Source organism: Capricornis sumatraensis, chromosome 15 (assembly GCF_032405125.1).
Source record: "Capricornis sumatraensis isolate serow.1 chromosome 15, serow.2, whole genome shotgun sequence".
NCBI classification, from domain to species: Eukaryota; Metazoa; Chordata; class Mammalia; order Artiodactyla; family Bovidae; genus Capricornis; species Capricornis sumatraensis.
Window position 1 is genome coordinate 55474504 of NC_091083.1, and position 65469 is coordinate 55539972.

Below are 65469 nucleotides of genomic sequence, written 5' to 3' on the forward strand. Positions count from 1 at the left end.
TCCAACCATCTCATCCTTTGTCGTCCCTTCTCCTTCCACCTTCAATCTTTCCCAGCATCAGGGTCTTTTCCAATGAGTCAGTTCTTCACATCAGGTGGCCAAAATATTAGAGTTTCAGCTTCAGCATCAGTCCTTCCAATGAATATTCAGGACTGATTTCCTTTAGGATGGACTGGTTGCATCTCCTTGTAATCCAAGGGACTCTCAAGAGTCTTCTCCAACCCCACATTTCAAAAGCATCAATTCTTCACCGCTCAGCTTTCTTTATAGTCTGACTTACACATCCATACATGACTAGCGGAAAAACCATAGCTTTGACTAGACCTTTGTTGGCAAAGAAATGTCCCTGCTTTTTAGTATGCTGTCTAGGTTGGTCATAGCTTTTCTTCCAAGGAGCAAGTGTCTTTTAATTTCATGGCTGCAGTGACCATCTGCAGTGATTTGGAGCCCCTCCCCCCAAATAAAGTCTGTCACTGTTTTCCCATCTATTTGCCATGAAGTGATGGGACCGGATGCCATGATCATCATTTTCTGAATGTTGAGTTTTAAGCCAGCTTTTTCACTCTCTCACTTTCAAGAAGAGGCTCTTTGGTTCTTCACTTTCTGCCATAAGGGTGGTGTCCTCTGCATATCTGAGGTTGTTGATATTTCTCCCAGCAATCTTGAGTCCATCTTGTGTCTGGCATTTCTCATGATGTACTCTGCATATAAGTTAAATAAGCAGGGTGACAAAATACAAGCCTTGATGTACTCCTTTACCTATTTGGAACCAGTCTGTTCTTCCACGTCTGGTTCTAACTGTTGCTTTTTGACCTGCATACAGATTTCTCAGGAGGCAGGTAAGGTGGTATGGTATTCCCATCTCTTTCAGAATTTTCCACAGTTTGTTGTGATCCACACAGTCAAAGGCTGTGGCGTAGTCAATAAGGCAGAAGTAGATGTTTTTCTGAAACGCTCTTGCTTTTTCAACGATCCAACAGATGTTGGTAATTTGATCTCTGGTTCTTCTGCCTTTTCTAAATCCAGCTTGAACATCTGGAAGTTCATGGTTCATGTCCTGTTGAAGCCTGGCTTGGAGAATTTTGAGCAAAATAGTCCTGGTAGTAGATGCAAAAAAATTTTATCATTCAACCTCCACTCATCATCAAAACTGCTAGCAAACTAGGAATAGAAAGGAATTTGACTGGATAAAGGTGAACTATCAAAACTTGACAGTAATTCTCAGTGGTGGAAACTTAGAAGCAGTTCTTTCAAAATCAGGATCAAGTCAAAGGTACCAGTGAGCAGCATTTCCATATATCATGGTCTGTGAATTCCCGCTGGTGAGACGGATGTGGTATCTTTGGGCTTAGAGGGTTTTACAACTTTCATATATGTTACAAATATTTTTAAGTATACAGTATCACATATCAGTTTTAAAAACTGTATTTTGGTTAGACATTTGAAGACACGGGCCAGAAAATATGGTAAAAGCTACACCTCTTAAGTTCTTTTATTTTTAAGATGAAAATATCTGAAATGTAATGGAGATGTTTGCACCGCAGAAAATGACTTGTCCGAAGTGGGATGATGTACATCTAGATCCTGACGGAACCTCACAAAATACAGCTCTTTACCCTAGGAAAAATGGAATAATAGACTAGGATTAGGACAGCAGTCGGGGACAGTGAAGCTCACGAGATTGGGCCCTTCCTTCTCCAGGATTCTCAGCTCTGCCCTTGCTGTCTCTGGGTTTTTGGCTAGGGGACCCAGGCTAGGGATTTGGGTTAAAGAGATTTTGTAGTCAATGAAGCCGCCGCTGTGAAGACAGTGAGCGGGAGAAGCTTCTTCCCGCCCCCAGGATCTACCGGTTCACCCACCGCCCGTTTTAGGATCGGGCCGTGAGACACATCATCTCCTCTTCGCTTCCGTCCCCCACGCAGCCAAGTCCGACTCTTCGAAATCAGAGCTGGAGATCTCCGCCAGGGAGGCAGGCCTGGCATCGAGTCTGCAGACTATGATTCCGCGGGGAGTGGGGGAAGGGGGCAGACGGGGGCGGGGGTGGGGGGCGGTGAAGGTGGAGGGAACGTGTTGATTTACGGGGATAGCTAGCACTTCCCTGTGTGGGTGCCCACAGGCCTCTGATCTCTGGCTAGGTTTGGTATTTTCTTTCCAACATCGGGCCCTTGCCGATCGCACTCTGCCTCCACGGTCAAAGCGCCAGCTTGGAACTCCCCAGCGGTTGCCCAGACCCCTCTCCGGTGCCCCTGAGCCTATGCGCCCCTTACTCGGCCCCGGCACCTGGGGCAACCTCCCAGAGCAACGCAGGCCCCGCCTTTCTCCTCCCCTCGGGGCCCAGCCGCCCCCTCTCGGCCCCCGGCCCCCGGCCCCCGGCCCCGGCTCGCGGCCACAGACTCCGCGAGCAGGGTCGCTCTGCTCACCCTCTAGAGCGCGGAGCCGCGTCTGGGTAAGAGCGCCCTCTCCCGGCCCCCCTTAGCTGGTCCAGAGCGGTTCCCTGGCGCCGCCCTGACCCCTTCCAGGCATCCCCTCTTTTTCCCACCAGGGTGGTCATTCACACCTCTAGCTGAAGCGGCGCCCCCAGCTTTGTGAGCTCCCTTGACACCGTCCTCTGGGACCCTCCCGCATCCTGGCCGCTCTTACTCACTGCTCCCGGGTCCTTGGGGCTGGAGAAAATCTTACCGGGCGCTCCTGCTCCTCGTAGCCCCCAGGGTGCGTGTGTGCTGCTGTGGAACTCGTCTCACTTTCTCAAATGCAAGACCCCTCGCGGCTGACACCTCCTCCGCTCCGGTTCTTTATGCTCCACCTGATCGGATTTACTTTTCTGGCCAGGCTACAGAAGTTACTGGATCCCCACCCCTACCCCAACCCCACCTGAGCTCGCTGCGGGGTCAAGCCCACAAAGCCGCCCTGGTCACTCAGGCCTGTGGAACAAGTTTCCCTTCTTGGCCCAAACGGAAAGGCTTAGAACTTCGTTTCAGCATGTTCATTCTCCCCAGGCTTGCATTATTAAGTGATTCAAATCTAAATGGATGACTTTGTCTACATTTAATGTTTTTCTTTCCTCTCTGCGAGGTTCCTCACTTTCCTTTTACCTGTATACTCCATCCCATTTGCCTGACTCTAGAGTTGGCCATTCCATTCCATTTTTTATTCTTATTTTTTTAAAGTGTCTGGTTTTGCTGCATGCATTTAAAATTTGTGAAAAGAATTCTATTATTTCTCGTTCAGCTATTTTTCACTCAACGCTGGGATTTCAAGATCAATCTGTTTAACTTCCACTCCTTCTAACTGCTGCCTCATCTCCACAGTGCTCCATTCTCAGACATATCCCTTCAACATATTCCCTCACCTGCAGTGCTTCTCAGACTTCTCCCAGTGTATCCCCTGGGAGTCTTGTTAAAAATCCAGGCTCTGATTCGTGACTCCTGGGGTGAGGCCTGGAACTCCATGTGTAGCCAGTTTCCAGGTGATGCTGATACTGTTGGCTTTGGGACCACACTTTGAGGAGCAAGACCATCTTGGGCCTTTGGGAGAATTTTTCTTGGGTTGCTGTGTGTCACATAGCATTTTGGGTCACAGGCTATGTGTTGATCTAATTTGATAGATATTGCCCATTTGATGTCTGGTCTGCCTGTGCCACCCTACCTCACACCAGCGATACAGGAGGGTAGAAGATATACGTTTACATGGGGAAGGGAAGAAGGCTTTCTCCTTGCTCCTGCCAAAACCCTGCTCCTCAGTGTCTCTGGTTTGGGCTGAAACCTCATCTCTCAATTAGAATGGTCCTAAGGCTCCAGAGTGATATCCCTGGCCAACAATGCACAGCCAAGTTAGTGAGGGGCCCAAGATTGGCATCTGGGCTTCATCTCTGACAGGAGCTTAAAGAACGGGCACTGAGAAGCCCTGGGGTCTTCCGTGAGGTTATGTTTCCTCCATTGCTTTCTCTTTAGTAGCTTGTCAGGCTGGACTAGGACTCAAACAACCTGACTTTACCATAGGCAAGTAGCTATCCTGTGCCTGACTTCTCATCTCTAAAATGGAATAGTAATAATAGCATAGCTACAGTTTGTGGTGTAAGGAGTCAGCCCAGGAATTTTGCCCACATACCAGATGCCCCATGGGTGCCCCAGGACAGGTATGCTTGCCTTTGTTTTAACCAACAGAAAAATGAAGTTCAAGAAGGGTTAGCAATTTTTGCCAAAGCTGTGGGACTGGAAAGTGGCAGTGCTGGGATTCAAACCCAGCTTGAGCTAATACACTAGAGCCCATGCTAGCTATGATGCTTTGCCACTTCCATGGCCTGCCTTGCCCTTGCTACCAGGCCATACTTCAGGGAGAACAGGAAGGAAAAAGGAAGGAAGGACTGTGTTTCGGCTTTCAGGAGCTGATGCTGAAGGTATCTGATCAGTGGCACACAGGGTTATGAAACTCCACAGCGAATGGGTTTTAGCAAAAATGAACATGGGTTCTAGGGGCTGGTTCACAGGGCTTGAGTATTTAGGTGGCCGGAGAGAAGCCTTTTAGTTGAGGAATATAGGAGTGAGGGTTTTAGGGTGATGTATGTAGTGGGATCAAGACTGGATAGAAATTGGATAGGGTCAGGGATTAAGTGGAGGCCTGGAATGGGGTGGGGGTCAGGTGGGTGGGTCTTACCTATCATGTGTCTTACTTGTAGTGACTAATCACTCACTGTTTTGTCGGGAGGGTTAGCTGAGATGTGAAAAGGCAGCATCCTGGGCATCCAGGGATGCCACCTTCCAAGGCTCTCCTGGTGTTGTAAACAGCTTGTTGGATTGGTTTTAGAAACCCATGGGCTATGTTTTCCCCACTCACATGGCTATGCAAGCCGTCTCCCGGCACCAAGCCCCACCGAGCATTTCACAGTCAGAAGAGTTCAACACCTGCATATTTTGAGATTTCATGACCTTTTACCTCTTGTTCACATTCATCCATCCTCCGTTTACTACTGTAGGGTCCAAACTGTATCCAGGACAGAACATTTCTCTGAAGGCCTAGAGAAGCTTTCTGTTATTTAGAGTTCCATACAATATCTTACAATTTTCTGGCCTTTACAAAGTACTTCACACACAGATATTATTGCCTTTGACTCAAAGCAGCTCCATGACAGGACCCACTTAATACCAAGGCTCAAAAGAATTAACTGGCCAAGGTCACACACTGCATAGGTGGGTGAAATGGGACTTCTTGTTTGTTTTTCCATAGCAAACCTCAGGAGCCTTAAAGAGTAAGCTCTCTCTGGGAAACTCACTGCGTTGGTTGGCTCACTTCCCAGACTTGGGGATATGGACGAGGCAGGAGGTAGGAAGTCTAGGAAGTGGGGAATGCTTGGGCAGAAACATCTGGAAGGTGAAAGCTGAGGTCTCATGAGGATTCTGACTAGCCCTCTCTCAGCTACGTTTCTGTCATTGAGCCCTTTCTAGAGCCTGGGCAAGTGAAAAAGAAGCAGTTGGTGGGGAGAATGGTAAATACAGGTAGAAGTTGCTATGAGTCTAAAGCTGAGACAGTTGAGCAGCTGCAAGAAAAAGATGCTGCCAACTGCTAAAGGGGCCCCAGTAGCATCAGCACATGCATGTGGAAACTCTTGATGGCTTGGCCAAGCTCTGCTCCTGGCTAAGCCTTCTGCCCTAACATCTCTTCTCAAAATTTCTGGCCCTCCACACCAAGTACCTGCAGCATCAGCTTGAGGGAGGTGCCCAGAGGTCAAGCCAGTGTATATACTGCCAGCTCCAGCAATATCACCCATGTCCCGCCCAGTCCCAACTAAAGACTGTAGGTCGGGGGCCTGCTGACACAGAAAGGCCCTGGTCCCACTGCCCTCCCTCTTCCCTGGGCCTCAGGCCCTAGGCCAGGGCTCAACAGACACAAGCAGTGGGATGGGGTTGCCCTTCTATTGGTCCAAGTCCTGAGCGTTGCCTGGGTGAGACATGGAGGTGAGGAGGCCCACGAGGCTCAGTAGTGTGGAGAAGAGCAGCAGGAAGGAGGCAGCGAAGAGCAGTGCGGGGAGGGCACTGAGCAGCAGCAGCAGGACGGCCGGCAGCAGATGGCGCCACGCCGCAGCCGCCACGGGCCACAGGGAGCTCAGGAGGTGGGAGCCGGTGGTGAAGAGCGCGTGACACAGCATCAGGGCCAGCAGCAGGTAGAGGACCCCCTCCAGACCCCACAGCACGCGCTGCAGCGGCTGCCGCCAGCCGGACGTCGCCCACCACTGGGTCCAGCTCGGGGGCACGTGACACATGCACCAGCGCACCCAGCCCTCCCGGGAGACCCAGGCTGACCAGGGCACCGTGCGTGGTGGCCCCTCGCCGGCCCCGATGGCATCCGTCTCCACTCGTAGCTGCTGCATCGTGGCTGGCGCACCTAGGGAGAGGGCCAGGCCAGCTGCAGGAGCCCTGGGATGCCTGGGACCTCAGGGCAGGTGCGGGTGCAGGGATCAGGAGGGGCCAGCATGGGTGTGGTGGGGCTCTGTACTGGGGCCTGGGTCTTACCTCTGGGCAGAGCCACCTAAGTCATGTTGCTTCCTGCCGCACCCAGGACAGCCTGGCAGCCAGAGTTGAGCCCCCACTCTCAGTGCCCCCACCCTCCCCAGAGGAGCCCTATTATGACCCGGGTCAGGGTGGGGGCCAGCCAAGAGAAAGACCACTGCTGGGTGTGAGGTCCACCTCTCTCGTGGACCCTTCAGGCTTTAGGGGAGCCTGGTGAGTCCATAGATGTAGTCTTTCGTATCTTCTTGTGGAAAGCCCTCTTTGGAGCCCTCCCTTCCCTGCTGGCCTGTATCCAGCCCTGCTTCACTCTCTTATAATTCTTTCAAGAGAAGTTCTCTAGAATCACAGAGGAGGCCAGAATAGCCTCCCCCAACCCACAGGTTCCGAGATGGCTCCACACCCTGCACTGGGCTCCCTGTCCCTTATCTCACATTTTACTGATGCCCTTTACCTAAGACTCAGATTTAGGTACCCACTGTCCACATTGTGAGGCCAGAGGTCCCCCAAGATGCAGGCTGGGGGATAAAGGAGTATCCTCCCACCTTCCCAACCTAGGGTGGAGGAAAGGAAGCCTGAGGAAACAGCATGGTCAGTGTATTTCCAGAGGGCACTCAGGTCCAAGGATGAAGGCAAAAAGCAAGGGCAAGCAGGGCCAAGGGCACACCGCGGGCTCCCAGGAGCAACCCCGCGCCCAGGAACAGCAGCAGCAGAGCCTCCTGGAGGCTGAGTCGTCCTGTGACTGCCACTGCAGGTGGAGCCTCCAGCTGCCCTGGACCCTCGCCGGCCCCCTGACTCTGGCCCCTTGTGAGATGTGTGTGCTGTGACCAGGTGGGACCTGCAGGCCTGTGGAGAGAAAGGGCGGCAGCTGGGTTTGGGGAGGTTGATGGTATGCTCACCTGCCCAACCTGTAGGCTGCAGTCCACTTACCGGTGGAGCATGTCGAAGGCCAGGAAGCTGACCAGTAGCAGCAGCAGCAGCAAGGCTGGGCCAGTTGTGGAAAAGATGCCCCGAATTGTCAGCCCCAGTGCCCCCAGTCCTAGGACACTGTCCAGGACCTGGGCCCAGCTAGGGCCCCAGGGGGACACACATGGACCCACTGGACTAGCTGATCCCTCCCCTGCACCCATGCCCCTGGGAGGGACTGGGGTAGGAGAAACAGCAGCTTCGGGCCTGGGTAAGCAGAGGTGGGTCATGGAGGAAGGTGGAGGTTACAGGAAGGACTAGTGCTGGGCGAGAGGAGGAGCGGGAGCATGGGAGGGGGTGGTGGCAGACCTCAGGCGTAGGCTCAGGCAGTGGGGAGTTGGACTGTTTAGGAATCTCCCCCTCCTCATACACCCACTCACCAAACCCTCCTCACCTCCTCCCACTTCGGTCAGTCATTCTGGTTGGTTGGGCAGCTGGAGCATTGTGACCTATTGCCAGGTGGGGTCCTGGGGTAAGTGGGGTGGGGTGGGGTGGCGTCAGGGTTGCTAATGCTGGCCCTGGCCTCATAATTAGCTGGTGGTGTGTAGCCAGAAGGAGGTCTGATATTTAAGAGCGAAGACTCATCCTCTTGTCTTTGCTAATTCTCCAGCCAAGGAGCCCATGGGGATCTGAGTTGCCAGGAGGCATTCTAACCCCATCACCACCTGGGTAGCTGACCAAGAGAGGAAGAGCCACTTTCTTTATCTCACAGGTTCCCAGGACTAGGTGTCCAGGGGCAAGTCACTCAACCTGTCTGTCCCCAGTTCTCTCCCTTGAGAGCAGGGTGATGCCTGTGGGCATTCATGTGGGGGATGTTTCAGAACTTCAATCCTGGAATGCACAGATAGACTCTGCCAGGAAGCAACATGATGCTTTCTGGAGTGGGATAACCACATGACCTGCTAAATAGGGGTGGGGCAGGAGGGGCTGTTTAGGTGTTAGAAGCAATGTGGTTTGTGGGAGGTGTTCTGGATACTGGCATTCCAGAAATGGCACAGAGAATGTGACTGTGAGAGAGCTACAAGGTAGTAACCCCAAAACAGGAGGTTAAGGTTACCCTCCAAGAATGAAATTAAGAAGAATGAACATGTATGAAGGGATTGATCTGGAAAAGAAAACTGTCTCCACTGATAATCTGTAACAGAAGTTCCAGCGCATTTCAGTTTAGTGACTTGAGAGGCAAGTGAAAATAGGTCATAATCGAAAGAACTTAATCCTTGTTCTCATGTCATATTTTGAAGGAAAACTGATGGAGGTAAGCGTAGGGGGACAGTGGCCATACAGCCCCTAGGAGAGGAGGAGATAGAGCAAGCGTCTCGCTGCATATCTGTCTCCAGGAGACTCTGTTCAAAGATTCAAGCCTAGTGACCTTGATATATTTGGTGATGGTGGGCTCGACGATAGAGCCAATGCCACCAGCCCTTGGGACCTTTCATTGGTTGTTTTTTTCTGAGTCAGCCCAAAACAATAAAGCAACGCCCACAAAATTTTGAGGAAAATTATTTACAATTTAGTAACATTGGAGAAGGCAGTGGCAACTCAGTCCAGTACTCTCACCTGGAAAATCCCACGAGCGGAGGAGCCTGGTGGGCTGCAGTCCATGGGGTTGCTAAGAGTCGGACACAACTGAGCGACTTCACTTTCACTTTTCCTTTCATGCATTGGAGAAGGAAATGGCAACCCACTCCAGTGTTCTTGCCTGGAGAATCCCAGGGACGGGGGAGCCTGGTAGGCTGCCGTCTATGGGGTCGCACAGAGTTGGACGCAACTGAAGCGACTTAGCAGCAGTAACATATGTCTACATGATTATTAAGTATGAGGGTAAAGACATTTTAAGCCAAACAAGGTCTCGAAAACTTGACCTTGCATACACTCTTTCTTAGAAAGCTACTGGAAGATGTGGTTCAGAAAAATAATGAACTAAACTAGGAAAGAAGTGAGGCTAAACACAGGAAAGGGATGATGAGAAAGACCTGGGATGTCAGCAATGTTTCCAGATAAAGAAAGCAAGCAACCCCAGCCTAGAATCAAAAGATAGCTACTCCAGGAGGGATGTCTCTAGAAGAAAATAAAACTGATTATCTGCTGTTTTTAGACATATGCAAAATATTTAGTTCATTTGGAAGCTTTGGAATTGGATTCGCTAGTGTCTTAAAAACCAAGCAAATGATAAAATAATCGCTAAATCCAGGGAATACAAAAAATTGAATAATAATCATGATCATAATATAAGAACTGAATATTGACTCTAATGATTCAGCTCTTTTGGGAGGATGGCAGGGGGAAATTTATATGTGTATTTTGGTGTATGTTGTGGGGAGGGCTGGTAGGAAAGCTAAATCCTTAATTCCATAGCAGGAAACCTAAAGATAAATCTAAACATAAAAGTCCAATAAATATACCCCAATACAAAAAGAAAAGTTTAAAGTTTAGGTGGAAAAAATTCAAGAAATAGCAATAGAAAGATAAAATTAAACACAAGGAGAAATAAAAAAACACTAAAAGTGGTTAATCTGTTAATCGAGAAGCATAGAGAAGAATCATCTGTTACAAATCTAAATGTGATGTACCTTTAAAATCATATTCTATAGTATTTTTATTAAAATGATTTCTTTTTTTTAATAGCAAATCAATATTAGTGTCCTATGGTGGAGATCAGGAATATACTCTCCCAGGATGAATGAAATACGGATTTCCTAAAGTAATGTGGATATACTCTTGTGGCTTGAGATAAAATTTCCAGTAACTGTACCAAACACCATCAAACTCAGAAAGCTGTCTCATGCCTTTTAGATGAAGTTGCTCTAGACTGCCATCTAGTGCTGCTCAGACCACATGTATCTCCTGGGGTTGAATCATCTGGGAATTTTTTTTACATGCAGATCCTTGGCCACACTTTAAGGAGCAAGGCTCTAGAAGACATTGATGTACAGAAGAGACGTAGCTGGGGGAGGAAGCGGTGAGGGGAGAGGGGCATGTAGGAAGAAGCATCTAGGGGCCAGGGAGTCCCCATCAGCGCTCAGCTGCATCACAGGGAGAGCATGTAGCGGGGAGTGAGTGCAAGGAACAGATCAGGAAGCACAGAGAGGCAGCAGATTAGGCTGCTTCTCAGTTTGTGTAACCAGGGACATAGCCTCTTCTCTTCTCTTGATATTGTTTTATTCTATCTACATACATGGGAGCAAGAGGACCGTATTAAGCTGTTTCCCTACCTTTAGTTCATCCAGTTAACTTAGGGGCCCCCAGGAACCACATATTATCTCACTTCATCACAGCAACCCCAAAAGGAAGACATTATTGTTCCCATTTTACAGATGAAAAAACAGAAACTCAGAGATAAAATTACTGTCTAAGGATACCCAAACAAAATGAACAGCAGAAGTGGCATGTGCTATTAAGCCTGTGTGGCATCAAAGTCATCTATCATCTCTGCTTCCAGCCACCTGATCACACTGGGGAGCATCCAGGAGAGTCCTGTAGGGAAATTAAAATGGAGAAAGTCTTGTTCAGGCTTCAGAAGCAGGAGAGCAGGCCTCTGACCTGCTTCTGACCTGCCTGGACACTGGTCAGATTCTGTGCCTACCCACAAGCACAGCAAGTCAAGCAGTACTTTAGATAAGAAACAGAATGGTACTTCTTGAGCTCCTGGAGGTCTGGCCAACCATGCCTGAGGTTTTAAAAAAATTTTATGGTCTTTCCTGGCAGCTCAGATGGTAAAGACTCCACCTGCAATGTGAGAGACCTGGGTTCAATTCTTGGGTTGGGGAGATCCCAACCCAAGAAGGAGAATGGAGAATGGCTGTCCACTCCAGTATTCTGGCCTGGAGAATTCCATGGACAGAGGAGCCTGGCAGGCTATGGTCCATGGGCTCTTGAGTCGGACACAACTGAGCGACTTTCACTTTCACTATGACTCACAAGATAAAACAAGCTGCATTGTAAAAACGTTAAAGTAAAACCAGAGCTGCATTTTTGCATGTACTGATGATGATATTAGTTTGCAGTCTGGGATTATAAGTGGGAACCCCCCAAAGAGCAATTTGAAGCATTACCCTGGACTTTTTCCTAATTGGGACTCCAGGTTGTTTTCACTTGGGACTTCTCAGTTCCCTGCTTAAATCTGGATGTTGGTCATCGGCCTAATTTGCTGATGTATGTGATGTTCCTCTCTATGGTTTTTATTTCTCTTTTCTTTTAATGATTGTACTTTGAAATTAAGTTAAATACTCCTCTGTTAAATACTGAGACTGTTTATTTGAGTGTAACCTTTTAAACCTAAAACGGAAGTCAAACTTTGGGCAAAATATAAATTGGTGCTGTGAGCAGTATTTGTGAAACAAAATACCACTCTTTAAGAAGAAAGAGGTTAAGATTAACGAAGTTTTCATTCCATGGTGGGAAGATTTGCCTTACTGCTTATTAGCAGTAATAAGGGGGCATATACACTGGATTGTGTGAGAATGGGACCCCAAATTAAAACAGGCCAAATCTTTTGAAGTTATTGAATGTTTGTGCCAATTTGGCTTGTGCCAGTTGAGAAAGGACAAGAATGGACCTCACTGGGTCAGAGAGGCTGAATCCTCCTCTCTGCTTACCATAAGGTATAGGAAACCAAATTAAAACTTGTTGAAGAGAAATCACAATTAAAGAATTATGTGATTTGCGAGGACAATTATCCATGTTACAAAGTTAAAGCTACATTTTAGCTGACCAAGTCTCCACTTTCCAGTTGGTAGCCGAAAAACTCACTGTAAAGTTTGCACAAGCTCAATACTGAAAGAGGTGCAGCAAAGTTAACAAAAAAAAGAGTTCATTTGATAATAGCTAGTGCAGGGGTAGATTGGGATCCCAACACTTGGGATTGGAGATTAATCCCTCCAAATTTCAGGGACCAGCCCAGACTATAAAGTTTTGGGAAATACAATGGGCTAAATAATATATAGAGATTTTACATAAGGCTAAGGCCGACTAAGGTCCATCTAGTCAAGGCTATGGTTTTTCCTGTGGTCATGTATGGATGTGAAAGTTGGACTGTGAAAAAGGCTGAGCGCCAAAGAATTGATGCTTTTGAACTGTGGTATTGGAGAAGACTCTTGAGAGTCCCTTGGACTGCAAAGATATCCAACCAGTCCATTCTGAAGGAGATCAGCCCTGGGATTTCTTTGGAGGGAATGATGCTAAAGCTGAAACTCCAGTACTTTGGCCACCTCATGCAAAGAGTTGACTCATTGGAAAAGACTCTGATGCTGGGAGGGATTGGGGGCAGGAGGAGAAGGGGATGACCGAGGATGAGATGGTTGCATGGCATCACGGACTCGATGGACGTGAGTCTGAGTGAACTCCGGGAGTTGGTGATGGACAGGGAGGCCTGGCGTGCTGCGATTCATGGGGTCGCAAAGAGTCAGACACGACTGAATGACTGAACTGAAACAAAAGATAACGAAATTTAAAACTCTAGACAAAAAGGGAGGCTCAAAATTTATAGGGCTATTTGGCTTCTGGCAACATCATATTCCACAGTTGGGCCAGATATTGAGTCCATTTTACAAACTTGATGTGAATAAACTTTTAAGGAAAGAAAATGTAAATGAGATAAGAGCTTTTAGATAAACTCTATTAAGAATAATTATGCTTTAGGAATGTCTACATAAAATAGTTTCTCCAGGTTTTGATAACTTGAATTCTAGGGCTGTGCTGCTGCTAAGTCACTTCAGTTGTGTCCGACTCTGTGCGACCCCATAGACAGCAGCCCACCAGGCTTCCCAGTCCCTAGGGCTGTGCTAAATTAAGTTAAATGATAGAAATTTGAATAACTAGGCCATTTCCAAATGAAATAATATGCTAAAACTGTAATTACTAAACATTAGCTTTCTTTTTTACAGAGAAGTGAAGGGTTTAGAAGTATTAATGAATATGTTTGGTACCATCCTGAGATGTTCTCTAAGAAAACCAAAAATTTTTAGAAATTATCACTGGTATTTATGTTCACCAATATACAGAATGCTAATATAAAGGACAGTTCATGGTTGCTTAAGGAAAGTGGGAAAAGTTATGAGGAATGGAATTGCATTTTGTGAAAGGAAAAATAAACAGGTCTGACTTTCAGGTGTCTGTTTTTGAATGGAAGAATAAAGTGCTTACTATAGAAAGTGATAAGGATTTGTGGAAAGTGGACCCCAAGAAAAGAATCTTATGCATGGTATAAGTTTTCTTGGGATGTTGAACTGTCTTTTGATGACAGATTTTAAGTTTCTTTACCTTTTAAGTGCTTTGTTCTGTATTTGCTTTTGAAACCTTTTATTGTTACTTCGGCTGAGTGAATAACTATTGTTTCATAGTGATCTCTGATCTTATCTGACTAAGTGTTCTAAACTCTTTGATATTTTTGACAGAACTTCCTAAGATCAAATTCTAATGAAGTTCTTTTGACTTCTAGCTAACTTTGAGGGTGCTTCAGAAGGCCCCTGAGGCATCCCGAAGAAAGATATTAAACTAACTAGGTTCATTATATTATAGGTACATGAGAAGTTCTGTCAGATAAGTGCTGTCAAAAATATTCTTAGGTTACTTTGTATGGTAAATCTTACTAATACAGATATTCTAGAAATTATACAGAATTCAAAAAGATCTGATATGTCCTGGTAAAATATTATCAGTCATAATTTTAGTTACTATCTTAAAGTGTTACGTGTCACAGCAGTAACCAAGTTACTTTGCCGATTGCATTGTAATCAGATTTTAAACCTGTCTTTTTAAGCCTTTTTGTGATTAGAGAGAACTATGGTTTCATTCTGATGTCTTTGCAAAAATACTACCTCTTCAAGATTTACAGAAAGGACTTTCTAAGATTAAACTAAAATTAACTAGATAAACAAAAGTTGTTATTAACAGTAAGTTTGTATCAGACTAGAATTTGGTTTTCTCTCTATGTTAAGAGAAAAAAGTTTTCTTGGACTGTGGTTTTTGATAACAGATTATGTGAATTTCTTTGCCCTTAAGTGATTTATATTTGCTTTTAAAATATTTTGTTCCTTGGCAAAGTAAATATTATTTCACAATAATCTATGAAGATTGTGACACACATAGATAAGGCTCATTCTATAAAAACAAATTTACCCCTCATTGTCAGACTTTTGCTATCCTGATGCCCTTAGAACATGACAACAGTCTACTCCTAAATCAAGGAATTTAAAATGGGTAAACAATAGCTATAAATCAAACAGTTGTGGCCACGGAAATCCAAGATAGCCTCTTGGTTTTTTCTGGTTCCCTGACAAACCTCATTTTTTATTTGATGGGATAAAGCCTCCCCTGGCCACAGGGTTAATACCCTCTTTCTCTCTCACACACACATAAATTTTATGCTACACTGAATATTAAATTCTGGTTTTATTATCGGTACTCCATGAGCTACGATAAAGGGACATAAAATTACATGTATATATCAATGAACTATATGCTAATTGAAGCTTATAGCAAAAACAGCAAGACAAAAGAGTGCCTTTGGGCTTCTGAAGTAGGAAATTTCCAGAGGCTGGGAGAAATAACACTACCTTTGAAAAACAGTTACTGGCTGTTATTGGGCTTTGATTGATATGGAATAATTGACTATGAATCATACTGTAATATTAAGACCTCAAGTGCCACTCATGTTATGGGTACAAAGTTCACCCAAAACCCACAGGATTGGGCAAGCTCAGGAATCCAGCATAATGAAATGGAAATGGTATATTCAGGACAAAGCCAAACCTGGCCATACGAGGTTGCTGCCTTAAATGAGAAGATTTCTGAAGTTCCTACTAAAGATTTCCAAAATTCCTATTTAAAGCTATAGTTAGGCCTGAGATAACTGAGTTGCTTGTAAAATGGAGAAAGCCCTTGGACTCTTCACTGGTGGCTCAGCAGAAAAGAATCTGCCTGCAAGGCAGGAGGTGCAGGTTCAGTCCCTGGGTGGGGAAGATCCCCTGGAGAAGGAAATGGCAACCCACTCCAGCATCCTTGTCTGGGAAATCCCATGGACAGAGGAGCCTGGCTGGCTAGTCTATGGTGTCACAAAAGAGTCAGACATGACTTAGCAACTAAACAATAACACAAACTTTTGACTCTTTGCACTAGAAAAACAGCATGCATGTTTCACTGATGGATCAGCCAAATACATAGGATCCATTCACTATTGGAAAGTGGTGGCACATAATCCCGTCACTACTAAATCACTGACAACTCTGAGGAAGGTAAAGGTAGCCAATTTGCTGAGTTATATGCGGTGTATCAGGTATTAAAGCAAGGGAATGAGTGCCATATGTACACAGATTCTTGGTCAATCAATGGATTGGCCACCTGGCTTTCCCTATAGGTAAAAAATGGGGCTTCCTAGGTGGTAAAGAACCCCACTGCCAATGCAGGAGAAGTAAGAGACGTGGGTTCAATCCCTGGGTTGGGAAGATCCCCTGGAGGAGGGCTCAGCAACCCACTCCACTATTCTTGTCTGAAGAATCCCATGGGCAGAGGAGCCTGGTGGGCTACAGTACATGGGATAGCAAACAGTTAGACACAACTGAAGCAACTTAGCACACATGCACAAGGGTAAGGAATAACTGGCAAATTCACTCCAAAGAGCTATGGGGAAAGGAATTACAGTTTGACATTTGGGAAATTGTTCAGACTATTAATGTTTCAGTCTTTCATGTAGATGCTCACAGTGTTCCAAATTCTACGGAACAATGGTATAGATGTTATTACAGAGAAACAAACCTGAATCCAAGCAGTAGAAGTTGATCCAGACTCCAGTGACTTAAAAGGTTTGACTTTGTGGGCACACCAGAAAATGTGGCCATCTGGGAGAAAAAGCAACATACAGGGGGACTCAGGATACAGGTATTTCCTTAACTATGGACCTCATTAAATCTGTTATTTCACAATGTTCAGCTTGTCAACATATCAAGCATAGAAACTTGACACAATTTGTCAAAGGACAATTGGCACTTGACAAGAAGCCTGGGCAAATATGGAAAATTGATTATATTGGCCCATTAATTCGAGATAAAGGATGCCAATATGCGTGTACTGCTGTGGACACCTGTTCTGGATGTTTAGTGGTCATTCCCTTCAGCAAAGCCAATCAGACTAATACTATTAAAACATTGGAGATAATTTATATTATGGTATTCTACTTCAAATTCAGAGTGACAATGGGTCATATTTTAATGGCAAATTAATACAAGAGCTTTCACAGGAACATAATATATAATAGATCTTTCATATTACTTATTATCCTCAAGCAGCTGGTTTGATTGAAAGAATGAATGGTTTGGTTAAACAGCAATTAATTAAGCTTGGAGAGGGCTGTTATAAAAATTGGAGGACTAGCTTGAATATTTCCCTCAATATTTTAAATAATAAACATCCAGGAGAATCAGAAACTCCTTCGATGAGAATGACTATTCCAAGTTACAGATGTATAAAATAGACTTCCATCTCCAAAAAACTGAGTATTGGGAAATTGGCCCAGGAGTATTAGTTTCTTTCTGAGCTACTCCTGAGCCTGCCAGACTGGGTTTGTACTCTCTATCTGAACACAGACTTACTAAAAGATTGATATGTGTTATTTCAACTGGCATTGGATTTAAAATGCCTCCTGGACACTTTAGATTATTCAAAGAATGCTCCAGGTTAGCATTAAAAGGGATCTGCGTCTGTGGGGGAATGATAGACCCAGACTACCAAGAAGAAATCCAAGTAATTCTACAAAATGAGGGAAAGGATGATCTATTTATTAATCTACATGATCAAATTGCCCAGTTGCTGATTCTGTTGTTGTTTCATTGCTAAGTTGTGTCTGACTCTTTGGGGACCTCATGGACTGTAGCTCCTCTGTCCATGGGAGTTCCCAGGTGAGAATAATGCAGTGGGTTGCCATTTCCTCCTCCAGGGGATCCTCCTGACTCAGCGATCGAACCACATCTCCTGTATTTCAGGTGGACTCTTTACTGATGAACCACCAGGGAAGCCCTTTCATGTGTAATTGGCAAAGTACAAAAAGCAGAACCTCCCACTTTATTAACAGTTAGAAGTGATGCAGAGTTTAGACCCACAAATGAAATAAATGCAATTGGAGCTAAAGTCTTGGTGAAGCAGCCTAGAGGTCCTCCCACACCTGCTGATGTGAGACTGCACAGGGGAAGGGTCATACTATATTAGTGACAATCCCTGGACAGGAAAGATGGAACTATGTGCCATTAACCCACTGTTATTCTCATGAAGAGATTATTCTTGGAAGCCTGACTGTAATGTGGATAGTCATTCACTCCTCAACCTTCAAGGATATGTTACAATTAAAAGAAAGATATGAAGAAATCAACTGTGGAATCTTCAGTTGGAGAAACCTAAGCCAGACCTGAACTCAGGATAACTTTGCCCGCCCAGTAAACAAGGCCTGTTCTTTCTTAACTTCGCCTCTGTATGGACAAGATTTATCTGTCTGCTAGATTACACAGCACTGGTAAAGAAATAGCTCAAGCCTTGAACACAGCATTATATGCCAATTTCATGTGTTACTTTAATAGTCACAACCACTTACTGATAGGTTGTGAGAAGGATGACAAGGGACTGCTATGTGGACCAACTTCTCGAATTTGGGGAACGCTGCTTATTGGAGAACTTCATCAGCTATTGTGAATGGACTGTTTTCCCTAAAACCTACAGTATGTTTTTTGAAAGAGCCCCTCAATTAGCATGTATTGTGACTGATGATGTAAAAACACTATCTCTATGTATCAGTTAGGAACCCCTTTCTCTGGATTTCTAACACATGTGGATGATTTGTACTGGAAGGGGACCACCTATTATTTCCCACCCCTCCATGAAAACTCAGGTGTTATTGACTCAAATGCTATTTCCTACTTTGTCTGTCTCTAATACTAGCTTCTCCTTAGAACCCCTGCTTAAAATTTTGCAAGGAACAAAAGTATTACAAAATTTCATAGAAAAATGTAATTGTACCTTGACAGAAGGTGTCATTTGCTGCAAAAGTAATTGCAATTTTATACTGTTGAAATTTGCTGTTTGATATTGGAATACATTCTTAAATAAATGTAGTTATGTTTTACATTATTTTAATGTGCATTCCCTACTTTATGTTTTTTTGCTAATGACTTGCTGCTCTTGCTACTGCTGCTAAGTCGTTTTAGTTGTGTCCAACTCTGTGCGACCCCATAGATGACAACCCACCAGGCTCCCCTGTCCCTGGGAGTCTCCAGGCAAGAACACTGGAGTGGGTTGCCATTTCCTTCTCCAGTGCATGAAAGTGAAAAGTGAAAGTGAAGTCGCTCAGTCGTGTCCAACTCTCAGCGACCCCATGAACTGCAGCCTATCAGGCTCCTCTGCCCATTATTTTATATTTATTTTAGACTATGGAAATGATGTTAGACAAAAAGCAAATTCAAGTGATTTTCAAGTGGGTTGTAAAGCAGCAGAGACAACTTGCAACATCAACAGTGCATTTGGCCCAGGAACTGCTAACAAACATACAGTGCAGTGGTGGTTCAAGAAGTTTTGCAAAGGAGACGAGATCCTTGAAGATGAGGAGTGATTATAACTAGTGATTATAATAACCAAAGTGATTATTGTTGCCAAAGAACTCAACGACAACCATTCTAAGGTCATTCAGCATTTGAAGCAAGTTGAAAAGGTGAAAAAGCTCAATAAGTGGGTGTCTTATGAGCTGACCAAAGATTTTTTTAAAATGTCATTTTGAAGTGTTGTCTTCTTTTATTCTATGTAACAACAATGAACCATTTCTAAATCAAATTGTGACATGCAATGAAAAGTGGATTTTATACGACAACTGGCAATGACCAACTCAGTGGCTGGACCGAGAAGAAGCTTCAAAGCACTTCCCAAAGCCAAAGTGTCACCAAAAAAAGGACATGGTCACTGTTCAGTGGTCTGCTGCCCGTCTGATCCACTACAGTTTTCTGAATCCTGGCAAAACCATTACATCTGAGAAGTATGCTCAGCAAATTGATGAGCTGCACCGAAAACTGCAAAGCCTGAAGCTAGCATTGGTCAACAGAAAGGGTCCAATTCTTATCCACGACAGAGCCTGATTGCATGTTGCACAACCAACACTCCAAAAGTTGAATGAATTGGGCTACGAAGTTTTGCCTTATTCACCATGTTCACCTCCATCTCACCAACTGACTACTACTACTTCAAGCGTTTCAACAACTTTTTCCAGGAAAAACCCTTCCACAACCAGCAGGATGCAGAAAATGCTTTTCAAGAGTTCATCAAATCCTGAAGCATGGATTTTTATGCTACAAGGATAAACAAACTTATTTCTCATTGGAAAACATGTGTTGATTGTAATCGTTCCTATTTTGATTACTAAAAATGTGAGCCTAGTTATAATGAATTTGAAATTTATGGTCTGAAACTGCAATTAGTTTTGCACCAAGCTAAATATTACTGCTGATAAGTTAATGTACAAAAATATATTTCTCACTCATGGTGAGACTTTTTCTTTACTACATTCCTTACTGCTCAGAAATGGTTTTCTGCAGTTTAACCTCTTGCTTGTATCTTTATCTTGTTTCTTTTGACCCTTTGGAATTGTTATTTGACCTACAGAATTAGCAAGACTGTTCGTCTTATTTTGTCTTATTTCTATGCTCTTCATCTTAAACAATTCTGAGGACAACTGTTAGGGAAATTAAAATGGAGGAAGTCTTGTTCAGGATTCAGAAGCAGGAGAGCAGGCCTCTGACCTGCTTCTAACCTGCCTGGACACTGCCAGGATTCCGTGCTAGCCCGTGACTAGCCCGCAGCCAACAGCTAGTCAGGCAGTACATTAGATAAGAAAAGGATCAGGTCTTGGAATTTCTTTGAGCTCCAGAGGCCTGGCCAAGTGCACCTAGGGTTTAACAAAATCCCAGGACTCACAAGATAAATGGCTTGGTAAAAATGTTAAAGTAAAACCAGAACTGCATTTTTGTGTGCCAACTCAGTTTGCAGCCCAGGATTATAAGTGGGAACCACCGAAACTGCAATTTTAAGTCTCACTCATGGAGTGGCCCCACTACCCGGACCTTTTCCCAGATGGGACTCCAGATTGCTGTTTACATGTGACGGATAGAGGTTACTTTTGTCAGAATGGTCAGGAAAGAGAGTGACATTGAAAAGTCATCTAGGGGCTTCCCTGGTGGCTCAGTGGTGAAGGATTTGCCTGCCAATTCAGGAGACAGGGGTTTGATCCCTGGTCTGGGAAGATACCACGTGCTAGGAGCAGCTAAACCTGTGCACCACAACTACTGGGAGCCCTGGAGCAGAAATTACTGAGCCCCAAGTGCCTAGAGTCTGTGCTCCGCAATAAGAGAAGCCACCAAAATGAGAAGCCCCAGCATTGCAATGAAAAGTAGCCCCCTTCTACAGCAACTAGAGAAAGCCCTTGTGCAGCAACAAAGACTCAGAGCAATCAAAAATAAGCAAAAAGAAAAGCCATCTGAATGATGGGTAAAGGATGCAAACTTGGTGATCCAGTGCAAAGGCCCTGAAGCTGGATGGGTCTTGTGCCTTCCAAGAACAGCTAGGATGCCTGTGTGGCTGCAGAGATATGAGCTGGGGGAAAACACAGGGAAATGAGGTGAGAATGGTGTGTTTGGGGAAGAGCCTTTTCAGGAACCGCTGGAAGGTGAGCTCACTAGGACGATTTGGCTGCTGTGTGGGGAAGGGCTTGGAGGCCGTGGGAGCCTTAGGAGGCTGACCTGTCCTCTCAGGTTCTGCCTCGACCCCCTGGCACCCCTCTGTGAAACTTGGATGAGGGTGGAGCAGAGCCAGGGAAGGGGCCAAATTGGGCTATGGCTGGAGGTGGAGCAGGCCTCAAGACCTGCACAGACCTCCTTCTAGCGCCACCGGAGTCTCTTCTGGTCTCCCACCTCCGCGAGGCCTGGGGCCTCAGTACCGTCTTTCTGCCGCTGACTTGGCCGGGCGCTTTGGGACCCTCAGGTTTGGCACGCCTTCCTTGAATTTTACTAAATCCTCCTCTGGTTCCTGGTACCCAGCAGTGGCATCCAGGCCGGGTGCTCTAAGGCTGGAGCAGGACCCATGGGGGCCCAGTCCCATTACTCCCTTTCAGAAGTTCTCCACCCAGAGCGCATAGGGTGGACCACAAACATCCAGGAGCTCCGGGACTTGCATCTCTGAGACGGGGGGTTGTTACTGAGGGTGTCTCGGTTCCGGGAGCGCATATTTCTTTTGAGAGATCCGGCGAGACGGGTGCTGACACGCCGATGGGGTAATTCAAACTGTTCATATGGGTAGTGACCTTGCAGAAAACATTTGCTCAAGCCCCTCCCCCCCAACATCCCCCCACCCCCATATCCTACCACATTCTAGGGGATTCCCGGTCACCTCCGGGCACTGCATCTTACTTGGGGATGGCAGTGTCTCCCTGGCAGGATCCTTGCAATGGCAAAGCACCGGCCAGAGGCGCACAGAGAACGAATTCCTTCCTGCTGGGGAGGCGACCCTGGAAAGGGGAGCCAAAGGGGGCCTCGGAGAGGCATGCGGAGGGTCCTACGCTCTGGAATCCCGGGATCCGAGGTGGTCCCGAAGACAGAGATCCAGGGCTGCGGGCTCCCAGAAAAGCTTGGGGCGGGACGCGCGCATCAAGTGTCGCCCTCCCCGCCCTCCCCGCCCTCCCCCGGCCTCAGCCCGCCGGGTATCGACTCGGTCTCCTCTACTCGGGTTATGTAACCCCGGAACGTGGCAGCCGGAGGAGGGGAGGCTAGGGAAACGAGAAGAGAAGAGAGGCGGGGCGCCGGGGTGGGGGGATGGGAAGCCTCGCCTCTGGCGGGGTCCCTCGGTGTCCTTCAGAAAGATTCCAGCCCTCCCCCACCCCGTAACCCTGCCTCCGCCTCAGTTTCCCCTCAGCCTTCTTTCCGTCCCAACCTTCCTGGCAGGGGGTTCTGGCTCTGGACAGATTTCCCTCCCGGGTTGTAGTTTCCGCCCCCAAAGTTCTTGGCTTTGCTACCTAGACTGTCAATTAGCGGTCCTAAGCCTCAGTTTACCAGTTTGTGAGACAAGGTTTGACTGCAGGCCACGGGTAAAATGCCCGGCGCCGGGCATGGTACACAGTAGGTGCCCACTGCGGGACGGGCTCACAGGACTGAGTAGAATCCAGGGTGCCTGGGGCCTTTGCGACGGTAAAGGGCAGAGCCCGAGCGAGGCGGGAGCTCGAGGGGGGACGCGGGGGGGCGGGGGGAGTGGAGATGAGGGCAGGGTCGGTGGGTGCGGAGACCCGGGGCGGCCGGCCTGGGCCCTCCCCTCGCTCCTCCCTTCTCTTCCTCCCCTCCCCTCCCAACCCCTCGGCTCCCGGGTCCGAGGCCAGCGAGCCGGCTGTGGGCGGGCGTGCAGCGGCGGCAGGAAGGGGCGGGGGGCTCCGGAGGCCCAGCAGGAAAAGGCGAGCCCACCGGCCGCCGCGAGACCAGTGCGTCCGCGCCCTGGACCCCGCCATGTGGGGTCTCCTGCTCGCCTTGGCCGCCTTCGCGCCTGCCGTCGAGGTGGGTCTAGGGGCGCCCAGCACCTCCGTGCTGGGCCTGGCGTCGCCCGCGACCACCAAGGCCCCGGTCCCGACCCCCCGTAGCAGCCCGGCTCAGCCGTCCGCGGGGAAGGAGAACGGTGAGCTTCCGTCCTACCCACGGCCCGCTTCTCCCGCTAATCGGTTGTCCCACTCTTCCGACCCCCGCGTGGCGACCCCTCCCCAGCACGCGCGCACACACCTCACACACGCCACACACGCCGCACTCTGCCTAGCGCCTGGTTGGCGACCCTGCCCCACGCGCACACACTCCCTGCGCGGTACAATGGCTGCTGACTCAGCAGCCCTAGTTCCCGGCCAGACCAAGTCAGCAGTCCTGGGACAGGAGCCAGTGGGATGCTGCTTCTTCCAGCCCCAAACCTTCTTGTTTCTCGGATGGGGAAACTGAGGCTAGAGCCAGGAGGAGGGTAGAGAGAGGTGCAAAGACACCGAGGAGGGTGCAGAGCAAGACTGTGTGGGCTTGAGCCAGCGGTTGAAAGGAAAGAACAGGGGAAGGGAGGAAGCGCTCTCTGCCAGGTGCCCTGGAGGGACGCGGCTCTGCCTGGGGTGGGGACCAGGAAGGCTGCCGGACTTCTCAGCTTCTCAGATGTGGCAAGAGAGAGGAGGAAAGCACGGGGATTGGCAGCCTCAGAGGGCTTCTTGGGAGAGGCAGGTGGAACTGGTTCTGAAAGGTAGCTCTGAATTAGGAAGAGCTGAAGAGGAGCGCAGCCAAGAGGGAAACAGTATGTGCAAAGGTACCAACCCCTGACACAGTTATGTGCAGTGTGTGTGTGTGGGGGGGGGGGAGGGCAATCCCTGACACAGTTATGTACAGTGTGTGTGTGGGGGGTGGGGTGGGCAGCTGTGGATCTCAGTGGGGAACCAGTGGCATCTGCCCTGTGCCATGAATGCTTTATACTGAAGGGCAGGCAGGGCAGGGGTCCAACTCTGGAAAGCTGGAAAACCTGGACAGACTTGAGTTTGAGGACAGGACCTCTCAGCACAGTGATGGAAGTGGCACAGAGGCTTTGAGGGCATGAGACTGAGCCTGGAGCTAAGGAAGGCTCCCCGAAATGCATCTGGACTGAGATGTGAAGAAAGAATGGGAATTCGAAAAGAAAGTCAAAGGTGGTGGATATACGATAGGGAAGGGGACAGCCAGGAAAAGAAGGAGTTAAAGAACTAACTTCAGCTCTTTGGAGCAAGCAATAGTTCCTAGTGGCAGTGTAGCCCTCTATTGGTGAGGGCCAAGCAAGTAGTCACACCACAGGGGAGAAGGAATCAAGGAAGTGGCTGGAACAGTAGGTTGGGGTCAGACTGAGGGCCTTAAAGTCCATGCTAAGGTCCTTGGATACGTGTGGTGGGGCCTCCTGTGGACTTGCAGGTTTTCTTGGGGTGGTAGACCGCTCCATTTGAGGTTTCCTGCCATCCTTTCCTTCCCTGCTGCTCTGCCTGTTTGGTCTCCAGGGACTTCAGAACAGCATGTCCGGATTCGAGTCATCAAGAAGAAAAAGATCGTTATGAAGAAGCGAAAGAAGCTAACTCACCCCAGACCCCCAGTGACTGCCAGGCCTTCAGTGACCACCAGCCCTACAGGGACCCTTGACCTCCCTGAGAAGCAAGAACCAGGTACCACCACTCCAAGGGCCTTGCCCAGACTTGCAGTCTCTGGGACATGAACTAATGTAGCTCTTGGCCACACGGGCAAGCTTGGGTTCAGCTTTCCACCTGCTCTGACCACTGTTTCTCTGGTCCCAACTTACTGATTTGTCCCTGTCCCAGACTGTCCCCCTTTGGGCCTGGAGTCCCTGCGAGTTTCAGATAACCAGCTCGACGCATCTAGCAGCCAATCCTTTGGTCTTGGACCACACAGAGGACGGCTCAACATCCAGGTCAGCAAGGCAACCCCTAGGACCTTCTTCCCTGCCCCTCCCACCTTCCCTTAAGGCCTACCCGGTTCTGATTGCTGCGTCCCGTGCCCACAGTCAGGCCTGGAAGATGGTGATCTTTTTGATGGGGCCTGGTGTGCCGAGCAGCAGGATGCCGAGCCATGGCTTCAGGTGGATGCTAGACACCCCACCCGCTTCTCGGGCGTTATCACACAGGGCAGGAACTCCATCTGGAGGTGAGGCAGGACAGCTCCAGGCCAGAAAAGTTATGGGCAGACTCAGGAGGACTGGGGTGGGAGGCTTGGGGGCCACCTATGATCTCTACCCACCTTTCCTGCCAGGTATGACTGGGTCACTTCATACAAAGTCCAGTTCAGCAATGACAGTCGGACCTGGTGGGGGAGTAAGAATCGCAGCAGCGGGATGGATGCGGTGAGAAGTCCCATGGTGGCTGGGGCCCTCTATGCTGGGAGCTGGGCTCCTGGCCCACTGTAGGGTGCTGGGCTGGGCTTGGACTCCTCTGAGGACAAGACACAGGTGCCCACTTTGGCATCCCAGGAGAAAAGGTGGGTGGCACCCAGCAGACAGCCTCAGGAGCCAGGTTGCTTTGGACCATGCCCGCATCCTTCCCAAATACTTCCTCATGCCACAGCTTCCTGCTGGAACACCCCTTCTGGCGATGGGCCTCAGTCCTTGCATCACTTCTCATCTCAGGCTACAGTGTGGGATCCTGGCCAGCTTCAGGATTGCCTGCTGCTGAGTCACATGGCCATATTGGTCTAATGAGCTGTGACTAAACCGGAGAGGATGACTGCCTAGGGCTGCCTGTTAGCAAAGGATGTGGGCAGCGATCTGTGTTTGACACAGAGAGCAAGTGTCTAGCTGAGCCCACTAGAGTGGGTTTTTCAGTGAGCTCACAGGCCTGAGCATCTTCCTGGGCCCTGAGCCAGGCTGCCGGGGTTCAAGCGGCCCTTACAAAGGACTTGATGCCCTCAGGTATTTCCTGCCAATTCGGATCCAGAGACACCAGTGCTAAATCTCCTGCCTGAGCCCCAGGTGGCCCGTTTCATTCGCCTGCTGCCCCAGACCTGGCTCCAGGGAGGTGCATCTTGCCTCCGGGCAGAGATCCTGGCCTGCCCAGTCTCAGGTGGGGAGAAAGACAAGGGTTAGTTGGGCAGGGCACACCCTCCCCTGGGAATTCACCATTTACTGTGAACTCATCCTCTACCAGATCCCAATGGTCTGTTCCCTGAGGTTCCCGTGCTGGGATCCTCCGACTCACTAGACTTCCGGCATCATGATTATAAAGCCATGAGGAAGGTAACCCCTATGACCCAGGAGGGAGGATCTGCTCATCTCAGGTCTCCTGCCCACCAGGGCATAACTTGCTATGATTGCCCTCATGTCCCTCTCCATCTCACCCTCTTTTTGACCCCTAAACTTCTACGATTTCCCTTGCTTTGGTGCCTCTCTTATTCTGACCGTTCCTTCCTTGGCTGCTGCCCCCTCCTGTATTGCGCCAATGGTGTCCCCATCGTATGGGCCCTCGCAGACTTTTGAAGTCCTTCCATGGCCTCGTGGGGTCTGAGCCCTGGGTCTGCTCCTCCCATGCCCCTCACCATGCTACACTCACCCCCCAGCTGATGAAGCAAGTGAACGAGCAATGCCCCAACATCACCCGCATCTACAGCATCGGGAGGAGCCACCAGGGCTTGAAGCTGTATGTGATGGAAATGTCGGACCAGCCTGGGGAGCATGAGCTGGGTACTGGCAGGTGGGGTGGAAGAGGTGGGCACAGCAGCAGGGAGGGGCAGGTGCATGAGCCAGCTGCAAGCCCCTATTTGTTCCCAGGAGAGCCTGAGGTACGCTATGTGGCCGGCATGCATGGGAATGAGGCCTTGGGGCGGGAGTTGCTCCTGCTTCTAATGCAGTTCCTGTGTCGTGAGTTCCTGAGAGGGGACCCGAGAGTGACCCGGCTGCTCACCGAGATGCGCATTCACCTGCTGCCCTCCATGAATCCTGACGGCTACGAGACTGCCTTCCGCCGGGTAGGCCACTTGGGCTGAGGGCCAGTCTGCTCCTTCTGCCATGGTGCCTGGAGCCTGCTTCGCTTGAACAGACTTCCTCCCCGGCAGGGCTCAGAGCTGGTGGGCTGGGCAGAGGGCCGCTGGAACCATCAGGGCATTGATCTTAACCATAATTTTGCTGACCTCAACACACCACTGTGGGAAGCAGAAGATGAAGGGCTGGTACCTGACACTGTCCCCAACCATCACCTGCCACTGCCCACTTACTACACTCTGCCCAATGCCACTGTGAGTATTCTGGGCCACCCTGGGGGCCTTTGTCTCTGTCTCCCACTCCTCTGACCTGCCCTTGTCCAGGTGGCTCCTGAAACATGGGCAGTGATCAAGTGGATGCAGCGGATCCCTTTTGTGCTAAGTGCCAACCTCCACGGGGGTGAGCTCGTGGTATCCTACCCCTTCGACATGACTCGGACTCCGTGGGCTGCCCGCGAACTCACGCCCACCCCGGATGAGGCTGTGTTTCGCTGGCTCAGCACTGTCTATGCGGGCACTAATCGGGCCATGCAGGACCCAGATCGACGACCCTGCCACAGCCAGGACTTCTCCCTGTACGGCAGCATCATCAACGGGGCTGACTGGCACACAGTTCCTGGGAGTATGTGCCCGAGGGTGGGGTTACCCCATTCCCATACACGTGAAAAGAAAGTGTTACTCACTTAGTTGTGTCTGACTCTGTGCAACCCATGGACTGTAGCCCGCCAGGCTCCTCTGTCCTTGAAATTCTCCAGGCAAGAATACTAGAGTGGGTTGCCATTCCCTTCTCCAGGGGATCTTCCTGACCTGGGAATCAAACCTGGGTCTCCTGCATTGCGGGCAGATTCTTTACCAGCTGAGCCATCAGGGAAGCTCTAGCCCCATCCCCATAACCCTGCCGCAATGAGACAGTCTGCTCTCACATACAGCACCAGTGTCAGCTGTCATCAGGAAGTGTCTCCCAGAGGAGGGCACTGGGAGGGCAGGGCTCCTGTCCTGCCTGCTTAGGTTCCAGTGTCTGTGGTACCCCTAGGCATGAATGACTTCAGCTACCTACACACCAACTGCTTTGAGGTCACTGTGGAGCTGTCCTGTGACAAATTCCCTCATGAGAACGAGCTGCCCCAGGAGTGGGAGAACAACAAGGATGCCCTTCTCACCTACCTGGAGCAGGTCGGATCTGAATTCCTCCCACTCCCCGCCTGCCCGAGTCACTACTGACTGGTCTGTTCTCCGTGTTGGACGCATCTCCCAACACGGAGGTCTCCTCAGGTCAGGCTGAGCCATTCTGACTCACCAGTGCCATGGGTCACACTCGCTTGGCATCAGACTGCCTTGGAGGGATACGGGATAGGAAGCAGAGTTTGCCAGCAGGGTGGTGTCAGACATTGTTGGAGAGTGGGAGTAGACCTGCCTGTACTCCAGGCAGTGTCCATGGAGCAGACCCAGAGCTGTTCTCAGAAAAGACTCTGATTATGCAAGTGCAGGAAGTACCCTGGCATAGACACTTCACTTTCCGCAGGAACTCATGTCCCTTGGAACGACTCCGTAAGTATAGTTTCCAAAGATTCTAAAAGACAAGCCCATAACGAGAATCAGTGAACTCGCGGAAAGCCCAAAGATACACCCTCCTGCCAGGCGTTTATAGTTGTCTTGGTCCAGATGCCATTTTTCAGTCAGGAGATACTTTCACCAGAGTATTGTCACCTAGGAACAGTAGATGCAACACCTCTATCAAATTTGTAGGGTACAGAGCCAGAAAATAAACTGGTCACGGAAGCAAAGGGATTTTGACAACCTTTCCCCACACAGGTGCGCATGGGCATTGCTGGAGTTGTGAGGGACAAAGACACAGAGCTTGGGATTGCTGATGCTGTCATTTCTGTAGATGGGATTAACCACGATGTAACAACAGGTGGGTGTTGGGGGGAGGGGATTGGGGCAGTGCGGGAGGCGTTAACCAGGTCAGAAGCTTCAGGCCACTGGACGCTGATCTTGCCCTTCACTTGTCTCAGCATGGGGCGGGGATTATTGGCGCCTGCTGACCCCAGGGGACTACATGGTGACTGCCAGCGCAGAGGGCTACCACACAGTGACACGCAGCTGCCGGGTCACCTTTGAAGAGGGCCCTGTGCCCTGCAATTTCCGCCTCACCAAGACTCCCAAACAGAGACTTCGAGAGCTGCTGGCAGCGGGGGCCAAGGTGCCCCCGGACCTTCGGAGGCGGCTGGAACGGCTGAGGGGACAGAAGAATTAACACCTTCAGCTGAAGAGCCCCAGAGGCTTGGGCAGGCTGGACCTGTCCAGAACTGGAGGAGGGGTCACTGGGTGGGGAGGGCAGGACAGGGAGTAGGGGAAAGGTGCTTGGGCTCATTAAAGCTATTTGGCGCCTCAGCCAGTCTTCCTGTGGTCTCTATGTCCCAGATCCTCTTCCCTGATCTCATTCTGCAAACCCTTGGCTACTCTCAGTTAACTTCTGGAAAAATAGTACGGAAAGAGGATCCCACCTGGGTTCTTCCCGAACCAGGGCTTGGCAGAGCAACTCATCTCATCAACCCATTAGCTTCTGCAGCAGGTGACACTTCGTGCTGTGGAACATTCTGTAAGCACCTCCTCAGTGCCAACCATGCAAGGAGTCAAGGGTAAACACTGCCTCTCAACCTCCCTGGGCTCCCAGTCGAGAGAGGGGATAGGCGTGCCAGGTGGAGGCTGGCTGCTGTGGGAGCGGAGACAGGGGAGTTGCGCACATGGGAATGGATACAGCACTGAGGGTCAGTCAGGATGCAGTAGAGGTGCCAGTTCTCAAAGTGTAGATGGAGGTGGTGTGCGGGCCGGACAGGGAGAGCTCCAGGGAGAAAAGCAAAGAGGGAGGTGGTGTGCGGGCCGGACAGGGAGAGCTCCAGGGAGAAAAGCAAAGAGGGAGGTGGTGTGCGGCCCGGACAGGGAGAGCTCCAGGCAAAAAAGCATAGAGGGAGGTGCTGTGCGGGCCGGACAGGGAGAGCTCCAGGGAGAAAAGCATAGAGGGAGGTGGTGTGCGGGCCGGACAGGGAGAGCTCCAGGGAGAAAAGCAAAGAGGGAGGTGGTGTGCGGCCCGGACAGGGAGAGCTCTAGGGAGAAAAGCATAGAGGGAGGTGGTGTGCGGCCGGACAGGGAGAGCTCCAGGGAGAAAAGCATAGAGGGAGGTGGTGTGCGGACCGGACAGGGAGAGCTCCAGGCAAAAAAGCAAAGAGGGAGGTGGTGTGCGGCCCGGACAGGGAGAGCTCTAGGGAGAAAAGCATAGAGGGAGGTGGTGTGCGGCCGGACAGGGAGAGCTCCAGGGAGAAAAGCATAGAGGGAGGTGGTGTGCGGGCCGGACAGGGAGAGCTCCAGGGAGAAAAGCAAAGAGGGAGGTGGTGTGCGGGCCGGACAGGGAGAGCTCCAGGGAGAAAAGCAAAGAGGGAGGTGGTGTGCGGGCCGGACAGGGAGAGCTCCAGGGAGAAAAGCATAGAGGGAGGTGGTGTGCGGCCCGGACAGGGAGAGCTCCAGGCAAAAAAGCATAGAGGGAGGTGCTGTGCGGGCCGGACAGGGAGAGCTCCAGGGAGAAAAGCAAAGAGGGAGGTGGTGTGCGGGCCGGACAGGGAGAGCTCCAGGGAGAAAAGCAAAGAGCGTAGCTGAGAGCATTCGGGTTTGCTTCACCAGCCCTTCTGGAGAATGCTGGTAAATGATGGGATGCGATTTGTTTCTTTCAGACAAGGAGAAGTTGTGCATCAGTCAGTATCTTGCCAGAAAAACAACCAACTGCAGGTAGTTCAGTTCAGTCGCTCAGTCGTGTCCAACTCTGTGACCTCACGGACTGTAGCATGTCAGACTTAACCTGCCCATCACCAACTCCTGGATCTTGTTCAAAGTCATGTCCCTTCAAGGTTTTTCAAGAAGGGAATTTAATGCTGGACCTTGGATATAAAGATGTTGAAAGAGCTGGGTGACAAAAAGGAAAAAGGGAGTTTTACTTAGAAATCAGGAAGCTGATAACATCCTTGGTCTGGTTTTATAAGCCTGTGTTTGGTGCTGGACCCACCACCACCTGTGGCCGCCAATAGCCAGCTGTGATCACCTGTGGTTGCCTGCTGTGGCTGGAGACAGAAAGATTTCCTCCTTCATTCTGCTTTCTATCTCCAACATATGAAGTCCACTGTGCAGTCCAATCTAGCTGTAACCTAGTTTGCAAAGGAGCCCACAAAATGTAGTTTCCAGGCTCCTAAGCCCCCTGCAATTCAAAGGAGAGCTTGCAAGGGCAGGAATGGGGGGAAATACTAACAAGCAAAATATGGCACAAAGACATCCATGTACCCGGTTATGTAAGCTTTCCCTAGTGCTAGGCTGTTGTATTGTCCTTGTCTCTGTCCCTCTCTCATTTTCAATCTCAGATCACCATGAGGGATTTACTGCCACACCTCCCATCTCCCTGCTCCTTTTCTCCCCACCTCTAATGCTTCTTGTGCAGCAAAATGTTTTTAAAAAATTAGTTTTATAAGTTTAATATATATAATGAAAAGTACACATAAGTGGACAGCTTACAGGCACAGTGAATGACTCAACCATATATTACAACAAACACTTCAGGTGTAAAGATATATGCACTTTGAAAGTAAAAGGATAAAAAAAGATATATCATGCAAATATTAATCAAAGGAAAGCAGGAGTGGCTATCTTAATAGCAGACAAAGAAAGTTAAAGACAAAGCAGACAAAGAAACTTTGCCCTGCAAGTTTCTTTCAGAGCAAAGAAAGTTAACAGAAACAGAAAGGGATATTATATAATCATATAACTGAACACACCCAGGCTGAACGTTTCCAGTGAATCTTTTCCCTTCTCTCTTGGGTACCCTAGAAACAGCTAGTTCAGCATAACTGAAATGGCATGTGAACTCAATCTCTGGATTTCCCCCACTTCTAGCAACACATTACCCTGACCAGAAAACTCTATCTGTTACGTAGCGATCAAGGGATTCTAAGGTGCCGTCTACTTTCCTCATATATATGCCAAGTGGCAGGAGAACAGGGCCCCTCTCCTGCTCTTTTAACAGCAAGATCAGCCCTTCCTGGCCTAGCAAGCCATCTTTTGTATAATGGAACTTTGAGGCACTGTATGCATGATCTTAGCTCTTTTCTGAGAAGTTCCCTCCAGTCCTGACCCTAAACCTTGTTTGTGTCTGTACCATTTGTCTTTGCATTACACTTGACGTACATGACAATATGGAGATGCATTATCTAGTAAAGCTGAAGGCATTCCTGGGTATACATTATATACTATAGGGAAATCCTTGCACATGTACAAAAAGATACATATATGCTTATAGCAGCTTTATTTGTAACAGACTCAAATTGGAATCAATCCCAAAATCCATCAAGAGTAGATGAAGGAATAAAATATGGTACGTTTATGCAATGGAAATGTATACAGGAAGGAAAACAAACAACCACTATACGCATCATGAATGACTCTCACGAAAACAATTTTGAGTGTAACACACTCAAACAAGCAACACACAAAAGGAAAATAAAACTATATTGTTTATGGTGGCATGTAATAATAAAAGCAGAGATACAATTATGATAAAAGTTAGGATAGTGATTGATTCTGGAAGGATCAGTAAAGCAACAATCAAAGAGGAGAATATGGAGGGAGGGGGATTCTGAAGTGCTAGTAACATTCTTCTTCATTATCTGGTGAGAATACTTTGGTGTTCACTTAAAAATATATGCTAAACTTTGTGTGAACATTTTATGTACTTAAAAAGTATCCATTTTCATTTATTAAAATTTTGTATATAATAAAATCCACTTTTTGAAGGTATACTTTAATGAGTCAAGTATAAAGAGTCTTGTAACCACCAGCATGTGAAATGAAGTGAAAGTTGCTTAGTCATGTCTGACTTTTTGCGACTCCGTGGACTGTTGCCTGCCAGGGTCCTTCCATGGATTTCTTTAGGCAAGAATACCACAGTGGGTAGCCATTTCCTTCTCCAGGGGATCTTCCCAACCCAGGGAATGAACCTGGATCTTCAGCACTGCAGGCAGATTCTTTACCATTTGAGCCACCAGAGAGGCCCCAACCACCAATGTTCAGTTCAGTCGCTCAGTCGTGTCCGGCTCTTTGTGACTCCATGAATTTCAGCATGCCAGGCCTCCTTGTCCATCACCAACTCCCAGAGTTCACTCAAACTCATGTCCATCAAGTCGGTGATGCCATCCAGCATTCTCATCCTCTGTTGTCCCCTTCTCCTCCTGCCCCCAATCCCTCCCAGAATCAAGGTCTTTTCCAATGAGTCAACTCTTCGCATGAGGTGGCCAAAGTACTGGAATTTCAGCTTTAGCATCAGTCCTTCCAAAGAAATCCCAGGGCTGATCTCCTTCAGAATGGACTGGTTGGATCTCCTTGCAGTCCAAGGGACTCTCAAGAGTCTTCTCCAACACCACAGTTCAAAAGCATCAATTCTTTGGCGCTCAGCCTTCTTCACTGTCCAACTCTCACATCCATACATGACCACAGGAAAAACCACAGCCTTGACTAGATGGACCTTAGTCGGCAAAGTAATGTCTCTGCTTTTGAATATGCTATCTAGGTTGGTAATAACTTTTCTTCCAAGGAGTAAGCCTCTTTTAATTTCATGGCTGCAGTCACCATCTGCAGTGATTTTGGAGCCCCCCAAAATAAAGTCTGACACTGTTTCTACTGTTTCCCCATCTATTTCCCATGAAGGGATGGGACCAGATGCCATGATCTTCATTTTCTGAATGTTGAGCTTTAAGCCAACTTTTTCACTCTCCTCTTTCACTTTCATCAAGACACAGACAAAAAGAACTCCTAGGAATTCCCTGCCAGTTCCCTGGTTAAGACACTGTGCTTCCACTTCAGAGGGTGCAGGCTTGCTCCCTAGTCCAGAAACTAATGGAGAAGGAAATGGTAACCCACTCTAGTATTCTTGACTGGAAAACTCCACAAACAGAGGAGCCTGGCAGGTTATACAGTCCATGGGGTTGCAAAGAGTTGGACACGACTTAGCGACTGAGCACGCACTGGAAATAAGATACTGCGAGGCGCCGTCAAAAAATAAAATAAAAAAAATTAAATTAAGCCCCTACCTCATACAAAAACAAATACAAAAAGTAAAGCTGTAAAAATTACCAGAGGAAAATTCAGAATATTAAAAAAAAAAAAGAATTTCCTCATGCTGCCCCTTGTATTCAGACTCTTGTCTCATCCCAACTCTAGGCAACCACTAGATCATATTTCTGTTCTTACATTCTTGTTTTAGCTCAGTGAACTCTCAGGATAAACCATCCAGATTTATGGATGTACATCTACATCCAGATCTACATCTGGGCATAGCAAACCATCAAAAACTAAAGACAAAGAGAATTTTTTCATTTGCTTAGTTTCTTTTTTGCATATAATTTTGTTTATTTTATTTTTGGCTATGATGGGTCTTCATTGGTGCATGTTCTTTCTTCTAGTTTCAGGGAGTGAGAGGTACTCTCTAGTTGTGGTGGGCAGCCTTCTAATTGTGGTGGCTTTGGCAGGGGGGCAGGGAGGGGGCTCTAGAGCTTAGGCTCAATTGTAACCATTATGGTGCATGGGCTTAGTTACTCAGCAGTATGTGGAATCTTTCTGGGATCAAACCCGTGTCTCTTGCATTTGCCACCAGGGAAGCCTAAAGAGAGAATCTTGAAAGCAGCAGGAGAAAAGCAGCTCATCATGTATCAGTTCAGTTCAGTTCAGTCGCTCAGTCGTGTCCGACTCTTTGCGACCCCAAGAATCGCAGCACACCAGGCCTCCCTGTCCATCACCAACTCCCGGAGTTCACTCAGACTCACGTCCATCGAGGCCGTGACGCCATCCAGCCATCTCATCATCTGTCGTCCCCTTCTCCTCCTGCCCCCAATCCCTCCCAGCATCAGAGTTTTTTCCAATGAGTCAACTCTTCACATGAGGTGGCCAAAGTACTGGAGTTTCAGCTTTAGCATCATTCCTTCCAAAGAAATTCCAGGGCTGATCTCCTTCAGAATGGACTGGTTGGATCTCCTTGCAGTCCAAGGGACTCTCAAGAGTCTTCTCCAACACCACAGTTCAAAAGCATCAATTCTTTGGTGCTCAGCCTTCTTCACAGTCCAACTCTCACATCCATACATGACCACAGGAAAAACCACAGCCTTGACTAGACGGACCTTAGTCGGCAAAGTAACGTCCCTGCTTTTGAATATGCTATCTAGGTTGGTCATAACTTTTCTTCCAAAGAGTAAGCGTCTTTTAATTTCATGGCTGCAGTCACCATCTACAGTGATTTTGGAGCCCCAAAAAATAACGTCTGACACTGTTTCCACTGTTTCCCCATCTATTTCCCATGAAGTGATGGGACCGGATGCCATGATCTTCATTTTCTGAATGTTGAGCTTTAAGTCAACTTTTTCGCTCTCCTCTTTCACTTTCATCAAGAGGCTTTTTAGCTCCTCTTCACTTTCTGCCATAAGGGTGGTGTCATCTGCATATCTGAGGTTATTGATATTTCTGCCGTCAATCTTGATTCCAGCTTGTGTTTCTTCCAGTCCCGCGTTTCTCATGATGTACTCTGCATATAAGTTAAATAAGCAGGGTGACAATATACAGCCTTGATGTACTCCTTTTCCTATTTGGAACCAGTCTATAAGAGACCAAAAAAAGAGTTCTTTTGTCCATTTAAAAATCTAGATGATTTATTTTCTTATTTTTGAGAGTTGGATATAAACCCTTTTCTGATAAATGACTTGCAAATTTTATCACCAGTCTCTTGCTTTATCTTTTAATTCTCTTGCTAGTATTCTTTGAAGAGTTTTACATTTTTATAAAATTTAGTTTATCAGTTTTTTCTTTTGTAGATGATTCTTTTTGTGTCCTATATGAGAATTCTTTGACCAACCAAAAATCATGAAGATTTTCCCCTATATTTTCTTCTAAGAGTTGTACAGTTTTGTATATTACATTTAGGTTTATGATCCTTTTGAGTTAATTTTTATATATATGAGATATAAATCAAGGGTTTTTAAATTTTTTTGTGTATGGTAGTCCAGTTTTTTACAGCACCTTTTGGTGAAAAGACTGTTCTTTCTCCCTTGAAATGCCTTTATACCTTTATTAAAAATCTGTTGATCATATTTGCATGGGTCTATTTCTGGAAGTTTTAGTCTTTTGCAATGGTATGTATCTATTCTTTCACCAATATCACACTGTCTTGACTATTGTAGCTTTATGATACATTTTATAATCGGGTAGTTTGCACATGCAAAAAAATGAAGTTGGATCCTTATCTTATACTATATACACAAATTACCTAAACATTAATTTTTAAAAAATCTCAGACTTCCCTGGTGATCCACTGGTTAGGAATCCACCTGCCAATGCAGTGGACATGGGTTTGGTCCCAGGTCCGGGAGGATCCGACATGCCTTGAGACAACTAGGCCTGTGCTCCACAACTGCTGACTAGCCTGTGCTCTGCAAGAAAAGAAGCCTCCGCAGTGAGAAGCTTGTGCACCTCACCAAAGAGTAGCCCCTGCTCACTGAAACTAGAGAAAGCCTGTACTCAGCAACAAAGACCCAATGCAGCCAATAAAGAAATAATAAATATTATTTTAAAAAGGATAAAAAACCTAAACTTAACAGCTAAAAGTATAAAACCAGAAGAAAACAGGGAAATCTTCATGACATTGGGTTTGTCAGTGATTTATCGGATATGATAAGGAGAGCACAGACAACAAGATAAAAATAGATAAATTAGATTTTGTCATTTAAAACTTGTGTACATCAAAGAACACTGCAAAAGACTGAAAAGATAACACAAAGAATGGGAGAAAATATTTACAGAAAATTAAATATACAGAATGCATAAAGAACCCCTACAACTCAACAACAAAACTAATTCAAAAATGGGCAAAGGACTTGAATGGTGGTGGTGATGGTTTAGTCACTAAGTCATGTCCGACTCTTGTGATCCCATGGACTGTAGCCTGCCAGGCTCCTCTATTCATGGGATTCTCCAGGCAAGAATACTGTAGTGGGCTGCCATTTCCTTCTCCAAGGACTTGAATACATTTCTTCAAAGAAGATACACAAATGGCCAACAAGTACATGAAAAGATGCTCAACATCATTAGTCATCAGGGAAATGCAAATCAAAACCACAATAAGATAGCCCTTCACACCCATTAGGACGGCTATTATCATCAGTAAAGTAGAAAATAAGTTTTGGCAATGATGTGGAGAAACTGGAACCCTTGTATATTGTTAGTGGGAATGTAAAATGTTACAGCTGTTGTGGAAATGAGTTTAGTGGTTCTTCTAAAAGTTAAAGATAGAACTGCCAAATGACTTAGTAATTCCAATTTTAGGTATATATCCAAAAAAATTTTAAAGCAGGAACTCAAACAAATATGTGTACACGAATGTTCACAGCAGTGTTATTCACGATAGCCAAAAAGGCAAACACAATCTGTGTTCATCAAAAAATGAATGAATAAGCAAAATATAGTATATACACAATAGAATATTACTCAGCTATAAAAAGGTTGAAATTTTGATATGTGTCAATAAAGACAAAACTCGTTAACAAAAAGCATGTTAAGTGAAACATGCCAGGCACAAAAGGACAAATATTATATGTTTCTATGTAATTCTTATAGAAGTTACCAGAACAGGTAAATTTATAGAGACAGAAAGTAGAATAGAGGTTACCTCATTAACAACCTGATAAGAAAAAAAGGAAGACAAAACTTTCCTGCTGTTTCAGTCGCTAAGACTCCGAGGTCCCAAAGCAGGGGCTCTGGGTTCCATCCCTGGTCAGGGAACTAGATCCCACATGCTGCAGCTCAGAGTTCAAATGCTGCAGCTAAATCGATCCTGAGTGCTGCTACTAAGACCGGGCACCGTGATTAAGTAAAAATAAATATTGAAAAATGCAAAGTAAAACAATTACCCTTAATTAAAAATAAATAATTTTTAGAAATGGGCAGAAGAACTGAATAAACATTTTTCCAAAGAAGAAATGAAGATGGCCAACTCACATATGAAAAAATGCTCACCCTTGCTAATCATCAGAGAAATACAAATCAAAACCACAATGAGATATCACCTCACAATTGCCAGAATGGCTGTCATCAACAACACACACACACACACACAAAACACAAATAACAAATGTTGGTGAGGAAGTGGAGAAAAGTGAAGCATTCCACCGTTGGTGGGAATGTAAATTGGTGCAGCCACTATGGGAAATGTTATGGAGGTTTCTCAAAAAACTGAAACTAGAACTACTATATGACCCAGCATTTCCACTCCTGGGTATATATCAAAAAAACACAAAAATTATCTTTTCTTTTTTATTTTTTTATTGAAGGATAATTGCTTTACAGAATTTTGTTGTTTTCTGTCAAACCTCAACATGAACCAGCCACAGGTAAAGATACTTGCACCAAAGCATTCATTGCAGCATTATTCACGATTGCCAAAACATGAAACCAAATTGTGTCTGTCAACAGATGAATGGATAAAGAAGATGTGATATGTATACATATAATAGAATACTACTCAGCCATAAAAAAGAACAAAAGTTTGCCATTTGCAGAAACACAGTTGGTCTTGGAGGGCTTTATGTGAAATGAAACAGGTCAGAGAAAGATAAATACTATGTCGTATCACTTACATGTAGAATCTAAAAAAAATATAATGAACTAGTGAATATGACATAAAAAAGCAGACTCAGAGATACAGAGAGCAAACTGGCTACCATTGGGACGGGGAGGGGCATTATAGGTGTGAGGAAGTGAAAGGTACAAACTGTTGGGTGTGAAATATTCTCAAGGATGTATTGTACAATGTGGGGGAATTGGTCAATATTTTGTATATCTGTAAATGGAATACCTTTAAAAAGTGTATAAAAATTAGTAAAAATTTTAAAGAAAAAAAGAATAGAGATTACCAAGGATTGGGGGTAAGGGGAATGGGGACCTATAACTTAATGCATACATGTTTCTGTTTGGGATGATGAAAAAGTTCTGGAAATATTGAGTTGGTCAAAAATTTCCTTCAGTTTTAAAGTAAAAATGAAAGACACATTTTTGCTTTTCACCAAGAACTTTATTGAACAACATATTACTGTGTTGTTCCACTACCTTCTGCCATTTTCCAAGCAACTTCATAATTTCATCTTCCCCCAAATTTTATCTTTTTGAGCAAAGAACTATCCCAGGTGCCTTTTACAGTCTTTCAGGGAATCGAAATTTTTTTCCACTAAGAGAATTTTATAAAGACTGAAATAAATGGAAATCCAAAGGTGCAATGTCTGGTGAATACAGGGGATGAATCAGACCTTCCTAGGCAAGCTGTAACAGTTTTTGCCTGGTAATCAAAGAAACATTCGGTCTTGCATTACTTGGATGGAAGATTATGCATTTTTTGTTGACTAATTCCAGAGGCTTTTCATCAAGTGCTGCTTTCAGTTGGTCTGATTGGGAGCAGTTGGAATTTATTGTTTGGTTTTTCTGGAAGGGGCTCATAATAGAGGATGACTTTCCAATCCCACCATAAACACAACATCACCTTCTTTGGATGAAGACCAGTCTTAGGTCTTCTGTTGGTGGTGGTTCATTTCTTTTGCTTCACAATCTCTTCCATTCCACATTATTGCACAATATCCGCTTTTCATCACCTGTCACTATTTGTTCGAAAAATGGAACATTTTCATTACATTTAAGTAGTGAATCAGAGATGGAAATAAGGTCAAGAAGGTTTTTCTCACTTAACTTATGTGGAACCCAAACACCAAAGTGATTAACATAACAAAGCTGGTGCAAATGATTTTCAGTGATTGATTTGCATATTTTGAGTGTGCCAGCTATCTCCCATGTGGTATAACATTGATTGTTCTCAGTTACTGCTTCAATTTGATCCTTATCAACTTCAACAGGTCTACCCTATCATCGAGCAACATCCAGCGACAAATCTCCAGCATGAAACTTTGCAACAACTTAAAAAATAACTTTACCTGCTTGTCTATTTATTTTTGGCTGTGCTGGTCTTCCTTGTTGTGCGAGCTTTGGTCTAGTTGTGGCTGCTGGGGGCTACTCTCTAGTTGTGGTGTGGTAGCGTCTCTTATTGTGAAGCATGAGTTCTAGGGTATATGGGCTTCAGTAGTTACAACTCCTAGATCACAGGTTCAATAGTTGTAGGGCACGGGCTGAGCTGCTCTGCAGCATATGGGATCCTCCTGGATCAGGGATCAAACCTGCATCTCCTATATTATTAGGCAGATTCTTTACTACTGAGCCACCAGGGAAGCCCTGCAAACCACTTTCAAACACTTTTGATCTATCATAGCACCTTCTCCATACACTGCACAATTTTTGTTTTGCATTTCAGATGCCTTTTTAGATGGCATCTGAGCACTACTAGAGTCATCTTACAGGGAAAAAGAAAAGAATGAATCTTTTGGATAACCCAATAGATAAATATTTCTAGCATTACACCACTGTGAATGTACCTGATGCCACCAATTGTGCATTTAAAAATGATTACAGTGATAAATATTCAGTTCAGTCACTCAGTCATGTCCGACTCTTTGTGACCCCATGGATGGCAGCACGCCAGCCTTCCCTGTCCATTACCAACTCCCGGAGCTTACTCAAACTTATGTCCATCAAGTCAGTGATGCCATCCAACCATCTTATCCTCGGTTGTCCCCTTCTCCCACCTTTAATGTTTCCCAGCATCAGGGTCTTTTCCAATGAGTCAGTTCTTTGCATCAGGTGGCCAAAGTATTGGAGTTTCAGCTTCAGCATCAGTTCCTCCAATCAATATTCACAACTGATTTCCTTTAGGATGGACTGGTTGGATCTCCTTGCAGTCCAAGGGACTCTCAGGAGTCTTCTCTAACACCACAGTTCAAAAGCATCAATTCTTCGGCGGTCAACTTTATAGTCCAAATCTCACATCCGTACATGACTACTGGAAAAACATAGCCTTGACTAGACAGACCTTTGTTGGCAAAGTAATGCCTCTGCTTTTTAATATGCTGTCTAGGCTGGTCATAGCTTTTCTTCCAAGGAGTAAGCGTCTTTTAATTTCATGGCTGCAGTCACCATCTGCAGTGATTTTGGAGCCCCCAAACATAAAGTCTGACATTGTTTCCACTGTTTCCCCATTTATTTGCCATGAAGTGATGGGAGTGGATGCCATGATCTTAGTTTTTTGAATGTTGAGTTTTAAGCCAGCTTTTTAACTCTCCTCTTTCGCTTTCATTAAGAGGTTCTTAAATTCTTTGCATTCTGCCATAACAGTGGTGTCATCTGCATATCTGAGGTTATTCATATTTCTCCTGGCAATCTTGATTTCAGTTTGTGCTTCATCCAGCCCAGCATTTCTCATGATGTAGTCTGCATATAAGTTAAATAAGCAGGATGACAATATACAGCCTTGACGTACTCCTTTTGCTATTTGGAACCAGTCTGTTGTTCCATGTCCAGTTCTAACTGTTGCTTCCTGACCTGCATATAGGTTTCTCAAGAGGCAGGTCAGGTGGTCTGGGATTCCCATCTCTTTCAGAATTTTCCACAGTTTATTGTGATTCACATAGTCAAAGGCTTTGGCATAGTCAATAAAGCAGAAATAGACGTTTTTCTGGAACTCTGTTGCTTTTTCCATGATCCAGCGGATGTTGGCAATTTGATCTCTGGTTCTTCTGCCTTTTCTAAATCCAGTTTGAACACCTGAAAGTTCACGGTTCACGAGAACTTGCTGAAGCCTGGCTTGGAGAATTTTGAACATTGCTTTACTAGCGTGTGAGATGAGTGCAATTGTGTGGTAGTCTGAGCATTCTTTGGCATTGCCTTTCTTTGGGATTGGAATGAAAACTGACCTTTTCCAGTCCTGTGGCCACTGCTGAGTTTTCCAAATTTGCCAGCATATTGAGTGCAGCACTTTAACAGCATCTGTAACAGTACATTTAAAAATGGTTACAGTGCTAAATATTACCACAAATAAAAAACTAAATTTAAAAAACTCTACAGAAATTGGTTAATGTGAATCCTATATCTTTGTTTTTCTTTTTCAAAATTGTTTTGGCTATTCTAGTTTCTTTACCTTTCAGTGTACTGTCAGCTCCATATTGGCACTTGCGGAGGGCATTTGCTGTCTCCCTCTGTGGGGACTGAATCCTGTGCTGCTGCAGCTGTTGATCTTCAGCACACCCTGAAGGGAGTTCAGGGTGGAGGACACTTTGTGCCCCAGGAGAACTGGTGGGACAGGTCTTTAGATAGGTATTTTCAGGAACTGGTTCATGATCCCAAGCCTTACATCTCCTCATATCTCTTAAAGCACTAAATCCCTTCATCCCTTTATGATGACATCAGTCCCTTCATCCCTTCATGATGACATCAGTCCCTTCATCCCTTCATGATGACATCAGTCCCTTGTGACTAGCAGAAAACCTTTGGTAAAATAAGTGCTTGATTATATTGAACTCCCTCTTCATCAAAATCATATGCATTGACTTTTCCCCATGACCTCTTTGGAATTTCCCAGAGCTATCAGAGGTGCTATCTCCCAGGCTGCAGTCCTCATTCTGATACAAATAAAACTTAACTCGAAGCTCTTACATTGTGCATCTTTTTTTAGTCGACAGTTATGGTGACTAATGAAGTGACTCAGAGTGGACTTTTCTCATTTGCTTGGGCTCTGTGAGGAACCAGAACTTTGATATCAGCAGTGTCCCTTTGCACTTATCCACCTCCTCAGGGAGTCCAGGTGAATTTAGTTATGTCTCTCCTGGTTCTCAGATCTCCCATATTGGTTGATGATCCTGAATTTTATTTGATGGTGGAGCAGGTTATTTGCCCCCTTCCAGGTGGAAGACACCAGGGGGCAGGCTCAGGTGAAATATACCAGGGCATACCTGTTAGGCAGGGTGGTCGGCTCAATGAGGTGCATAACAGCGCCGGGGACCTGAGTCATGTTTCCTGTTTTCTTGAAGAACATTCCTTAACCAAATAAGGAAAAATTTCTATATGCGATAGCATAAGGAAGGCGTTGCATGAGCTCATTCTGCCTGTCCAATCAGGTATCGCCAAGTACCCTGTAACTGAGACAAAGAGCTGACTGTATATAAACCGCCGTACTGCTTTGTTCGGGGCTCTCGTCTGATTCTGCTGCGTCGGATGAGGCTTGAGCCCTAGTGCGCTAGAAAAAAAAAAAAATTCCCTTCTTGCCTTTGCATTACCACGGTGGACTTGTTCGCTCTCTCGGTCGGTTTGGAGATACGGGCTCGGTGGGGCTTAATTGAAAGATATTGAGGAATACCTTCCCAGTTGAAAGATACTGGTGGGGGGCTGGTTGGAAAGATACCAGGGATTACTCACCCAGTGGAAAGGTAGTGGGGAGGGGAATCAGTTGAAAAAGACCAAAGTTGCTCATTTGTAGGAGTTCGAGTAGTCTTTGCTGAGTAGTTAGGTAAGAGGCTGATCTGATGCTTTTCCTCAGTTCAGGTGCCTTAATAAAATTTGTCAGGATAAAAGTTAAGAGTGAATTTCATCCATGACAAATTCAGCTTAAAATGGGAAATAGAGCTTCTCAAACACAGAAACAGGGGGTATCAGAAAACAGCCCTAACACTCCAGTCAGGGTTATGCATGTACAAAACTTATACTTGCAGGTACCTTCTTAATTGGGGAAATTACTCCAAAGGAGATCTCAACCTAAAATGTCCAAATTGAGGTTCTTTTGATATTCCAAAATTGATGTTTTTGCACATATACTTAGAAAAAGCTGGCTGTAAAAGCAGACAGACTGAATGGAATGCTTAGTTTGGTATCTAAAAAGTTCTAAAAGAGGAAACGATAGAGTAACTTCTTTCCAAGAAACCAGTAAGAAATTGCCTGAAGCTATATCAGACCTAAAAAAGGCCACTAGCATTGACTCTGCCAGGTCCAGTGGGACTGGGAAGTCACCTTTGGGGTATTTATGCCATTTGACTTTTGACTTCTGGGCATCTCTTTGTTACCCTCTTGGGGAATTTTTTGCCATTTGGCTTTTGCCATTTGTTTTACTTGGAGTGTGATTTCTGGCTGGTTAGGTTCTGGTTTGGTTTGGTTGCTTTTGGTTTGAGCATGCAGACTGATTTGAGTGTGCAGATATCTGGTACAAACTGCTCAAGCTAAAATGTGAAGTGCTTCCTCTAAGGTTCCACACCCAATCTGGGAACATTTTGGGAAAAACTTTATATGACTGGTCAACCTATAGTTGTGATCCACTGACAAAGAAAAGTGGCTTCAAAATATCATATCTTTGTTGCCACAAGATGGGAAAATGGACCCACCTCTCAGGAGGAACAGTCCATGCTGGGGACCAGTCTGCCCTTGTTATCAGGGACAATTTGAGCAAATATTGCTTAAATTTTGGCTATGATACCATGACCACAGGGGAAAAAACACAGTATGGCCATGATATTAAGACTCTGGAGAAAATTAGTTAAAATGAAATATTTTTGAAATTACAAAACTGATTCTTCTTGCATGTACAATTAGAGAAAGCTAGCTTGTTAAACAAAAATATGCCTAGGAGAAAGTTTGAAATTAACTGTTATCATATCCTTGGAAAACACAGTCCTCTTTTGCCTGAGACTTCAGCCTTGGGCAAATTAGTAGAACTTCAAGTCGAGTTTTAAAAAAGGTAAAGAAACATTTTAAATCTCAAGAGGTAAACTATGAGATCTCTGTCTGGTTTATGTATGCCTTAGTGCGTCTTTGTCTTCGGATGATATTGCTGAGGTTAATTTGTAAATGAGCTGTAATTTAATTGGCCTAAAGAAAAGTAAGCACTTACAAAGCAAACAATTCTAAATACAGGAGAAACTAAGCTAAATGAATTTCAGGTTCACGTGAACTGGGAAATATTCAGTATCAAATTAATACTTGGTTTTAATGTTTGTTTGTTGATTTATGTGTCAGTATGGTCAAATAAGACTATTCTATCTGTTACAAACATGTCAACAAGAAAAGTAACTCAATGTGGAAAACTTTAAGAAAACTGAAATACATGTTTTCAGTAAAAGAAAGTGTGAGGAATAAACAAATAGTGAAAAGAGTTATACATGATCAGGATTTCCTGAGACTGGACTGAGTTTAGTTGGGTAAACAAATCTTGTTGGGAATAAGCTAAGACTTGGATTTGCCTTTTTCTTTCTGCTCAGAGAAGAGTTTTCTGAATGCCATTTTTGATAATAGGTTATATGAATCTCTTTGCTTTTAAGTGATTTGAGATCTCTGATTAATTTGATTAAGAAATTAGTATTGCCTCATAATGACTGATCTTATTTAACCAAGTGTTTTAAAACTTTTTGACAAGCTTCCCAAATATCAAATTTTAATTAAAGTTCTTCTGATTTCTAGCTAATTTGGGGATGCTTCAGAAGGCCCCTGAAACATCCCAAAGAGAGATTAATTAAGTTCATTTGGTGTGTTAAATTGCATGGGAAGTATTGTCAAATGAGTAATAAATCTCCGCAGGCTATATAGTATGTGTATGTGCACTAAGTTGTTTCAATCGTGTCCAACTCTTTGCAACCTTATGGACTGTAGCCCACCAGGCTCTTCTGCCCATGGGATTCTCCAGGCAAGAATACTGGAGTGAGTTGCCATTTCCTTCTCCAGGGGATCTTTCTGACACAGGGATTGAACCTGCGTCTCTTACATTTCCTGCATTGAAAGGCAGGTTCTTTACCACTAGTGCCACTGGGAAGACCTAGATAGTATGGTAAATGTTACTAATATAGATATCCTAGAAATTACATGGAGTGCCTAAAATTCTATGTCCTGGTAAAATACTATCAGTCATAATTCTAGTTACTATCTTCAAATGTTGTCACAGTAGTACCTAAGTTTCAGATTTTCAGCATGCCTTAAGTCTTTTGTCATTATAGACAGTTATGGTTTTATTATGATGCTTTTGTAAACATGCTTCCTCTTTAGATTTATAGAAAGGACGTTTGGATAAATACAAGTTTCTGATTTTTAAACCATAATGCTGAGCTGGGTAAAAAATTAAAGAATTCTAATGGGAAATCTGATGGTTTCAAAAGATGAACAAAAGGGCTGAATGAACTGGTGAATATGCTTATAACTTTTATGGTTTCTATCTGAAAAACTACTGGTTTGAATCTGTGTTTTCCAGGTATAAGGAAAACCTTTCCCTCAAACTAATTATGACTTCCAGTAATTTGGTAAAATTATATACTTTTGTCAGCAAAATCGAAACATTTACCTTTTCTCTCTATCTGATACCTACAGATATTGGAAACTATTAGGTTCCAGTAGCTTTATCAGATAAGTTAGGAAGGCTATCTCACTAACAGGTACAGAAATTTCAAGGAATTTTGGAGACTTTGAGAAGGGAGGAATTTACCTCCATCTCTTTTTCCCAAGAGAATGCACTGGTCATAGCAAATACACTCTTCCAACAACACAAGAGAGGACTCTACACATGGACGTCACCAGGTGGTCAACACTGAAATCAGATTGATTATATTCTTTGCTGCCAAAGATGGAGAAGTTCTATACAGTCAGCAAAAACAAGACCAGGAGCTGACTGTGGCTCAGATCATGAACTTCTTATTGCCAAATTCACTGAAATTGAAGAAAGTGGGGAAAACCACTAGACCATTCAGGTATGACCTAAATCAAATCCCTTATGATTATACAGTGGAAGTGAGAAATAGATTTAAGGGACTAGATCTGATTGATAGAGTGCCTGATGAACTATAGAATGAGGTTCGTGATATTGTACAGGAGACAGGGATCAAGACCATCCCCATGGGAAAGAAATGCAAAAAAGCAAAATGGCTGTCTGTGGAGGCCTTACAAACAGCTGTGAAAAGAAGAGAAGTGAAAAGCAAAGGAGGAAAGGAAAGATATAAGCATCTGAATGCAGAGTTCCAAAGAATATCAAGAAAAGATAAGAAAGCCTTCCTCAGCGATCAATGCAAAGAAATAGAGGAAAACAACAGAATGGGAAAGACTAGAGATCTCTTCAAGAAAATTAGGGATACCAAGGGAACATTTCATGCAAAGATGGGCTCGATAAAGGACAGAAATGGTATGGACCTAACAGAAGCAGAAGATATTAAGAAGAGGTGGCAAGAATACACAGAAGAACTGTACAAAAAAGATCTTCATGACCAAGATAATCATGATGGTGTGATCACTCACCTAGAGCCAGACATCCTGGAATGTGAAGTCAAGTGGGCCTTAGAAAGCATCACTATGAGCAAAGCTAGTGGAGGTGATGGAATTTCAGTTGAGCTATTTCAAATCCTGAAAGATGATGCTGTGAAAGTGCTGCACTCAATATGCTGGCAAATTTGGAAAATTCAGCAGTGGCCACAGGACTACAAAAAGTCAGTTTTCATTCCAGTCTCAAAGAATGCTCAAACTACTGCATAATTGCACTCATCTCACATGCTAGTAAAGTAATGCTCAAAATTCTCCAAGCCAGGCTTCAGCAAGTTCTCATGAACCATGAACTTCCAGATGTTCAAGCTGGCTTTAGAAAAGGCAGAGGAACCAGAGATCAAATTGCCAACATCCGCTGGATCATCAAAAAAGCAAGAGAGTTCCAGAAAAACATCTATTTCTGCTTTATTGACTATGCCAAAGCCTTTGATTGTGTGGATCACAATAAACTGTGGAAAATTCTGAAAGAGATGGGAATCCCAGACCACCTGACCTGCCTCTTGAGAAATCTGCATGCAGGTCAGGAAGCAACAGTTAGAACTGGACATGGAACAACAGACTGGTTCCAAATAGGAAAAGGAGTACGTCAAGGCTGTATATTGTCATCCTGCTTATTTAACTTCTATGCAGAGTACATTATGAGAAACGCTGGCCTGGAAGAAATATCAATAACTTCAGATATGCAGATGACACCACCCTTATGGCAGAAAGTGAAGAGGAACTAAAAAGCCTCTTGATGAAAGTGAAAGAGGAGAGTGAAAAAGTTGGCTTAAAGGTCAACATTCAGAAAACGAAGATCACGGCATCTAATCCCATCACTTCATGGGAAATAGATGGGGAAACAGTGGAAACAGTGTCAGACGTTATTTTTTTGGGCTCCAAAATCACTGCAGATGGTGACTGCAGCCATGAAATTAAAAGACGCTTACTCCTTGGCAGGAAAGTTATGACCAACCTAGATAGCATATTCAAAAGCAGAGACATTAGTTTGCCGACTAAGGTCCGTCTAGTCAAGGCTATGGTTTTTCCAGTAGTCGTGTATGGATGTGAGAGTTGGACTGTGAAGAGAGCTGAGCGCCGAAGTTCAGTTCAGTTCAGTTGCTCAGTCGTGTCCGACTCTTTGCGACCCCAAGAATCACAGCATGCCAGGCCTTCCTGTTCATCACCAACTCCCAGAGTTCACTCAGACTCACGTCCATCAAGTCTGTGATGCCAGCCAGCCATCTCATCCTCTGTCATTCCCTTCTCCTCCTGCCCCCAATCCCTCCCAGCATCAGAGTTTTTTCCAATGAGTCAACTCTTCACATGAGGTGGCCAAAGTACTGCAGTTTCAGCTTTAGCATCATTCCTTCCAAAGAAATCCCAGGGTTGATCTCCTTCAAAATGGACTGGTTGGATCTCCTTGCAGTCCAAGGGACTCTCAAGAGTCTTCTCCAACACCACAGTTCAAAAGCATCAATTCTTTGGCACCCAGCCTTCTTCACAGTCCAACTCTCACATCCATACATGACCACAGGAAAAACCATAGCCTTGACTAGACGGACCTTAGGCGGCAAAGTAACGTCCCTGCTTTTGAATATGCTATCTAGGTTGGTCATAACTTTTCTTCCAAGGAGTAAGCGTCTTTTAATTTCATGGCTGCAGTCACCATCTGCAGTGATTTTGGAGCCCAAAAAAATAAAGTCTGACACTGTTTCCACTGTTTCCCCATCTATTTCCCATGAAGTGATGGGACCGGATGCCATGATCTTCGTTTTCTGAATGTTGAGCTTTAAGCCAACTTTTTCACTCTCCTCTTTCACTTTCATCAAGAGGCTTTTTAGCTCCTCTTCACTTTCTGCCATAAGGGTGGTGTCATCTGCATACCTGAGGTTATTGATATTTCTGCCGGCAATCTTGATTCCAGCTTGTGTTTCTTCCAGTCCAGCATTTCTCATGATGTACTCTGATTATATAACAATAATGTATGAGGACATGTTTCTCCTTCTTAAGAACCTTCTGAATAATCATGTTATCTTAAAATGTATGTTTTGGGGTGGGTCTGGTAAGACCTTTTTATTGTTAGTAACCAATTGAAAAAGTATATAAGGCCTTGATAAGACTAGCGGGTGGAGCACTCTCTGTCCCCATCTGATGTCTGTGTCAGAAGATTTCCCAATCCCTTTTTCACTGTAATAAGATTTTTGCCACAAGAAGCTCCGAGAGCCTGAAGCCTCATCTCTGGTCCTAAAGCTAAATTCTCTTCTTCGGCGATCACAAATCCAACACCATTCACCATAAACTATCACTTTGACATGACTTTCCTAGCCCCACGAGGTTTTTTTTTTTTTTTTTTTTAAGTTCAGTCTGAGACTCTTCATAAAAGCTTCAGCAAAGCAAAAAGAAAAGTCTATGACCAATTATGGTTATATAAATCATCAAGTTTATTGAAATCAGACTTATTTTGCAAACAAAGTAGTCTTAATTTGGCTATGTTTGGTAAAAATAGGGTAATTTCAGGGAGAAAGAAAGTTTCAATTAATGTTAAATCTCAGTTTGTTAATGGAGGTCTGTATCTACTGAGAATCATTTCCTGGGTAGTTCTTTGCTGTTATCGTATATTAATGTAAAATTTAATGAATTATTAAGGATAGTCTAAGTTTGTTACTGAAGCTTATCTCAGGAAGCTATCTTTGGATGAAGATCAGATGCCTCACGACCTGCAACCAAGACTGGAAAAAGATAATTTAAGGGATTTTCTCCAACCTGGAATGGAAGGACTTTTTATCAGGTACTCTTAAATAGCTTATGCACAGTGAAACTGAAGGGAAATTGACTCTTGGATTCATATTCCCCACTTAAAAAGGGCCCCTGCACCAGACTGAACTGTAGAGAGGACTGCTGATCTCAAATTCACTTTGAAATGGTGATTGAATAGAGGAGGAACTGCCTGCACACCAGGATGAGAAGAGGAAGCAGCCGACTTGCCCAAGATGCTGGTGGACCTGATTTGATGATCATTTATAATGTTTTCTTGACTTCTTAGACCTTTGCATATAAATCAAATGCTTTCTAACCTGGATTCAGTTCTATGCTAGTTTAAAAACTCAACCCAGTTGTTGGGTTTGTGGCCAATTACCGATATCTAATATTTCTAAATTACCTTGGTGGATTTCTCTACTCTAAAGCTCTGATTGGAGAGTCCCTAGGAAATTTATTTTAGAAGAGAGTTCAGTCCTTTTCTGTTTACTCATGATATTACTAGATGGGATTCTCTTACCTGGCCAGTTAATAATACCTGCTCTGACTTTGGCCATAAATTCAAATTTTCTTTTAGGGTCATTTAAACCAGTCAATCTTAAAGGAAATCAGTCCTGAAAAGTAAATCAGTCCTGAATATTCACTGGAAGGACTGATGCTGAAGCTGAAGCTCCAATATTTTGGCCATCTGATGTGAAGAACTGACTCATTGGAAAAGACGCTGATGCTGGGAAAGACTGAAGGCAGGAGGAAAAGGGGATGAGTGGGATGAGATGGATGGATGGCATCACTGACTCAATGGACATGAGTCTGAGCAAGCCCTGGGAGTTGGTTACGGACAGGGAAGACTGATGTGCTGCAGTCCATGGGATTGCAAAGAGTCGGACATGATTAACTAAACTGAACCAAAACTCAATCAGAATGATGAGTTAGGTCTCAATCAAAAACTGTAACCTCTCATCTACTTTAAAAAAAAAAAAGGCTCCCAAAATTATGGGATAGACCTATATGGTTAACACCAGGCTGGGGTCATTTAAGTTTTAAGCACTCCCCCCCCCCGCCTTTATTTTGGGAACAATGAAATTATACTAAGGATAACCAGCCTAGTAACATGAGGAAACTAAGCTAGGTATCTTATGGACAATGTCAATATATAATTTTCCTAAAAATAATACATAATACAGATTGGTACAGAATAGACTAAGATGACCTAAGAACATACTGGGCTACACCTAATGGAAGTTCTTGGCTTAATTCTCACTTACGACTTTAATAATACTGCTAGCTACGTTATTCATACTTTGCCTGTTTTATAAGATTATTGTTTTTTGCATTACCAGATATGTAACTGAGGCTTCAAGGAAAATAATGATGACTAAGCAACTTGCAGCAGTTGATGAAATACATAGTTCTCCATATGACCAATGACTATAATAGTGTAACTCTAGATATGAGAAGATGCAATAAGGGGCAACATTTTCCTGGACCATAACTAGAAAACAGGTGTCCAGAGATTTTTGACTATTAAGATCTAGACCAGTAATAGCACATTGAGTGGCCTATGAGCAAAATCTTTTCCGGAACTACACATGAGCCTTCCTAGCAACGTGGGACAAAATGGTCATGAAATGTCTCCCAAAGTGTGGTCAAATTTATTACCAGGAGGAGACCCTGCCAACTACAAATTGGTGCTTGCTGAGGGCATTTGGCGGAGAAGGCAATGGCAACCCACTCCAGTACTCTCACCATGGACAGAGGAGCCTGGTAGCTGCTACAGTCCATGGGGTCGCGAAGAGTCAGACACGACTGAACAACTTCACTTTCACTTTCACTTTCACTTTCACGCACTGGAGAAGGAAATGGCAACTCACTCCAGTGTTCTTGCCTGGAGAATCCCAGGGATAGGGGAGCCTGGTGGGCTGCCGTCTATGGGGTTGCACAGAGACGGACATGACTGAAGCGACTTTGCAGCAGCAACAGCAGAGGGCATTTGCTGTCTGCCTCTGCAGGGACTGAATCCTGTGCTGCTGGAGCTGTTGATCTTCAACACACCCTGAAGGGAGTTCAGGGTGGAGGACACTTCGTGCTCCAGGAAAACTTGTGGAACAGGTCTTCAGATAGATATTTTCAGGAACTGATTTCATGATCCCAATCCTTGCATTTCCTCATATCTCGAAAAGCACTAAATCCCTTCATGATGACATCAGCTCCTTGTGACTAGCAGAAAATCTTTTGTAAAATAAACAGTCGATAGCACTGAAATCCTTCTTCACCAAAATCATATATGTTGACTGTCTCCTCAATCTCCTCAGAGCAGTCTCTCAGAGCTATCTGAGGTACTGTCTCCCTAGCAGTACATTGTGCATCTTTTTTAGTTGACAATACACTTTTCAAATAATTTAGTCAATTAATTTATTTTTGGCTCTGCTGTGTCTTCATTGCTGTGTGGGCTTTCCTCTAGTTGCAGTGTGTGGGTTTCTCACAGCAGTGGTTTCTCTTGCTGCAGAGCATGGGCTCTAGAGGGTGCAGGCTTCAGTAGTTGCTTCGTATGGCTCAGTAGCTGTGGTTCCCAGGTTCTGGAGCACAGGCTCAATAGTCGTGGTGCGTGGGCTCTGTTGCTCCATGGCACGTGGGATCTTCCTGTCTCCTGCATTGGCAGGTGGATTCTTCACTGTTGAGCCACCAGAGAATTCCTTCTATATACGTTTTAGATTTAGCTTGTCCATACGTACAAAGAGTCCTGCTGGAAATTTGGTTTGTGCTGTGCTGTGCTTAGGTGCTGCGCTTAGGTGCAACTCTTTGTGACTCCGTGGACTGTAGCCTGCCAGGCTCCTCTGTCCATGGGGGTTCTCCAGGCAAGAATACTGGAGTGGGTTGCCATGCCCTCTTCCAGGGGATCTTCCCGACCCAGGGATAGAACCCAGGTCTCCTTATTGCAGGCAGATTCTTTACCGTCTGAGCAAGGGAAGCTTTACTGTTTCAGGCAGGGAAGCCTGGAAATTTGGTGTGAATTACATTAAATTTATTGGCCAATCTGGGGGAGACTATATATCTTAAATATATTATGTCTCCCAATCTATAAACATGGTATGCTCTTCCTTTTATTAATTCTTCTTTGATTCCTCTCATTAGCATTTTGTAGTTTCTAGCATTTAGATTCTGTATGTTTTGTTAGATTAATATCAAATCATTTCATTCTTTGGAGCTATTGTAAATGGTACTGTATGAACTCAAATCTGTTCCCTTCAAATTCATATGTTGAAGTTCTCTCCCACACACATCTCAGATTGTTACTGTATTTGAAGATAAAGACTTTCAAAAGGTACTTCAGGTTAAATGAGGTCAGATGGGTGGGCCCTAATTCAATATGACTCATGTCCTTATAAAAAGAGGGAGCCATACTAGGGATGTGTATGCCCAGAGAAAAGGCCATGTGAGGATACAGTGAAAAGACGTCCATCAATAGAACAGGGAGAGATGGGACAGGAGAAAGCAAACTTCAGACACCTTGATCTTGAACTTCGCATCCAGAACTGTGAGAAAATAAGTTTTTGTTCTTTTACTTACCCATCTGTGGCAGCTCTAGCAAACTAATACAGTTACTATTCTCAAAAATGTCACTTTCCAGTTCTTCATTGCTAGTATACTGAAGTATGATTGAATACTGTATATTGATCTCAAATCTGTGACCTTGCTAAACTTGTTTATTAGATCTAGGAGTTAAAAAAGAGAGAGATTGCTTAGAATTTTCTGCATAGATGGTTATATCATCTGTTAATAGGGATAATTTTATTTATTCCTTTACAATATTAAGCATTTTCTTTCTTTTTAAGTTTCTTTTTCTTGCTTTACTGCACTTGCTAGAACTTCCAGTACTAAGTAAAAGGGGTTGAAAACGCCCCAAGTTTGGTGAAAAACAAATCCTGTGGATCAAAGAAGCACAAGACTGGTAAGAGTGTATTTCTTTGCCCTGTTCCTGATTTTAGGAGAGAAACACTCTGTTTGATATTAGCTGTTAGGTTTTTATAGATGCCGTTTATCACATTGAGAAGGTTCCATTCTAATCCTAGTTTGCTGAGAATTTTCATCAAGAATGAATGTTGCATGCATGTGTTAGCTACTCCGTTGTGTCTGACTCTGCAACCCCATGGGCTGTAGCCCATGGGGCTCCTCTGTCTGTGGGATTCTCCAGTGAAGAATACTGGTGTGGGTTGCTATTCCCTTCTCCAGGGGATCTTCCTAACCCAGGGATTAAACCTGGGTCTCCTGCATTGCAAGCAGATTCTTTACTGTCTGAGCCACCAGGGAATGAATGTTAGATTTTGTCAAGTGTTAATTTTTTTTTTTCCTGCATCTACTGAGATGATCATTTCTTTTTTAAATTTGTTAATACAGCGAATTCCATATTAGAATTCCATTTCAGTTTGAAAAGAGGATCAGAAACAGTTCTAGTTCACACAGAATGGTCAAAAATAACTTAAAGTTTTGCACTTGGGGTTATGTTAACTTTCCTGGTCTTTATCATAATGTAGTCTGAAGACAATTGGACCATCTGCACATCATGCAGAATGCTACCATGGTCCTTTACATTGCTGACATCATACTGGTTGAGCAAGATGAACATGATATGGCTAGCACACTAGAGGCCTTGGTAAGACACATGCATTCCAGACGGTGGGAAATAAACCCTATGAAGATTCAGGAAACTGCCACTTCAGTAAGGCTCTATGGGATCCATTAAGCAAGGGCATGCCACGGTATCTCCTCCAAGGTAAAAGACTAATTACTGCATTTTGCATCCTCCACCACAAAGAAGGAAGCACAGTGACTGGTGACCTTTTTGGGTTCTGGAGACAAGACATTCTTCATTTAGGAACACTGCTCCAGCCCAGGTATCAGGTGACACTAAAGGCTCTCAGCTACGGGAGGCATTAGGTGCTTCTGTATGTTTGTTTTAATTATTATTGTTAAGAAATATATAATATAGTACATTCTTTTACTTGACAAAGGGACGTCTTTTTCTAATTTGAATAAAGACATGATATGTACTAGAATGTGGTTGAGATGAAACCTGTTCGATATACATGGAGAGAAAGACAAAAGTGGTTCCAGCCTGTGAGAGAAAAGATACAGGCTAGGGACTTCCCTGATGATTCAGTGGTTAAGAATCCACCTTCCAGTGCAGGGAACTCAGGTTTGACCCCTGGTTGGGGAACTAAGGTACCGTATGCCGTAGTAAAGTCGCTCAGTCGTGTCCGACTCTTTGCGACTCCATGGACTGTAGCCTACCAGGCTCCTCTGTCCATGGGATTTTCCAGGCAAGAGCACTGGAGTGGGTGGCCATTTCCTTCTCTAGGGGATCTTTCCGACCCAGGGATCGAACCCAGGTCTCCAGCATTGCAGACAGACGCTTTACCGTCTGAACCACCAAGGAAGCCCCCATATGCCGTGGGGCAACAAATAAGCCTGAGGGCTGCAACGGAGACCCAGCGCAGCCAAAAAAGAAAAGACCCAAGCTAAATGTCCCCAAGTCGGGTAAACCTTGGAAAGTGCGGAGGAAGTGAAAGTCAAAGGCTTGAAATTTAATGTCATGGTATCACTTACCAAACTGCGTGTTGGAGGAACTGCAGGAACAATGCAGTAATCCAACTCCTCAAGCTTCTTGGCACTCTGAAGTTACAGATGGTCTTTTAATTACAGCTTTATAAGAAACACAGATATATGGAATTCGCTTAGTAATTCAACCAAGACATGTCTTTTCCAACAGTGTCTTCCTCGGAGGTTGGGAAGACCTGAGTGAGAAGTGAACATTTTTCAATTACTTCTTCAAGTACTCTTTCAGTTTTACCCTTTTTCTCCTTTCCTTCTAGGGCTCTTATGACACTAATGTTAGCTCTTTTGTTACAGCCCCACAGGTTTTTATTTATTTTTTCAGTCTGTTTCCATTTTGTTCAGATTTGGTCATTTCTATTATTTTGTATTCTATCTATTGATTATTTCCTTCATATCCTCAATTCTGTTGTTGAGCCCATCCACTGAGGTTTTTATGTCAGTTATTGTATTTTTTGGTTATAATATTCCCACTTGGTTCTTTTCTTTATGGGTTTAATTTCTTCATTGATATTTTCTATTTGTTTGCTGAGGCTATCTTTTATTTGTTTTAAACATATTCATAATCTTTTGTTGAAGCCTTCTTATCACGACTGCTTCATCTTTGTCAGATAGTTCTAACATCTCTGTCATTTTGATATTGCAGCTAGGGATAGTTTTTTTTCTTCCTGCATTTTACAAACTGCCTGGTTCTTGGGATGAGGACTGTTTTTCAACCGAAATGTGGACAGGTTTACACTAGATTGTGAGACTCTAGAACTTATTTAAATTTTATATTTTAACTGGCTTTTTCTGACACCAGTTTGCCAGGTGGAGGTAGAAAGTCTAAGTTTCTCACTGACCTCTGCTAACACCCAGGGGTGGTGCTCCTTTTCACTGATGGGCAGAGGTGGGGAGCCTCCCTCCAACTGGGATCTCCACTGACACCACAGGTTGGGGGTAGCCTTGCTGCCTCTGGTCCCTGGTCAAAGTCCTGACTCCTATTGGGTTTCCTGCAGCATCATCCCAGCAGGGAGAATGAGAAGCCCCATTTGTGCTGCTGAGTGGGATAGAAAGGCAGGCTTTCCACATGGTTTCAGCTGATGTGGTGAAACACATGAGTAGGGGCCCAGGGGAGGCCTCATTGCTAGCAGGTCGAGAAGAAAGTCTTGGCTCTCTACTTGGTTTTCTCCTGGATCACAACAGCGGGGTACTGGGGCACCTGCTTGCAGCCCGGGCACAGGTGGAAGTTTAGGCTCCTCACTGCGCCTTTGCTGCTGGGAGTGCAAGTGGGGCCACAGATTCTTCTGGGGAATTTGGCTAGGATATAAACTTCTTTTGTCTGGAAGTTTCTATCTTACCAGCTTGCTCCTGTCTTGGTCTGTTGACTAGAGAGGGAGCAGGTTTTTGTTGGGCCGTTTTGCTGTTCTTCACACCCATTGGCATTTTCTGAGTCGTCAGCTTCTTCACTTCTAAATCTGGGTATATAGGGCGAAAAGAAAACCCACAGAGCTCACTGATGTGTCTTTCCTCAGATACGGAGGTCCTCAGATAATCTGCCTCCTTTTTCTACCTTTCGCAGTCCTTCTGCATTTGCTTAAATTAGACTCAGCAGAAGGAACGGGGGAAATGCTTCTACTCCATCTTCTCACAAGTGGTAGACTCTGTGGCTCTTTCTGTTTATTTCACTTGTTTATCTGGTTTTGTGTGTGTGCATAAAGGGCTTTCCACGCATCTCTTATTTCCCCTGACGCTTGCTCCTGTCCTTTGCTGGTGAGTGTCCCCTTCTCGGGTTTGCGCTGTGGGAGCCCACTGCTGTGGTTCCTCTGGACACCGCACTGCCTCCTTGGACTTGCCTCCTTCTCCCTTTTCTCATTTCCATGGTCTTCCCCCTAGCCAGTCAGTAATGTCCACATGGCCGAGAGCAGTGTGAAACAGAGCAGGCTCAGTAGTCTTTGTTTTGTTTTAGGAATTGGCTCTCGAGTGTGAAATGGAAAGGCTTCAGGGAAACAGGAGTTGATGCCAAGTTGACACCTTGGAAAGAGACTCAGGACAGCAAGACTGCCACGCCCCTTCCCAGGGAACCAGCTGAGGCTCCCCTAACTTAGGAGGCAGAAGAGAAGGGAATGAGGCCTGCCTTGGGAGAGGGAGAGGGACAAGCATAAGAGGGCGGGTCAGCTTATGGAGACATCTGTGGCAAAGAATGGTGAGCCCGGGTCAGCAGAGCCAGTGTAGACCCCACCCATCACCATCGGAGTGAGTGACCACAACTGAGTCAGCTTCTGCTGGCTACGTGCCCCTGTGGTACAGAGCTGTGCAGAGCCTCATCTGATCTTCCTGGGTGGATCCCTGCCCTTTGTTGATGGGTCAAGACACTTCTTAGAAGCCCTGCCTTAAACAGAAGGGGAGTCCTTGCCACCCAAGTAGCTGTGGTGCCATAAAGAGGACTAAAGGCCTTGCTCTTGGAGGCTCTAGGTGAATGGTGGAGGGGAGGCCCTCAGTGTCCCACTGGATCCTCCTTACCTGCCAGTGTACCCATCCCCCGCCTGTGGGAGCGTTGGCCACTACCCTTCCCTCAGGTATTGCTTCTGGCCCAGTGGGAGCTTCTGGACCCAGGGGTTCCAGGCTCTACCCCATCTGGCAACCTGGGCCAATGACCAGCTGGCCCAGGGATACTACAGCCATCTCCTTGCCGACTGTCATGTGGCATCATGTTAGGTCCCGCTGACCCCACATTCTCACTGAGCTCTTTCCCTCACCCTGCTCTGCCTCCCTCAGCCCCTTTCTTCCAGAGAGCACATCCATACGGATTCCAACCCCCATTTCAGGTTCTGCTTCCAGGGAATCCACCTAAGGGGATGGGCTTATGGCAATGTCGTCTTTCCTCCTGGGTTGGGTTAAGGGAAGAGGAGGCCTCGCTGCTGCTCTTTCTCCTGCTCTGGCAGCCCCACTGCACAGGTCTACACACAGGCACATGTGCCTCCTTGCAGCCCTCCTCCTCCACCTTCTGCAACTAAGCTGCTCTCTTGCAGAAGTGGGCTTGGAGGAGTTCTGTCAACCTAGAGGCTTGATTATGAGTTTTTGGTTTTCAGGTGAGACTGAGAGAGGGGATGGCCCCACATCACTCAAAAAGGGGCAGAGCGCGACCTGGTCGCCTCTCGTTACCTGTTCCTGGCCCGGCCCGCCCTGCCCCGGGGGATCCGCTAGGGCCCCATGCTGCAGAACCACGCGAGCACCACTGCCAGGCGTGCCAGGCTGGGGCCTGCGAGCAGCCACTCAACCACATTCCACGCGGCAGGCAGTTTGTCTTGGCGAGGTGGCCCTCCGGGCCTGGCTCCAGGAAGGGCTTGGGGAGCAGCCCAGACAAACTCACTTTCACCACAGAAGCCAAAGCTGGCTGGGCTTGAGTCAGTGCCAGTCCCAGTGGCCAGACCCTCCTCCACCCACCTGAAGGCGGACTCAGGCCCTGGGTGAGGGGGGATGTGTGGAGGGGGACCAGGCTCCCAGCTGGGTGGAACCCCAAAAGAGGCTGTAGGGGCAGGGAGCCAGGCCAGAGGGCTTTCCTGCCCAGCCCTCCACCCCAAGGCAGGCCTTCAGGAACTGGACTCACGGGACGGCTGCGCATTATAGTATGGCCTTTGGCCATGGTGCCAGGTGGACAGACTCTTACACCCTGGCCACAGGGAGGCACCCACACCTCCCCTGGGAGCCCTGGCAGCTCACCCCAAGGGGCCCGTGGCACAGCCAAGGGTCCTCAGGGCAGTGTTCATTCCCAGGCTGGCAGGGAATGAGGAAGGGAAGGCTTTGGAGAACCAAGATGTCAGGATGCTGGGCTCCAAGGAACAACAGATCTCTGCTTGACAGTGTTTTCCTTCCCCTTTTTTAAACACTTGGCTCTTTCTCTCTCAAGGAATAAAATTGCCACAAGGAATGTGCATAAATATCTTGTTTGTCTTGAAAGTCCTGTTTCTGTTACTGCCCTGCTGGGAAGTCTCTTCTATATCTCTAAAGTCACCCTGTCTCTTCTGCTCCGTCTCCATTGGGGGCTGTGTATGTACTCAGAACACCCCCTTTCCCTTGCCAGTCCCTTCAGCTCTAATCCCAGCAGCTGCCCCTCCTCACTCCTCATCTCCTCAGGACTGAGGCAAGGTGGGGGCAGGGGTGGGCTTGGACATCTTCTCCTTTGAGAAGTGACTAGAAGCAGGGGCACCTGGACAGAGGGTCCATGAGTGTCTTTCTGAAACTCCAAAAGAAGGGACCCAGAGCTAAGGGTTCAGCTGAGGGGAGACAGGTTTGCATTGAGGTAGAATGACTTAGTGAGCATTTGATTTGTAATGGTTCAACATTAGACATTTAATGAATGCAATTCAGCACAACAAAATAATGGAGAAATTTATATGATTCTCTTTATATGCACATAAGCATTCCATACAATTAGGCATCCATTCATAATTAAGCTTTTTTTTTTTTAGAAAATTAGGAATAGAAGGATGCCTATAAAATCAAACATGACATTTAATGTTAAAAGTTTGTCGTTCATGACGAGGAATGAAATGAAACTGCCCACTAACACTACTTCTATTTAACTTTGTATTGAAGGCACCAATGGTGTATTTAAGAAAGAAAAGGAAAGAAAAGAAATAAGGATTGGAAATGAAGAAAAACACTGATGATAACACAGATGACAATATCAACTTGAGAAAATCCAAGATGATCTGTGGAAGTATTACAAAATGTGAGTTAAACTTGACCCCTTGCTCACACCATATATAAAAATTAAAGTATCTTCTTGATTTGGGGATAGGTGAAGGTTTCTTAAAAAGGATACAAGAAACACTAACCATAAAGAAAAGATTGATAATTTAGACTACATTCAACTAAGAAATTCCAGTTATCAAAAAATCCCTTAGTGACAGTGAGCCGGAAAGCGTGGAAGAAGTGATAGGAGGACCTGAGTCCATCAGAGAGGTCAACGCCCACATCAATCAGGACTCTCACTTTAGGGGTCTTCTTATGAACACCAAAGTAGCTGGCTTCAAGCTGGCTCATTCCCTTCTGTCACCCAAAGTGTGTTGTTACTGCTTGCTGGAATGGCAGCAGAGGAAGGAAGCTCGTGGGTGTATGTGCAAAGCTGTGGACAAGGAGGGGAAGTTGGTCAGACCAGCAGTAGGAGCAAGGAGCCTCTGAGAATCACTGAAGAGCCTGGCTCTTCTAGAACCAGGGGACAAAGACACTGTGTGATCTGTGAACTTCTTTCTATCTGGAGAAGTAATCTTAGGGAAGAGACAAGAGATTTGGGGGTCCATTTGAAACACCTCAACCATGTATAATGCTTGTCTCATTCTAAGTTGACCATATGGTGGGGGAAATAGACCTTAGAGGTTACTCTGGCAAACAACTAACGACTTATATTCAAGGGCATGAGGTTTTACTGTTTTAGCTTTCACATTTATGTCCACAGTTCATCTTAATTGATTTTTGTGAATGCTGTGTAATAGAGGTCAGGTTCCATCTTTTCATATGAATATTTGATTGACCTAAAGTCATTTATTGAAAAGACCAGCCTTTCTGCATTGCACGTCAGTTTCCATTTTTCTGGGAGATTTTTCTCTTTTTGGTTGCACCATGTGGCTTGTGAGATGTTAGATCCCCGACCAGGAATTGAACTCAGACCACAGCAGTGAAAGCTCTGAGTTCTAACCACTTGACTGCCAAAGAGTTCCCTGGGAGATTTTTCTTTTTGGAAGAAACTAAGGGCGCCTCCAATATGGGCAGGGATGGGAAGAGGAGGATGTTTAGCAAAACAGTCAGCATCAGGGCTGATCAAAGGTGCGGTCAGACTTCCTTGGAGTCAGTGAGGCCTGTTCACAGCGGGTCCTGTCTGAGCCAAGTGCAGCCCCAGAGGCTGCTGGAGGATGCAGAACGCAGCAGCGTGGTTCTGCTGGGAAACAAATGGGAAGGACACAGGATTTCCTGGGAGATGCTCTTTCTCTAAAGGTCAAGTGACCAACAACGTGACCCCCATCATATTCCCACCCCATTAGCCCTGTGGGAAAAAAAAGCCTGGTGGTGGGCTGATGCTGAGAAGGATCCCTTTGTCATCTGTCATCTTGGTACCTCCGCCAGAAACAGTCTGAGCAGAGTTTGTGTCATCTGGTCTCAAGACAGGGATGAAATGCAGATGATGAAAAATTCATAAACTGACTTCAACCAGGAAAAACCAACTTCCTCTTCCACTGCTGGACTGCCTGGGGCCACCTCCGGTGCACAGTCACTTCCTATCCAGAGCCCCTCATCTTTGCCTCTTCAGTGTGCACCTGTCTGACTTCGTCTGCCAGCACTGCATCCCTTTGCCTGAAATATTTCTCTAGTTTCTGGGGCCTGTTGTCACCCTAGAAGTTCCAGGAAGGTGGTGCTCTCCTCTCACCGCCCCTAGAAGCTTCTGACCACTGACTGATGCTTGCTCCTTGACCCTCAGGTGGGAAATCTGAGGCATGTGTTTTACATGGTTTCCCAGAGTTTTCTGGTGGGACTAAGCCTCAGATAACTCACAAAAGTGACTTGCTTACACACACCCAGTATTGGGCTTCCTTGCCTCCCCTGCCTCCCTTCCTCTGTCTCTCACTACTGCTCCCTGAGATTACGCCCCAAATAAACCCTCCAAGACCAAATCTTTGTCTCACACTCTACTCCTGGGGGAATCCACGTGAAGACAACCCCCATTCCAGGTGCATGATGCCACCCTAACCAATATGAATATAGGCACAGGGTTAGAACTTTCACCATTGGCCTGTTGTGTTCAGCACTTCCAGGGGTCAATCCCTGTGACCCAGTCTTGTCTTGTCTACAAAGCCTCAGGACTGTTGCTAGAATTAGGACCTTGTTATATGCTAGCATTTGTTGGGCAGTGGGGTCTCCATAGAGATTTATGTAAGATCAAGACCAGGCCTCTGTCACTAGTTTAACATCACCCTGACTCAGGATGGCTGGACAAACTTTATTTTCTTGGGCTCCAAAATCATGGTGTGTGGTGGCTGCATCCACGAATTTAAAAGACACCTGCTCCTTGGAAGAAAAGCTATGACAAGTCTAGACAGCATTTTAAAAAGCAGAGACATCACTTTGTCAACAATGGTCCTTATAGTCAAAGCTATGGTTTTCCCAGGAGCCATGTACAGATGTGTGAGTTGGACTATCAACAAGGCTGAGTGCTGAAAAATTGATGCTTTTGAACTGTGGTGTTGGAGAAGACTCTTGAGAGTCCCTTGGACTGCAAGGAGATCAAACCAGTCAATCCTCAAGGAAATCAGTCCTGAATATTCATTGGAAGGACTGATGCTGAAGCTGAAACTCCAATACTTTGGCCACCTGATTCGAAGAACTGACTCATTTGAAAAGACCCTGATGCTGGGAAAGATCGAAGGCGGGAGGAGAAGGGGAAGACAGAGGATGAGATCATCACTGTCTTGATGAACATGAGTTTGAGCAAACTCTGGGAGATAGTGAAGGACAGGGAAGCCTCGCATGCTGCAGTCCAAGAGATTATAGAGTCGGACACATCTGAGCAACTGAACAACAGGATGGCTGGAGCGATGGAGAATAGAGTACCTTTCAACTAGAGAACGCTGGAAGTCCACAGACATGTTCTGACTGTGAGAACCAGAAAAAAAAATGCCTTCGTTGCTTTGCTGGAAGCGCTGCAGACCCAGATGCAGGCCCAGACTTGCTTGCAGGCTTGTCTCGTTCTGATCCACGACTCATGGTCCAGATTCACTCACTCACTAATTCATCAGTTACAAAAAGGCTTGGTGTGATTACTTGCCAGATACGGTTAACAGTTGTCACCTCAAGTGACATCCCTGACTAGAGACTGTGTTAAAAAGGATTTTGTGACCCTGGTGGTTCTGTGGAATAGTAGAACTGTTGGTTATACATGTCCATGTCCCCTCACTGTTTCAGAATTTGTTTACAACATCCTACAACAAAGCCTGCTGGTGGCTTTTTCCTTGCAGGAAGGACAAGCAGGCCAGAAGTGTTAATCTCCTGGGAGCAGCCTCTAGGCAGTGGCAGATGAGGGCTGGAAGATCAATATCCCAGATTCTCTTGCCCTTTGGGTGAGAAAACTCAGATGTGCTCTACACTGTCTTCCAGAGTTCTGCAGCAGGGAACCTGTCCCAGGTTCTGCCTCTAGGGGTACCCAAACCAAGATACATGAGAAAGAAAATTGTGTCAGTCAGCTAGGCTGCCCGGATAAAATACCATAGACTAGGTAGCTTAGACAAAGAAATTTATTTTCTCATGGATCTGGAAGTTAGAAGTCCCAGACCAAGGTGCAGGCTGATTCGATTCCTGGGGAGGACTCCCTGACTTGTGGGTGGCTGCCTCCTCGCTGTGTCGTCACACAATGCAGAGAGCTCCGGGCTCTCTTCCTTTTCACACACGGTCACCGGTTTCATCAGATTAGGGTCCCACTCTTATGACCTCATGTAACCTTCATCACCTGCTTAAAGGTCCTATCTCCAGATACAGCCACAAAGGCAGAGGGGTTTGGGCTCCATGTATGAATTTTGAGAGGACACAATTCAGTCTAGAGCAAGCATCGTAAGTGATTGGCTCTGTCTGCTATGAATGAGGGAGTGGGAAGTGTCTTTACCAATTGACTGGCTGCACTGAGCAGTTTGTGGGATCTCAGTTTCCTGAAACTGGACCCCCAGCAGTGGAGAAGTGCAGGGTCCTAACCACTTGACCCCCAAGGAATTCCCAGGTGTGAGCAGCATAGACTCAAACTGTGGCTTGGGTATAGTTGTGAGATCCATGAGGACAAATACCACATCTTATTTACACCAGCCACAGCACCTGACCCATTCCAGGAACCAGAGCTACCACTACTCAGTAATAACCTGTATCTCGTAAGATCAGCAGGCAGCAGGTAGTCAGCTTGGGAGGGCCCTGGACTGTAGAAACTGCTCAAAGCCTGCATGGAACAGAGTGTGGCTGCCAGGCTTTGGGGCTCTGCAACACAGGCTGAAGGTAGGAACTGAGGGGAGGCGAGGCAAGCACTAAGAAGGTGGGATGACCCAAGGCTACCCCGTCATGGGCCCAGGGGAGATGAATCCCAGGGATTGCAGGAATACAAGAGGAGAAAGTGGAGGCCTCTGAAGGACAGGGCCAGCCCATCTGCCTTGGCAAGTGTATTAGTCCAGAGGCCTGCAGGGTGCAGACTTAGGGGGAAGATAGGGTTTCCACAGGCCAGAGTCAAGGAGTGCCGGCAGGAGAGAGAAGGAAGCCTGAAGCCTGGAGCTGGACCCTGGGCTCTCTGGACATTGCCTCAAAAAAGTGGCTCCCAGTGTCATAGAGGCAGACCTTTGGGGTCCAGGGGACACTGGTGGGGGAGCGACTGGGATTCATCCTGAGTTGGGTGAATGAGCCTGGGAACCCTGCCTTTCTAACCACCTCTCTTCCCAAACTCTAGGACAGGAGAGCTGGCAAGTGCCTAGAGCTGGGGAGGAGCGAAGAGGTTAGGGGTGTTAGGCAGCTTTAGAAGCAAAGTTTCCCCACCCAGAGGCCTCCAATCAGGAAGAATTTCACTTCTGAGCCTCTGTACATTGGGATAGTATTTAGTTGGCTCTGTTCTGGTTCCCAGCAATGTCCTTCTGACAAGACCCTCTCCAACCCGCTTTGGTCCCGGTCAGACAGCTGGGGGACTGATTCCTCAGTGCTCAGAATGTGTTCCCAGTCAGTGCTGTCAGGGCTGAGCCCATGTCCTGGGTCTTCAGGCCTGCTGGCTTCCCACCCCTCCAGGGCCCCCCTACACAGTACCCGAGAGCATATCTTGGGCAGGGAATACTTGTCAGTTGAACTCCAAT

At 45.8% G+C, this 65469-nt stretch overlaps 3 protein-coding genes across 4 annotated transcripts; 1 reads left to right on the forward strand and 2 right to left on the reverse strand.

Moving 5' to 3' along the window:
• Positions 1 to 5908: 5908 nt before the first annotated feature.
• TMEM239 (transmembrane protein 239) lies at positions 5909 to 6364 on the reverse strand. The gene has a single exon (XM_068986698.1). The coding sequence runs from the start codon at positions 6362 to 6364 to the stop codon at positions 5909 to 5911; it is 456 nt and encodes a 151-aa protein (XP_068842799.1).
• A 750-nt stretch (positions 6365 to 7114) lies between these two features.
• C15H20orf141 (chromosome 15 C20orf141 homolog) lies at positions 7115 to 7696 on the reverse strand. The gene is made up of 2 exons (XM_068986773.1): positions 7431 to 7696; positions 7115 to 7346 (listed from the first exon to the last, which is right to left on the reverse strand). The coding sequence occupies exons 1-2, from the start codon at positions 7694 to 7696 to the stop codon at positions 7115 to 7117; spliced, it is 498 nt and encodes a 165-aa protein (XP_068842874.1).
• A 15208-nt stretch (positions 7697 to 22904) lies between these two features.
• On the forward strand, positions 22905 to 29246 carry CPXM1 (carboxypeptidase X, M14 family member 1). 2 transcript variants are annotated; one of them, XM_068987408.1, is made up of 14 exons: positions 22905 to 23141; positions 24508 to 24669; positions 24823 to 24932; positions 25026 to 25165; positions 25271 to 25361; positions 25926 to 26076; positions 26161 to 26249; positions 26570 to 26693; positions 26781 to 26977; positions 27065 to 27244; positions 27314 to 27611; positions 28023 to 28162; positions 28802 to 28904; positions 29005 to 29246. In XM_068987408.1, exons 1-14 carry the CDS (start codon positions 22976 to 22978, stop codon positions 29244 to 29246), a joined length of 2193 nt encoding a protein of 730 aa, XP_068843509.1. In that variant the 5' UTR covers positions 22905 to 22975. The 2 variants fall into 2 exon arrangements, with proteins under 2 accessions (XP_068843509.1, XP_068843510.1); XM_068987409.1 differs by having other exon boundaries at positions 27314 to 27389.
• Positions 29247 to 65469: the final 36223 nt, after the last annotated feature.

Excerpts from the sequence above, each read along its gene's own strand:
- CPXM1 (XM_068987408.1), top strand. The coding sequence starts at position 22,976 with ATGTGGGGTCTCCTGCTCGCCTTGGCCGCCTTCGCGCCTGCCGTCGAG. Across the intron at positions 24,670-24,822 it reads CCCTGAGAAGCAAGAACCAG|ACTGTCCCCCTTTGGGCCTG; the intron begins GTACCACCACTC and ends TCCCTGTCCCAG. Across the intron at positions 27,245-27,313 it reads ACACTCTGCCCAATGCCACT|GTGGCTCCTGAAACATGGGC; the intron begins GTGAGTATTCTG and ends GCCCTTGTCCAG.
- C15H20orf141 (XM_068986773.1), bottom strand. The coding sequence starts at position 7,696 with ATGACCCACCTCTGCTTACCCAGGCCCGAAGCTGCTGTTTCTCCTACC. Across the intron at positions 7,347-7,430 it reads GCCTTCGACATGCTCCACCG|GCCTGCAGGTCCCACCTGGT; the intron begins GTAAGTGGACTG and ends TTCTCTCCACAG.
- TMEM239 (XM_068986698.1), bottom strand. The coding sequence starts at position 6,364 with ATGCAGCAGCTACGAGTGGAGACGGATGCCATCGGGGCCGGCGAGGGG.